Here is a 72,089-nt window from a genome sequence, read left to right as displayed (position 1 = left end):
TCCTTCTAGTAAACCTATATATAGGACCAACTGATAGTTGAGTGACTGGAGCGGCTCAAGTTAATCTGTGGTTTAAGGTAAAAATAAAATAAAAATAACGGTATGGATTGTGTACATTTTATTTTCTCCAAACTTCACTTTATGAGAATATATTGGGTTTGTTGTTGTTGTTGACCGTATTTAATAATTCTTTTTTAATTAATAATATAGTCCATGCATTAAAAAGTTTTTACTATATCAAACTCCTAAAATTTTTGAATAAAAGATTTCGTTTTTTCTATAAATAATATTTAATATATTTCTTAAAATTTGTAACTTATTATTACTAAAAAGAATGAGGTCCCCCAAATTTTGAAGCTTTAGGCGGCCACCTTTTCTCCGAAAGGGTTGAGCCGCCCCTGTTGAGTGGTAAAGGTACGTACGTGATTTTTATCAATTTATTGACTATCTATAGGCATATTGATGATATGATGCTATTTTTAGAAGAGAAGACAAAAGAAAAAAGGCGGGGTGGGGGTGGGGATAAAACTATTGGACTCAAATTAGCGAAATAAAAAAAAATCACTATATTTGAGATTTTAAAATTTGGGGTTGTGTTGGACATAATTTTTGCAATAAATGTTCAGAATTTAAATGTATTTTGTAAAATAAAAAAATGATTTAAACGTGAAATATAAATATATAAGTTAAATAAGGTTATTTTATGAACATAACAAAATTTAAAGATGAAAGCAGGATTTTGGCTGTTTTCTAAATTCATGATCAAATTCTAATGTTCTAATAAAGTGAAAAGAAAAATTCTGAAAAAAGTGAAACTTTTCATGAAAAGATGGGCTTGTGGATATTTACTTTGAATCGGTGACAATAGTCACTTAAACATCTAAATTGAGTCTTGTACCTATTTGATCACCTGAACTCACTTCATGAATGATTCGATCAAAAAATAAGCGCATGAAATTCATGCATAATAACCTGACAAATTAAGTATTGAATAAAAGAACGTCATATGACGTTTCATACACGCATAATAACCTGACAAATTAATTATCGAATAAAAAGAAGATCATGTGACATTTGATTCTAACTAATATAAGATAAGGGTTTTTGAGTAAAAAAGTCGCAGAGTGTTCTCAAATGCGACGCCCGTCTCCCCAGGCCCCTTTCCTCCTACCCTGGTTGGTCTTTTTTCACGGTCGTTATTGTTGCAACTTGCAACCCACCTCCACCCTCGTTATTGGATTGGCAACAATAGTAACATAAAGACCGAAATTGAGTTTTATACCTATTAGATCACCTGAACTCAGCTCATAATGTGCCTACTGAGTGTCTCATGACTAATCAGTAAATAAACATATGAAATTCGTGCACATAATAACATGAAAAACTTATCGAATAGAAGAAGGTCATGTGACTTTTGATTCTAACTAAAATAAGAAGGTCCTTTTCCTTATCTATCAATCCTCCTGCATTACCTTTTTTTCCTGCCCCCTCTCTCTCCTGGTTGATCTTCTTCCATGGTTGTCCCTCGCTGCAACCCTCCACCCCTTAGTTATTCACTTTCCAAAACCCCTCTTCCGATGTTATCCTCATTCTTAGACTTCCATCATTTGTCTTCTTCCCCCCTCCCCGCGACACATATGCAAACTAAATATACGCCTTAGTTGTCACTTGTCGTGCTTGACATTATCCTTCCTCAAATTCTCCCCCTACCTTTTTCTTTCTCAGTTTTCTTCTTCCTACTATTATCCGTGAATTGGTTTTCTTCTTCCTTATGTACACTATAACACTTCTCTTTCTCTTATAGCTTTTTTAGAACTTTGCCCCCTCGTCGTCGTTGCCTTCTCCTTCTCTCTAGTAAATATGCATTTTCATAATCAATAATTTCATAATTGCTTACAAACGAGAAAAAATATTATATTTATGAGTGTAATGATGAATTTTAAAGAGGCCACAAGCAGTGAAAATTTGACATAGTTCCATTGCTAGTCAAATATTTAGTAGAGGTGTGCTAGGAAAAGAGAAAATGAAGACGAATGATGGATAATGGTGGTGGACAAAGAGAGAGTAAATGAAGGGCGAGGATGGATATAGTGGTGCCTGTAACACCCAGTTTAGGATAAATTGTCCAACATCGGCAAAACACGGAAGAGATGCTGGATATGTAAGTAAACAGACCTTTCACTCTAGTGATGCGTTTTAAAGTCGTATGATTCTAGGCTCAGAGTGGACAATATTACTAGTGAGATAGACTATTACAAATGGTATCAGAGTCACTCCTATGTTAACCTTGTTGATATGTAAACAGACCTTTTGTTAGGTATGAAAAGTGTGAATGAAAAATGGAGGAAAAATAGTGGAGGGAAAGAGAGACACTAAAATGAAAAGTGTACTCTTTTAAAGAAAAATTCACTAATTCTCCCACATTGGTGGGAGAAGGAAACTTTGAAGTGTTTATAATAAGAAACACTTACTCCACATGGATAGTGAGACAAGAACAAGGTGGTGCCTTGCGCCGTCGTAGTCGTCTCGGCTTGTTGGATTCGGAAAATGATCGATTGATGAGATAAAATTTAATACGAAAATGCCAAAGGGAAAAGTGCAATAATTTTTTCTGTGTTTTAATCCTCCATTTATATGCATGCATATAGCGGCAGAAACACTGTTTCGAAATACAATGCAGAAGCGAAAGCCACCTTTCAGAGGAGGCATCTGATGGCTATATAAACCTGCTTTTATCCACAGGTTTAGGTACGAAATTTTTTTTTGAATATACAAACTCTTCTTGACTTCAAAACATTTTGTGTGATCAATCAAATCGTTGAGTGAGTTCGAAGAGATTTCAATTGTTTGAGGTACAGCTACAGTTGGTTTGTTTGATCATCTTATCCTGGGAGAAAAATTCCGCAACCTCGGATACTTGTGAGGGAAATTATTTACTTAAGGACACTCCGTGAAGCCGGGGGACTTGACCTTAAAAATTTTGTTTCATCTCATTTCTGAAAATTAACATACTTCTTGGATAGATTATTCATAATCTTGTGTTGAAGGTGTTAAGGAACTTCATAAGTGTTCTTGTCTAAGACTTGAACTTGTGTTGAAATTATTGTTGTATATATATATACAAATTCTTGTGCCTGAAAATGTTGGAAATAACACCTTTTACTCTAGTGATACATTTTAAAATCGTACGAATTTAGGCCCAAAGCGAATAATATCACTAATAGGCTGAACAAAGCCATTTTTGACTTTTCACACACTAGCTATCAGTAATTAAGACTCACCTTGTGTGTTATTTCTCCAAGTTATGCATGCTTCATTGAGACATTAATATTATAAATGCCCAATGTAGGTATCTAAATTATGTGGCTAATATATTGTGATCAATGCTCAATTTAGCTATCTAAATTATGTGGCTATGTTCAATGCTCAATTTAGGTATCATAATTACACTTATTGTCAACTTAAGTGCGGTGCTTACTGCTTAGGTATTCCATCCAAAATGTTTATAAAGTGTGCTGAATAATCATATGTTATTCCTTTTTTGGAATCTTATTAAAAGCCCATCTATGAATTCCATCATTTATGTTAGTGAGATGTTTAAATTTCATTCTATTTTTGTATTTTCATCTAGCTAACACGTGGGATACATGTTTTTTCCCCACAAAGCTTGTTGTATTTGAGTGAAAGACAATTAAAAAGGTAATAATTGGTACTATTTTTTTGAATAGACATAATTTTGCTCACCACATTGATTCTTCAACAACTATGAGATAATTAGTATTTAAACTTCATCTTTATAGGAGTATCACGTAAAGTCACTGTTCTTTTAGATTATAACCAATTAAACTTGAGTTTAGACTGTATCATGAAATTCCATGACATATCACTTATCAACAATCAATCTCAATCGAAGTCCTTTTCCAATTTATGTATAACTCAATTATTAACTTAGGCCTTGTTTGGTTAGAAACAAGTAATTCCGAGATCATTTATCTCATCCTCAAGATAGGATAAAAATAATACTATAATCAATAGCTGATCTTGGGAGGAGTTATCCCATGTATTTTATCACAATCGAATATGGGATAAACTCATAGTACAATTAATCTCGAAATTAGTTATCTCTAGCCCTTGGTGTCTTCGTAGTAGAAGCTTGATTAGGCACGACTCAATCAGCTCCATGCTCAATCTCCCTCAAATCTTTCCTACAGACATCTTAAACAATATATCAGTGTGATTCCACAAATGAGGTCTAAGGATGGTGTGGTATATGCAGACCTTATTCCTAATTTGTACGAGGTAGAGTGTTTGTTTTTCATTGGTCGTCATCGACCAAAAAAATTAATAAAAACTTTACCATCAATACAGTAAACAATACTCCCTCTGTTTCGGAATAAGTAAATTTTTGGGGTATTTATTGGTGTTTCAAAATACGTAAATCATTGAATTTTTTTCCAAATTTGCTCTTATGATTTGACAACCAATTAACTTTTGAAAAGGTATTACAAGGTCATCTTTTTCCTTTTTTTTGGGGTAAAAATGAAAAGTTGTGTTAAATTTATGTCTTTAATATTTTTTTTCTTAATATGTGTGCCAAAATCCAACAATTTATTTATTATGAAACGGAGGGAGTAACATACTTGTTGTGATCTCGCAATAACTTAAACGACAACATATCAATGTGATCCCTTGTATGAGGTTGAGAAATTATTTCCGGCAGACGCTCGACTAAAAAAGAGGTTGAGTGTCATGCACGAGCAGTACTGCGCGTGGGAATGGAGAAAGAGATTTCAAGTCCTGTTAAGAACCAAATTAATGTGGTAAGCAAGTGTGTGTCACTGTGTGTGTCCATAGAAGATAAAGACAAATAATGGGGTTGTGTTGGAACAGCAAAGTCAGACTTTGTGAATGAGAAACTGTGAAATTTTTGGCAAAGACCAAATGCGTCTACGTACCTTAAGGGAAAGTCAGCTCTATGTTGTCACCACTTTCAAATCACTCTTTACACCAGTTTCTTTTGTCCTTAAAACACACAGTCACACACACACCCCTTTTTGTTATTTTCTTGATTGACAACGCCCATAAGCCTAAAAAAAGACTTCTACTTTGTCTAATCTAAAGATTGTTATCGACCTCGTTGTGACGAAAGCTTTAATACTTGCCCGTTTTAAATTATTCGTTTAAAATTTTTTAAATTAATTTTTCATTTTATTTATTTTTTTTATTAATTAAAACAATTTTTTTTCTCCGTAATTGATTACTCATTATTACTAGCATTGAAATATCAAATCTTAAAAAATGTTATAAAGACTTTGGTAATTCTATAATTCTAATTATTCATACAAAAAATGACTTGGTATCAACCATATAATAACTCCATCAATATTAAAACTAACAACATGACATAATTAATAGGGACAAAATAATAAAGTTATATTACCAGTCATTATTTTCTTAATAGTTGTGCCATTTCAATTTTAGAATAAGTAATTTGAGATTTTTTTTACTTTATTTAATTTAAAATAGTTTTGATATCCTATACCTAACAAGAATTTTAATGTATTAGGATGCTTTTTTTACTTTGATTAATTTAAAAATCATTCTACAATCTTGCGGACAACGAAAGATTTAATGTTACGTGTTGCTTTTTATTTTGTCAAATCTAAAAACTATTTATTTGATTTGAGTTCTCAATCTTTATCAGCTTAAATAACATTTGCTTCACACTTCCATTTCAGTATATAACTTACTGTACTTGTACCATCTTTTTTCTTTATTAGATTCTGTCTCTTTCTCTCGCTCTCTCTTTGTGTTTGTTTCTTGAAATTAATTAACATTGAGGCACCTTGTTTACAGTGGAAAGTGGGGTTCTTGCTTCTTTTACAAGTGATGGTGTGTTGAAAAATCTTACCTTTTTTCCTTTTTTCTTGGTTGGTTCTTTGTTTTCTTCATTTATTTATTTATTTGTTTATTTCTGGTTTGGGGTAAAGGGTTCTTGCTTTAATTACAAGTAGTTGGTAGGCTTTTTTTCCCTTTGAGGTTTTTGAGGTGTTTTTTGGGATTTGTGTTTTGAAGTTGCCTTGCTGCTACCGTTTAAGTAATCTTGATTTTTCAGTTTTGGGATCTGATTTGATTTTGGTGTTAGGGGATCTGAGAAAGGTTGTTTCTTGGTGCTAATTTGCTTAAGTTCCAAGGGACTTTCTTGAATATGCGTAAAGGTGGAAACTTTCTTTGTTTGGAGCTGTGAAAATTGTGCTTACATGGTGTTGGAGTCTGGATTTTGAGCGGTTACATATATATTGTTGTATGTTTTCATCAATGGTGATTTGGGATTTTATGCCAATGAGTTTTCTGAGTTGGGTATTCTTGGCTTATCTTTTTTGTACATCTTTGAGTCTTGAAACCCCAGTTCAAGACTGTCATCCATATGATTTGTTGGCATTGAAGGAAATTGCTGGCAATTTAACAGATGGGGTTATTCTATCAGCTTGGTCTCATGAGCCCAATTGCTGTAAATGGGATGGGGTTGTCTGTGGCAATGGCAATGGTTCTGCTGAAAGTAGAGTGATCATGCTAAATTTGTCAAGAAAAGGGTTGAGGGGTGTGGTTTCACAGTCCTTGGAGAAATTGGATCAGTTGAAATTGCTCGATTTATCGCGCAATCACTTGGAGGGTGGATTGTCTTTAGACTTCTCCAAATTGAAGCAATTGGAAGTTCTTGATTTGAGTCATAATAGGTTGCTTGGACCTGTGTTGAGGGTTTTTAATGGGTTGGAAACAATCCACTCTCTCAATATATCTAGCAATTTGTTCACTGGGAATTTCATTGAGTTTGGTGAATTCCCTAACCTTGTTGCATTGAATGTAAGCAACAATTCCTTTAATGGTAGCTTCAAGTTTGAAATTTGCAGCTCTTCCAAGAAGATTAAGGTCCTGGATATATCACTTAATCATCTCACTGGTGATCTTAGTGGCTTGGAAAATTGCAGTTCATCTCTCCAGCAGCTACATGTGGATTCCAATAATCTCGGGGGTCACCTTCCGGATTCGTTGTATTCAATGACATCTTTGGAGCAACTTTCACTCTGTACCAATAATTTCTCAGGCCAGCTAAGCCCACAGCTTAGTAAGCTTTCCAAACTGAAATCCTTAATTTTAGCTGGAAATCGCTTTTATGGTTTGCTTCCTAATGTGTTTGGCAATTTGACACAGTTAGAGCAGCTAGTTGCATATTCAAATAGATTTTCTGGACCATTACCGTCTACGATTTCATATCTTTCTGTGCTTAGGGTACTTGATCTTAGGAACAACTCTTTGTCTGGTCCTGTTGATCTTGATTTTACTAGGTTGACAAGTCTGTGCACTCTTGACCTTGCAACTAACCATTTCATAGGTAGCCTCCCGGTGTCGCTCTCTAGTTGTCAAGAGTTGAAAATCTTGAGTCTTGCCAAAAACGGATTTACCGGGCCAATTCCTGAGAACTATGCAAACCTTTCATCCCTTGTGTTCCTCTCGTTGTCGAATAATACCCTTTCGGATTTGTCTGGAGCTTTATCTGTTCTGCAGCGCTGTAGAAATCTTTCAACTCTTATTCTCACCAGGAACTTCCATGGTGAAGAGATTACAAATAATGTCACCGGGTTTGAGAACCTGATGATATTTGCATTGGGTAACTGCGGTTTGAATGGGCAAATTCCGACATGGTTGTACAATTGCAGGAAATTGCAAGTGCTTGACCTGTCATGGAATCATTTGGATGGCAATATTCCCTGTTGGATTGGTGAAATGGAAAAATTGTTTTACTTGGATTTCTCAAATAATTCACTCACAGGTGAAATCCCGAAAAATTTAACTGATCTAAAGAGCCTCATTTCCCCACACAGCTATGCATCTAGTCTGAATTCTCCCACTGGTATTCCGTTGTTTGTCAAGAGGAATCAAAGTGGTAGTGGTTTGCAGTACAATCAGGCTTCGAGCTTCCCTCCGTCCATATACTTGAGTAATAACAGACTGAATGGGACAATCTGGCCCGAAATTGGTCATCTGAAACAGCTTCATGTATTGGATCTTAGTAAAAACAACATTACTGGGACGATACCTAGCTCGATTTCAAATATGGCGAACCTGGAAATTTTGGACCTTTCCTGTAATGATCTCCATGGATCAATTCCTGACTCATTCAATAAGCTCACATTCCTTTCAAAATTCAGTGTAGCTAATAATCACTTGCAGGGAGCCATTCCAACTGGTGGTCAGTTCTTCAGCTTTCCCAATTCGAGCTTTGAGGGTAATCCTGGACTTTGTGGAAAAATTATTTCTCCTTGTGCTGTCAGCAATTTGGGCCTCCAACCGGCTAGTCCTTCTGCTTCTAATAGTAGAAGGCTTGGCCGAAGTGGAATTATTGGAATTACTATCGGCATAGCAATAGGAATTTCACTTCTTCTTGCGATAGTCGTGCTTAAAGTGCCTAGAAGAGATGCCGGCCATCAAATTGGGGACTTCGAGGAAGATTTCAGCAGACCACCCCGATCGTCTGATACTTTTGTTCCTTCTAAGTTGGTACTTTTCCAGAATTCGGATTGCAAGGAACTGACAGTTGCGGACTTGCTTAAATCTACGAACAACTTCAACCAGTCGAACATTGTTGGATGTGGAGGATTTGGTCTTGTTTACAAGGCGGAACTTCCTAATGGCATGAAGACCGCGATCAAGAGGCTTTCTGGGGATTGTGGGCAGATGGAGCGTGAATTCCAAGCGGAAGTGGAAGCGCTCTCAAGAGCTCAGCACAAAAACCTTGTATCTCTTCAAGGTTACTGTCAGCACGGGAGTGATAGATTGCTGATATATTCTTACATGGAAAATGGAAGCTTGGACTATTGGCTACACGAAAGGGTTGATGGAAACTCATTAACGTGGGACGTGAGGTTAAAGATTGCACAAGGAGCAGCTCGTGGATTAGCCTATTTACATAAGGAACCAAATATAGTTCATCGCGACATTAAAACCAGCAACATCCTTTTGGACGAGAGATTTGAAGCTCATCTAGCTGATTTTGGACTATCAAGGCTACTGCGTCCCTATGATACTCATGTCACAACAGATCTGGTTGGAACCTTGGGATACATTCCTCCCGAATATAGTCAAACATTAACCGCTACTTTTAGGGGCGATGTTTACAGCTTTGGCGTTGTTCTTCTTGAGCTTCTGACAGGCAAACGTCCCGTGGAAGTATGCAGGGGAAAAAGTTGCAGGGACTTGGTGTCATGGGTTTTTCAACTGAAATCTGAGAACATGGTGGAGGAAATATTCGATACGTCCATATGGGATACAAGTTACGAGAAGCAGCTCTTGGAGGTGTTAAGTATAGCTTGTCGATGTATAATGCAAGATCCACGACAGAGGCCCTTGATTGATCAAGTGGTCTCATGGCTCGAGGCAATTGGAACTGGAAAAGATAGATGAAATTCATCTATTTTTTCCTTGTAGATTTAGCTTCTTTTGCTTACAAGGTGAAGAATATCAAATGTAAAGCAACAGAAAATTTTAATTTATAGAGTTGGTTATAATACTTATGAACTTTTTTTAGTTCACTTGTTTCATACAAAAAAAATAGTGACAGTTGTGTTTGTATACATATGCTTAGCTTGTGTAGAAGTCCTTTACCAAGACACAACTATATTATACTCCATTATGGCAAGTTTCTCTTCTGAATAGATGCAGATTCATTTTCATGACTTCTTATTAAGGCTTGTTGATGTTACTATTCCTTGCATGTATGCTGTCACTGTTTTCTTATTAGTTGTCATGTTTTCTTCGCTATAGTTTTTCCTTTTTAGCCTTTCTATACCTCGTGAAGGTGTAGGGGTAAGGTTTGCGTATACTCTACATTTCCTAGATCCCACTTTCCCACTTTGTAAGATTTCACTGGATATGTTGTTGACTTTTCGTTAAAGTCTGATTGTGGTACAATCATTGACTTATATCTTAGAGGTTCTAGGTAAGCTATCTGTTACCGAGTCATCTTGTTGGGAATAACAAGCTGCATTTCTCAATATTCAAAGTTTCATATTCAATTTTCAAAGCGAGTTTTCAAGAAACTGCTCAAGTTTTAGCGCTTCATGGAGATATGAGAGTTTAATAATTACGAGGGAACAATCTTTACGTCCAATTATAATTTGAATAGAAAAAATAACCTTATATCCTTGTTTATAACCTCTAGTTCAGTGGAGACCAGGAGCACAAAGAGCAACGATTGACCCACATTGAACGATGATTAATTAAACACCCTTCAATGATTTGTATTTCACATATGTAAAAATTTTGAACGCCCTTAATAAAATATTAATTAAACACCCTTCAATGATTTGTATTGCACATGTGTATAAATTTGAACTTCCTTAGTAAAATATTAATTAAACACCCTTCAATGATTCGTATTGCACATATGTATAAATTTTAAACGCCCTCAGTAAAATATTAATTAAACACTCTTCAATAATTTGTATTGCACATATGTATAAATTTTGAACGTCCTCAATTAAACATCCTTCAATGACTTGTACTGCATATATATATATATATGTGTGTGTATAAATTTTAAATATCTTCAACGAAATTTCTAATTTCGCCGCGAAAAAACATATACCAAGATCCTATGCATCTTGTTCTTGTTGACTTTGTGCGTACTTAAATGACTTATCGATGTGAAATAGACCAAACAAAAGACTAGACTTTATCTATTTTTTGTTTAAATAATGATGTCTTTTTCCTAGGATCGCACAATGTCAAGACATGCATGAGTGCCAATGCAAAGTGACTTTAGCAAAAAGCTAAGATAATTTTTTTTACCAAGTTGTTCAAGTTGAATAGGAGTAGTTGATAATTGAGCTGTCCCATATGTTTCTCAAAAAGTTTCACTATACTTGTCTCCATCATAATTATTGTTAGGCTAAGTGTGATTATTACTTCTCTAACTTCAGCGTGGAACTATTATTTGGCTTAAATAAATTTTTTTTTTATTTTTAAATACTTATCACATTTTATATTTATGCGTCCTTAAAAATATTAAATTATAAGATAATCTAACTAAATTACGCTGATTTATTATCTATGTCTATTTTATACTTTTTTTCTTTTGCACCATATTAATATAATTTTCATATTTATGATTAAGAATAAAAGTAAAAATAAATAATTAATTATGTCTTAATTTTTTTAAAATGACAAGTATTATGAAGTATTTATTTTTCGTAAGGATAAAAAATATTTAGTAATCGGGTGTAGTTAATTTAAAGTCAAATATTTCTCTTTACACAAATTGACTTTTGGGTGAAATGTCAAAACATTCTGTAGATATTAGATGATAGTTAAATTAGTCCATGAAATGTGACATGCTCAATCCATCTAAATTTAAACGGATTAATACTTCATTTATCTTTAACTTCAGTTCATTTTCTATCTGTTGCAACTTAGCCATCTAAATATATATTGCTAATTAACCTTGAATATTTCAATCAAAATAGTTTTCATAAGGACTTTTTATTTAATATATCATTTATAGTTATAATTAATAAAAAAGTTTCATTAAGTAAATAAATAAATTATAAATGATATAAAAATCACACAGATGGAGTTTGATTCATTATTTTGTTCTACTTATGCTGATTTCACTCACCTTCTCTCATCTATTTTTCTTCAGAAAAACTTAAACACTTAATATTATTTTATTTACATACTACATAGTTCAAAGGTACATTAGGGACATCCACGATCCAGCTGATCTCAAGTCAAGTGATTTTTGGACGAACTAAAGTTAATTTTAATCCATCCAAATTTAACACACTCATCTTATAACCCTACAAAAATTGTTTAATTTCTTTTGAATATGATGTGTTATTGTGTCATACAACTGCTGGCCTTAGCATATTTTCGACACGTATAATGTTGTGACATGGTACACGTAGTGTAACATACATACGTGTCACCATTCTTGTTTTCTCCTTTTGTACTTGTATAATAATTTATAGAATTTTTTTATAGAGAAGAAGATTAGGGAAACTAACAAAAAATTTAAAAAATGTTGGCAAGAAAAGGAGTTGTTGCCTCAATTCTGAATGCCCTTCAACGTACTTCTAACAAAGGGATCTCATGTGTACCCTTCACCTCTACAGCCAACAGTGATTTCAAGGTAAGATTTCTGTTGATGATTGCTTAATCTTGATTCTTAGATACTATCATATATATATATCCGAATACATAATCAGATACTTAAATTTAATGTCATTTTATAAGTAAGTATTATGAGATGCACGTCTAGACACATCTAACATTGTCTCAATTGATAACTAGATACTTCAATCCATTTTCATTGTATTTCGTGAACCTCGGCACTAGCATGACACACATATATTTAAAGGTATTTAGATGATCATTATGTAAATTAATGAAGACTTCCACTCATATAGTGGAGATGAGTTAGAAGTGTTTCTTTATGAGCGTGATGTTCGAGTCAGCTTAGCGCAACTCAACTAATTTTATGTGATACCTGCCACCTTCCACGTATCACCTCCCATCAACAATAGTTATCAACAATAGTTATCAGGTAATTCTGTCTACCATATGTAGAATTCATTGAACCACCAAGTCACACCCTTAGGTGCATGAACCCAGTTCATTGAACCACTAGGTCACACTCTTAGGTGCATGAGTTAGAAGTGTTTAGATATGCATATATATACTCAAAATTGTCGGTTGAGCTAGTTAGTTTGGTGGTCTATTTAGTGGCGGAGCCAGAATTTTCATTGAGGAGGTTCAGAAGTAAATATACTGACTAGTCAAAGGGGCTTCAACATCTATTATATACATGAAAATATTTTTGATTATTTTTACGAAGGGGTTCGGATGAACTCCTGGATCTCAATGTGGCTCCGCCGGGTCTATTTACGTATTATGCCTCATATATATATATATATATATGATGTAAACTAAACCCTCTATTTTTTGTTGATATGAAGTTAAATTCATAGATTCATGGGAGACAAGTTAAGTAGGAGAAAAAGTGAAAGAGGGAGCAGCAAAAGCAGTGGAGACGAGCATAAACATATAGGCGAAACAAAGCATGGACGAGCTAGGCATGGGATGCAGCCAAAGAGAGACAACAAAAAATGTGAAGAAGGATGCTGTGGTGGATGATGCTAATGATGAAAATGGAAACGTGCTGCTGGTTATGATTCAAGGGATCATAATTAATTAGATATATAGTCCTTTTTAGCTACTTGCATTTGCTATTTCTTTTTTTACACCTGAGTAATTCGAGCTCACAACCTTCCAACCTTCAAGGTTGGAAAAGGTGCTTACCCTCATAGCAACTGTGCTCTTGTCTACTTGCATTTACTATGGTTAGTAACTGCATTTGCTAGTTAGTGTTTTAAAGTTTTAATTTCTATTTCTATATTGAGTTTGGAGTATTAAGCTAAACTAATTGCTCGTTTGGTCAAGCTTGTATTTTTATTTTTTTAGGAGAGTTTATTTAAAAAAGTTAAGGCGTTTCTTCAGGTTTTTGGGAGAAAATAACTTCTCCTACCAACATGAATTGTGGTGCAGTGGTAGGACTGCTCCATTCTTAATCAGAACTCTTGAGTTCGAGTCCAAGATATAAAAAAAAATTATGTTGGAAGCGCTACCCACATAATGTGTACTGCAATACGCGATCTGGATTAGTCAAGGCTTCACTGCAGACATCAACTATCAACTATCGGGTGAAAAAACAAAAAAAATAAAATAAAATGTCTTCTCTTTTATTTAATTCCTATTCTAGTAGCGCCATGCCATCGCTAGGTCGTTAGCATTGAAGTGATCCTTATAACGGTATGGTCCATATTTATTCAAAGCACTTTAAGTGAGTGTATAAATTAAGCATGCTTCGTTGGTTCACTTCATTTTTTGTAACAGTATAATAACGTGTTTTTAACAGTTTTTCACTTTCATGCTTCTCATATATTAGCTTAGTTCATTTCAGCACTAACTCATTTCAACATACAAAAATTTTGAATGGATATGTCGCTCGAATTGATCCCTAATAAATCTTATCAAAAAAAATATTAATTTAAAACTTATTAAAAAAATCAATAAATCAACTAAAAATTTATTTTAACTTGAATGAATCAATAACTTATTCACTTATGTCATTCGTTAGTTCAATTCATGTCAAGTCTATTTGTTAGAACTAAGTTGCCCGAATTTTTCAATTTTGTTTTAATAACATTGTGAATATCATTAACCTAACAAAACAAAGATACAAGCTGACAACACTTCATGTCAACACCTTAATGTGCTAACAATCAAGTCTCGAGTAAAACCCAAAATTACATGTAAACTCTTCGCTTTAGATGTCGTACTCATATTAGATTCTCTTAAAAAATAAGTACTCTATTTTTGAATAGCTCAAAAAATATTCTACTTTTGAATAGCTCAACGCAAATTTGTCGATATTATTGAAGAGTCCAAACATACATGGGATGGAACAACATGGTTCACGAAGGATATACTATCTTATGCTGCTCCAACTTTGGAACAGACAACTACAATAGCAAAGCATGTCAAGAAATGGACCTTGGGCCTAATTCAACCTCAAAAGCTAGCTCAAGAGGTGAGGATCTAGCTCAAGAGGTGAGGATTACCCAACTCCATATAAGCAAATCACTAGTCCATTCCCCAACCAATGTGGGACTTTTACCTACTCTAACATCCCCCCTCACGCTCAGGCCCAACTGGTACTGGCGCGTGGACCGGGAGCCCAAAACGAGGATGGACCTGGCTCTGATACCATGTCAAGAAATGGACCTTGAGCCTAACTCAACCTCAAAAGCTAGCTCAAGAGGTGAGGATTACCCAACTCCATATAAGCAAACCATTAGTCCATTCCAAGTTAAATAAAAGAAGAAAAACTGGAACAATACACATGAAATAATTATTCAATCTTCATTGATCATAACAATGAACCTACACAATATTTATACAGAGAAAGGAGTCCTAATTGTCTCCTAATTACTAGCTTAATGATAGGGGAGATCCCTGATTATAGGATTACAGATTTAAGGAAATCAGATACATGATTTAGGGATAATCAGTACCTGATTTTGTCACAGTAAATAAGGTAACGTCTAAATAAGGTAACATCAACACCCTCCCTCAAACTTATGTTGTGTATCACAAAGCATGAGTTTGGACAAAAGATAATTGTGTCGACTTCTTGACATGGCCTTAGTGAACAAATCAGCCAATTGATCTTTAAAGGATATATATCTAAGATCAATGCTCAGATCTTCAACTAGTTCTCTGATGTAGTGACAATCTACTTCTATGTGCTTGGTATTTTCATGAAGCAAGGGGTTGGTTGCTATTTTGATTGCACTGGTGTTGTCTCCACACAATATGGTTATCCTTCTATTTTGATGCCAAGCTTTAATAATAGCCTCCGTAGCCAAATGATTTCAGAGCACGTAGTTGATATACTTCTATACTCTTCTTCTGTGGATGACTTAGATGTTCGAGATTGTTTCTTGCACTTCTAAGAGATCATGCATGATCTAAGCATCATGCACCAACCTGTAGTGGATCGTCTTGAATCAGGGCATCCTGCCCAATCCACATCATTGTATCCCACTTGTCCAGTGATGAAGATGATGAAAATAAAAGACTTCGATTCACTGTACCTTTTATATATCTAATAACCCTGAGCAAAGCTGAGTAGTGAATCTTTTAGGGCTTCGTAACAAATTGGCTTAACACCTGTACTGCATAAGAGATATCAGGATGACTCATAGTAAGATATATAAGTGATCCAACTAGACGTCTATACAGAGTTTGATCTCCAAAAAGCTCTCCTTCCTCTTTTTTGTATTTAGTATTTGCTTCCATTGGAATATGAACTTTTTTATTATCAGTTAGATTAATTACTTAACAAAATCTTCTACATACTTTTGCTGACACAATTTTATGCCTTCTTTTCCATAACTTACCTCCAAACCCAAAAAATATGTTAGTTTTCCAAGGTCCTTCATCTTGAACGAGGAGTGTAATAAGGTTTTCAAATGAGAAATTCCAACCTCATCATTCCCTGTAATAATCATGTCATCTACATAAATAAGGAGAATAGTAATACCTGAGCCAGACTGACATAGAAATAATGAATAATCTGAGCTACTCTGAGAAAAACCAGCACCAAGGATTGTAGTTCGGAATTTTTCAAACCATAAGCGACGAGCCTGCTTTAATCCATAGAGAGATTTCTTAAGACGACACACCTAATTTGGATTAGAATGTTTGTAATCTGGTGATGGATTCATGTAGATCACTTCTTGTAAGTCTCCATGTAGGAAAGCATTCTTGACGTCCAGTTGGTGTAACTTTCAACTTCTTATTGATGCTAAATCAAGCAATATACGTACTGTCATCATCTTGGCTACTGGAGCAAAGGTTTCTTCATAGTCGAGTCCATACTCCTGCTTGTACCCTTGAGCTACCAATCTTGCCTTATATCGATCTAGGGATCCATCAACTTTCATCTTGACTGAGTACACCCACCTACTTTCAATAATTATTGCATTTGTTGGTCTATCCACCATATTCCATGTATCATTCTCCTCAAGGGCAGCTAGTTCTTCATTCATTGCATCTTCCCAACATTTCAGACCACCAGCCTACATGTAAGTATTTGGCACAACTATAGAATTCAAGGTTGTTAGTAAGGCATATGATCGACCATATTCACCTGTAGAATATCCATATCGGCTTGGTACTTTGAGGAGGAGGAGGTTAATTATTACGACTTAAAGAAACATTATGCGAGTCAAGTTGGTCAGGTAAAGAGATAGTATTCATCGAAGTAACATCATAATAAAAAAAAGGATCTAAGTTATAAGTAGTACCTGTTGTGGCAGAGGACAAATTTGGCGATGGACCAACGGGTAGGTTGTTATGGCTAGCAGAATAATGAGTCGTGAATTGTTTCAAAAAGTATATAGTAGACAATCACGAGTCTTTACTAGTATAAGTAAAAGAATTTTCAAAGAAGATAACATGTCGAGATATTCTCAATAAGCGACGTGTTGAATCATAACATAAATACCCCTTTTGGATATCATTGTACCCCAAAAAAGTACATTTAACAGCTTTTGAGGATAATTTATGGTGTTCATGCTTTGAAAGAAGAACAAAACATACACAACCAAATACTTTAAGGTGCGAATAGTCGGGCAATTTTTTAAAAAGGATAAAATAAGGGCAATTTTGTTTTATAACAGACGATGATTGTCTATTTATAAGATAAATAGACGTTTGGATTGCTTCAACCTAAAATGTTTTTGGAACATTTGATGTATCAAGAAGAGCTAAGGCAGTTTCAACAACATGTCTATTCTTACATTCCACCACACCATTTTGTTCCGGTGTATAGGGAAAAGAACTTTGATGAATAATGCCTTTTTCTTGAAAAAATTTGTGAGGTTTGCATTTACATACTCTCCTCCCGAATCTGAACGAAAAATCTTGATTTTTTTCTCAAACTGAGTTTCAATGAGGTTATAGAATTTTTTGACAATGTTTGGTACCTCAGATTTGTGCTTCAAAAAGAAAATCCATGTATAACGAGATGCTTGATCAATGAGCAATATAAAATAGTTGTAACTCGTACGAGATATAATTGGAGAAGGTCCCCAAACATCACTATGAATTAAATCAAACGGAGTAGGATAAGTAGTATTGCTTAATTGAAAAGGAAGTTTATGACTCTTTGATTTTGCATAACTCTCACAAGGTAATTTAGAGAGCAAAATTAGTGAATCTTCACCCAACAAATTACAGGATTTCAACATGAAATATAAATGGGAAGCATGCGGATGGCCTAAACAAAGATGCCATAAAGTTCACATTTTATTTGAAAACTTAATGTCTTTATTTGAAGCTGAAAGAAAGCAATGTGAAATTTTGTGTCCGGAGATTGAAGAAGAAATAGCTTGCCAACCTTACGCCCCCTGAAAATCGTTTTCCCTGTCAATATGTTCTGAACAATACAACCATTAGAGGAAAAAATAATCAAACAATTCTGTTCTACAAGTTGTCCAACGGATAAAAGATTTGCAGTAAGTTTCGGTACACAAAGAACTTCTGAAAATGGTTTAATAGAACCCATACCCGATGCAGATAAAACATGGCCATTTGCAGTAACAATTTTATGTGTGGGACTTGTTTTAGATAAATTAGAAAAAAGGTTTTGATTTTATGTCATGTGGTTAGATGCAGCGGAATCAATATGTCATACCATTGAATTCGAAATCTTATTCTTACCGGGGTATGTAGCAGTCAGAGCTGTAGAGATTGCATTAGGGAGAGCAGCCACCAATGAATTTGTATCATCTTATAAATATCATTGCGATCAAATAATTGTGGTGCCTTTTGTGTTTCTGGAGTGTGTTGTGTGCACGCATCCCTTGTCATCGCCTGAAAGGCTTTATGAGGAGTTGAACGTTTTACTGAACCAGATTTCTTACGACATTCCAGAATAATGTGACCATCCTTCTTACAGTAGTTACAATAATTTCGCTTCTTGCAATGGAAAATGACATGCCCTGTTTCCTTGCAATGATAGCATTGAATTGGTTTGTTAGAATTGCCCAAGAAAGAACTTTTGTATGCAGCCATGGCAGTGTCCACGAAAAGAAAATTTTCTATAGAGGCTTGAGAAACAAATCGAGTTTCTTCTCGAAGTACTTCAGAAACCACCACATCTAAAGCTAGTAGTTTTTCCCTGTTGAGAATGTTGGAACGTAAAGGCTCGAACTCAGACCTGAGCTTCATAAGGAATTGGACAGTCCTTGTCCTCTTTGTTGTAGTCATGAAGTCCTTTAGTCCAGCGGCATTAATTGAGGCAGCAAAAATTTGATCTTGCTCTGCCCATAATCTGAATAATCCAGAATAGAAGCACCAGACACTTTTCTCACCTTGTTCGTTCTGCGAGTAGCCTTTCTAATTCAAATTCTCTAGCCAAATTTTGTTGCTTACCGAGGGTATGTAGATGACTCCACATTTCAGATGCTTTCTCAAAAGATGTCAGGTCCATAGATATATCAACAGAAACGGAATTGACAAGCCATGTTATGATTTTGCCGTTGTTAGCTTCCCAGATTTCTTTTTCTTCGGCTTCTGTAGGTATAGCCTTTGATCCATCTAGAATACCAAGGAGGCCTTTGCCTCTAATTAAAGCCCTGAAATGGAACTTCCAGATCGGAAAGTTATGTCCGTCGAATTTGGTTGACAAGACATCTCGTGGATCCATTCTGTTGGAAGAAAAAAAATTGGAGTCGGAGGGAATCAACAAACAAATCCAAAGATTACAAGAAGAGAAACAGATGTGGATAAAGAATCCGAGTCCAAGATGAATCAAACAGATTTTCTGGAAAAAAAATGAATATTCAGGTCTCGGAGAGAGGAAAAAAACCAAGGGTTGGATACCAAGTTAAATAAAGGAAGAAAAACTGGAACAATACACATGAAATAATTATTCAATCTTCATTGATCATAACAATGAATCTATACAATATTTATACAGAAAAAAGGAGTCCTAATTGCTCTCAATTACTAGCCTAATGATAGGGGAGATCCCTGATTATAGGATTACAAATTTAAGAAAATCAGATACATGATTTAGAGATAATCAGTACCTGTTTTTGTTACACTAAATAAGGTAACGTCTAAATAAGGTAACATCGATGAAGCATGCTTTCGAGGACCCCATGTCTAAATAAGGTAACATCGATGAAGCATGCTTTCGAGGACCCCATTTGGCACTTGAAATCAATTTACTCTGTGTTGTACGTATCTGATCCTAGAGAACAAATTGCCCCCCCCCTAATAACTACTGCTTACTATAGTTCACCTAAAAACAGAACTACTTTAGGATAATAATTTACACCAATCAAGTAAGTACACAATATGTGCTTGTAAATATTAAATATACTTTTATTAATTAATTTGATGTAGATTCCTTCCCGTTTCAATAGCATTTTCGACGCGAGTCTCGGGGTGGACGTAGTGAAAACGTTTCGGGACGCAAATAAAAAACATAAATTCATAGAACGTAAATTTTAAAATTTGAGGCGTAAGTTTCGAACGTATAAATGTAAATTTCAGGCATAAAAATGTAGGTTCGAGCGTTAAATTTAATTTTTATTATTTAAAAGTACTTTTTGTATAATCATATTTTTTATTGTTGTAATGGTATTTATATCTTATATTATTATATGGTAGTAATTTTTCTATAATATATAAATAAGGAGAGCAAGTTTCACAGAAAATGACACAATATATATATATATATATATATATATAATTTTTTTAGATAATTATGCCTGGAAATTGACAAAACAGAGTTTCTTCAAGTTATTAATTTTAAAAAGAAATTGAACAGAGAGTCCATAGCGCTATATGTTCTTGAAGTAGATTTATTCATTTTTTGTCATTGATCTTACACTTTTTATCATTCTTCTTTTTTGAAATATATAAAAAATCAAAAGTATGATATTAGTTGATAGTAAGAACGATTAATAGAGATCGTGATGAATGTTGATTTCGATTTTAGAGATTATCTTGGCTATATCATTTTTTATGTTGTTACCTTTCTCAAATAATGATTGTAATACTTTTTTTAATATTATTTTTGAATTATTTGAAGAATCACTGAAAAAATTATTTTTACTTATATTTTTAGTAATAAAATAATAAAAAATAAAAAAACATAAAGATATATATCCCATAAATTCATGAGACTTACACCCCTCGAAACTTACACTCATTTCATGCTACGAAAAACGTTTCGCGTCACGGCCCCGCCTTTTTAAACATTGATTGTGGTTATAGTCGTGGTCCTCACAAGCTTTTTTCACCTTTTGTCTTAGCATGCCTATCCTAGCTAGGCTACATTCATTATGTACTACTGTATTCTTTAACAAAACTTCCATCTGTCCTCTTGAAGTCTTCACATCCAAGAGAAAACATGGCAACCCAAATCTATGGTAGGCCATTGAAGAACATGGCAGCCCCCATGGACTTTGTTGAAGAAGACAATGAGTTTGAGGAAGAGGATGAGGAGGAAGATGAAACTGTATTAATTGGAAAGAATAGTTACTTGAAGAGAAAAAAGTTGAATCTTGATAAGAAAAAGGGGGAAAAGAGTGATAGCATGCAAGTGAAGCAATATTGTCAAGTGGAGAAATGTGGGGTTGATTTGGATGGTGCTAAAAAGTACTATAAAAGGCACAAAGTTTGTCAACTCCATGCTAAGGCTCCAATTGTTCTGCTTGCTGGTTTAAGACAGAGGTTTTGCCAACAATGCAGCAGGTATACCCTAAACAAAACTATGTCATCTCATTATTTTTGAGCCAAAATTTGGAATGTGTTTTGCTATATATATCATGCCATTTTCATTGCTTAATATCTCAATGTTGTTAGGTACTAGCCATATCCAATAAAAAGAAAAATTGACTAGCCATGGGAGCTTTGTGTAAAATGAAGTGGTAAAAGCAAAATCTGTGTGTAGATAAATAGTTAATCCTCGACAGAAGTGAAGCTTATGGTTCTAAGTTGTCTGCTAGCAGAAGCTTTTACCTTATTCCATAACTTAAATCTTTCTTATTATTTTTATTTTATTTATATTTCTTATTTCATTTCGAAGGAGAGCTTTGAAGTAAATGATAAAATTGTTTTCATGTGATCAGTAGATCACGGGTTCAAGCCTTGAAAATAACCTCTGCCAGAAATGCAGGATAAGGCTACGTATAATACACTCTTATATAGCGCACCGGACTGTCGTTATATTTCTTATTTCATAATTATTTTTAACTTCAAATTTTTAAATAACATAAATTGTGAATTAATATTATATACTATTTATATTAATGGAAAATTCAAATAAAAGTGAATTTTTTTGATGAAATACAGCTAAATAAATATTACATCATAGTAAAATTTATTTATTTCTACATAAATATTCAACTTTCAAAAATGTTGCTCCCATAAATGCTCTATTAATGCACTACGAAGTTCAAATAAATATTTTTGTCTTTAATTTTTTTATGTTTAGCAAAAAATTTATTCAAATCAATAATTTTCATCTACCATCATTTATACCGAATTTAGATTAGTAAAATTTAAAAGTAATATAATAAAAATATTAAATTAAAAAAATGTTTAGGAATATTAAGAACTTAATTAATTATTGAATATAATTTATGATATGTTAAATTACAAATATTTTATGATATAAATGTTAATACTATAATCAAAAAGTAAAATAAAGGGGATGAATAGTAAATCTCTTTCTATTTATAGAGTTTAGAGGAAGATTTGAAAGGTGATTGAAGTTGCACCCTTTGTTTTCCAATACAGATATAAAGTACAAAGGATAAAATAAAGGCCAATTGGAGATGCCCTTAGGAAGAAAAAAATAAAGGCTGATACAACAAATTCTCTATAAAGGTTGTCAAACGTTGATCTTCACTATCTCTTGTAGACTCTCTCTCAAAAATCGAATCTCAAAATGCTGAAAAACTTGTTCAACTTTGCTAAGTCAGTGGCAACAGAAACATACTTTATTTACTAATTTAAATCGATTCACTAAATTAGTGAAAAGTCATAGTATGCAATTTCACTAGTGTGTAATACATTCAACATTTAGAAGTTTCACAATTTTCTCCACTTACTTCCACAGGCGAATGTAGTCTATGTCACTCTTTCTTGGCTAGTATTCTAGGTCATTCAAAAGGACTTCATATAGTTTTGAGTTTAACATTGTGGTTGTTTCCTCTCCTTTCAATCGAGTGACTTCGTACCTATCCTTATAGAGAAAAAAGAGGTTGTTTCCTCTCCTTTCAATCGAGCGACTTAGTACCAATTCTTATCGAGAAAAAAGAGTTTCAGGGCATCTTCTATTCATATCTATTTGATTTTTCCGCAGTAAAATGTTTGTCTGAAGCCACAAAATTTTAAGGGCCCCAAAAATTTAATATATATTTTATAATTTTTATTTCACTGAAAATAATACTAAAATTATAAAATATAAAAATTACAAAATTTAAATTAAAAACAATAGGACTATCTAATTTTTATCAAAAATATTTTAGAACTTTGAATTAAACTATTCAAATCTTCATATTAATAAATAAAATTTTTGCAATAATATTCAAGGTAATGCATTGCATACAAATGATTAACATCTTATTGATTAAAATTATTGCTTACTTTTATAAATAATAATATTGATATGTAAAGTTGTCTAATATCTTTATAAAAATACAATACCAAAAAAAAGTAGTACGCAACAACCAATAAATTATCTTAAGGACTCGTAATAAAATTTAATTTTAAGCCACTAATTTTATTGAAACGATCGTACGTACAATATCGAAAGAAATTGTCATGGCCATATGGAAGCAAATCTCGCTGAAAATGTGGCATAGGAATGAAATGTTTGGTGCACTATGGATACACTTGAGCATGATAGTGATAATGTTTCCCACAGGCAACGAAAGTGTCACGACTCAAGCACAGACCTTGGTCGTAGCATTCATCATAAACATAGTTATAAATAAAGTATAAAAATAGATATATAAAAATAAGAAGTTCAAACTTAAATAAAAATTGTCAAACCAAATATTGAAATACATTTGTCTACATCAGTCTACATAGCCTCCAACTCGCTTTCAAAAAATACAAATAGAGGATGCAACGTGAATTATCTCTAAATTCCTCTCTAAATCCTATAATAGGGAGTTAGTATATATCCCCTTTATTTTATTTTTTGATTATACTATTAATATTTATATTTTATAACATTTATAATTTTAACATATTATAAATTATATTTAATAATTAATTAAGTTCCTAATATTTGAAATTATTTTTAATTTAATAATTTTATTATTTTAAATTTTATTAATTTAATTTTCCTGTAAATAGTGGTAGAGTATCGATTTAAATAATTTTTAGCTAAATGTATTTTGAACTTCGTAATTGTTATAAATGTATTTACATTATAGTGAATGTGTATCAAGATCTATCAAGATCTAGTTGATATCTATCAGGATTTGAAGTACCTGTCTTTTAGTAGGAAACTAGAAGTATTTTCCCCTATAAATAGAGGGATTTTGTTCATTATATTCTCAACAATATTATGATCTCTCATCCTCAAGGATCCTCTTACTTAATCCTCATGAGAAATAAGGAAGTATCCTCTCTTCTCTCTCTATTATTTTTGTATTTACAATATATTTCATAACACGGTATCAACACGAGACTCTGCCTATATTTCATAACACGGTATCAATACGAGACTCCGACAAACAAGGTGAGATTATAAATCTAAAGGCAATTTCAAGGTTAGTAATTTCTTATGTTATCTGTCTTTTGCTACTAATAATATAATTATTGTTGGATTTGAGGAAAAATAATTGGTTTGGAACCACTTATGATTTAAATTTATTCCTCAAGAGCAATATTATCAAAAGGGATAATAATATGTTAGGTTCAAGTCCCATTGATTTATGCCTAAGACGCCTTAATATGGGTAAGACGTTGAGTTTGAATCTCAATGCACCATATTGATGATATTATGATGACTAAGACAAAATAATGTGCTTTTGATGAAAAGTCATGAAACTTGTCCATTGAATATGCTCCATTCCAAGAAGTAAATGTGGTAGCAATATATGATAAGTCTGAAAGATGACAATTTGCTCCATTCTTGAAGTGAATGTGGTAGCAATATAGAGAAATTATCTCTATCATATTTATGCCTCGATTTTCTCCTGAAGTAGTAATATCATGAAAGAGGTTATAAGCTATCAAAATTTGATAGACTTAGGGCACGATTATATTCCATTCCTGGGAATAAGTATTTCGATTATTTCAGTATAAACGTGCACTTAATTGTGATGGTATCATAACTCACCTTCGAAAGAGGCAGAATAACTGAAAAGAGTTATTTTGAAATCTACTACTAAAGTAGTAAATCTGAAATTTATTTATGTAATAGTAAATCTGAAATTTACTAAAGTAAAAGTACATGTCATGGTAAACTTGGAGTTTGCTAGAATAAAAGTTCATAAATTGACATGAATGATTGTGACATTTCGAAGATGTGCATATTGAGTATTAGACATGTATTGAAGAAATAGAGGATTCTTCAAGAATTGTTTGTCGCTTGTTCTCATGATAAGTTGGTTGGATCAACTAATGTTGGAATTGGATGCCTTAAATCTAAAAAGTATATAAGGAGAATATGTGCCCGTTCACCTGTCATGTGATTTATTAAGATGCATCGATATGAGATGATCACATGTACATTTATTGTCAACCTGTAGTTTGACATTCATAAAGTTGCTTGCTCAATAAAATTGAGTTAAGAGCATAGCTTTCAGATTGTATAATCAAGACAATCTTGATGATGATGATTTGGCATTGAATGCCTTTGATAAATAACTGAAACATTGCTAATGAGAACAAAGTTTCATATGTTGGTTTGAAATATTATATACAAAAGTACTTGTATGCATCAAACCAATAAATTATGATTAATTCTCCCTCAAAGTTGGTTCTGAGTCGGGAACCACACGTCGTCCATCTAATAATTTCAATGTACGGTATACGATTAGTGAATATATGATGTTGCACAAAGATGGATTCCTCAAAGAAAATAGAGGATGTATGTTAGTTTTCCTAACATATGTTGGGAATTATCATCAGATCCTTATTCAAAAGATAATTCAAGTCGAATACCGAAAGTATCTCATATTTAAGATGCAAGTGCTCCTATTTTGTGTCCCTAAAGGACAAAGTCTATTCATATATGAAGCATAGTAGACCAATTGGTTGCAAATAAAATAAATTCTTGAAAAAATAAGGAGCAAATAATCATAATAAGAAGGCAATGTGCTCTTGAAGAGCCTATGACATAACACTTTATAAAACCTTATGAGAGGTACCTGAAAATAATGAAGTGATGAGATCTCAAAATATTATGTCACATTGTGAACCGATACGAAATGATATATAATCAATATCTTTGATACAATATTGGCGCAATATTGTAAAAGATTATGAGGATCTAAACTCTACGTTTATTTAAGTATACTGAAATGTTTCTAAACTCTACGTTTATTTAAGTATACTGACGTAGAAACATTTATCAAGTGACTTGAAAAGATGCATCTTGGTACGTGAAAACTTATTTGATTTGCACTCCACACACTCGAAGATGTCACACATGAAAACATTGAGTATTGTCACTTGACAAAATATATCTTGCAAATACTATAAGGCCTGATATAACCTTTTCGATTAATTTGTTAGCAAGGTATAGTTTTGCTCCTACTAGGAGACATTGAAATGGGATCAAACATATGATGTTATATTATTCTAAAGATTGCAGTTTCGATCTTGTTAATTATGTTGATGCTGAGTATTTATTTAACCCGCATAAATCTCGGTCTCAAATATGCAATGTGTTTACATATGGGGATACTGTCATATCTTGGAGATATACAAAACAGTCTATCTAGCCACTTCACCTAACCATGCTGAGATACTAGTTATTCATGGAGCAAGACGAGAATGTGTTTGGTTAAGGTCCATGATACATCTCATTCGAGAAAAATATTGCTTGACATGTGACAATCTACCCACAATTTTATACAGAGATAATGTAACATACATAACACATCTTAATTGAGGATTCATAAAGGAGATAAAATGAAGCACACTTCATTTTTTTCTATACACATGATCTACAAAAGAATGGTAATATTAACATGCAACAGATTCGTTCAATTGACAATGTGGTTGATTTATTCACCAAGTCTCCTCCAATTGCAACTTTCAAGAAGATGATGCACAAGATCGGAATGCAAAGGCTCAAGTATGTTCTCATTAGAGGGAGCAAATACGCGTTGTACTCTTTTTTCCTTATGAGGTTTTGTTCTACTAGATTTTCCTTGTAAGATTTTTAATGAGGCAGCCTATATGTGTATTGTTAGAGATGTGTACTCTTTTTCCTTCACTAGATTTTTTTTCCTACTGGATTTTTTCTAGTAAGGTTTTAACGGGGCATATTATCTATCAATTAGACATTCACGGGGGAGTGTTATAAATTTATTTATATTATAGTGAATGTCTATATAGATAAGATCTATCAAGATCTAATAAGATCAAGGTGATATCTATCAGGATTTGAAGTATCTGTCTTTTAGTCAGAAACTAGGAGTAAATTTTTCCCTATAAATAGAAGGGTTTCCTTCATTGTAAATAATCCTCAAGGATCCAAGAGATATGTTAGTTTTCATGATGCACAAAGGTGAATTCCTCAAAGAAGATGGAGGATGCATGTTAGTTTTACTAACATAAGGGGGAGATTATAAGTGGCTATGAAATATGTAAGGAATTATCACCAGATCCTCATTCAAAAGATAATTCAAGTCAAATGCCGAAAGCATCTCATATTTAAGTTACAAGTGCTCCTATTTTGTCCCTAAAGGACAAAGTCTACGTATGCGTGAAGCGTGCTAGACCAATCGATTCCAAATGAAATAATCCTTGAAAAGAATAAGGAGCAAATGATCATAATAAAAAGGCAGCGTGCTCTTGAAGAGCCTATGACATAACACTTCATGAAACCTTATGAGAGGTTCAGGTACCTGAAAATAATGAAGTGATGAGATCTCAAAAATGTTATGTCGCATTGTGAACCGATATGAAATAATATATCATCAATATCTTTGATACAATATTGGCGCAATATTGTGGAAGATTACGAGGATCGAAATTCTACGTTTATTTAAGCATGCTGACGTAGAAACATTTATCAAGTGACATGAAAGAATGCATCTTGATAAGCATAACACTTATTTTATTTGTAGTCCAGACGCTTGAAGATATCACACATGAAATATGAAATATTTTATTTATGATCCTTATATCGCGTAAATTTATTGAAACTCTTGGAAATTTTTTAAAAGCAATAGATTATTTGCTGAGATGATAAATAAAGCAATTTGGATTGGTAATGAAGTATCATATCTTGGTGCAATTGATGCACTCATGTATCTTGCGAATACTACAAGGGTTGTAGCCTTTTCGATTAATTTGTTAGCAAGATATAATTCTGCTCCTACTAGGAGACATTAAAATGAGATCAAACACATGATCTTATTTTATTCTAAAGATTGTAGTCCCAATCTTATTGGTCATGCTGATGTTGTGTAATTATCTAATCTACATAAAGCTCGATCTCAAATAGGCTATGTGTTCACATATGGGGATACTGTCATATCTTGGAGATATACAAAGCAGTCTATCTAGCCACTTTATTAAATCATGATGATATAATAGCTATTCATAAAGCTAGCCGAGAATGTGTATGCTTGAGGTCCATGATACAACTCATTCGAGAAAAAAATGTGATTTGAAATGTGATAATGTACCCACAGTTTTATGCAGAGATAATGCAACATACATAGCACATCTTGATGGAGGATTCATAAAAGAAGATAGAACGAAGCACACTTCATCAAAGTTTTTCTACATACATGAGATACAAAAGAATGGTGATATTAACGTGCAATAGATTCGTTCAAGTGACAATGTGGCTGATTTATTTACCAAGTTTTCTCCAATTACAACTTTCAAGAAGATGATGCACAAGATCGGGATGCAAAGGTTCAAGGATGTTCTCATTAGGGGGAGTTAATACGCGTTGTACTCTTTTTTCCTTACGAGGTTTTGTCCCACTGAATTTTCCTTGTGATGTTTTTAATGAGGCAGCCTATATGCATATCATTAGAGATATATACTCTTTTTCCTTTAATAGATTTTTTTTCCACTGAATTTTTCTAGTAAAGTTTTAATGAGACACATTATCTATCTAGACATTCAAGGGGAGTGTTATAAATGTATTTATATTATAGTGAATGTCTATCAAGATCTATCAAGATTTAGTTGATATCTATCAGGATTTGAAGTATCTGTCTTTTAGTAAGAAACTAGGAGTATTTTCCCCTATAAATAAAGGGGATTTGTTCATTGTATTCTCAACAATCTTATGATCTCTCATCCTCAAGGATCCTCTTATTTAATCCTCGTGAGAAATAAAGAAGTTTCCTCGCTTCTCTTTCTATTTTTTTTGTATTTACTTTATATTTCATAACAGTAATGCATTAATAGCGCATTTATGAGTTAGTATATATCCCCTTTATTTTATTTTTTGATTATAATATTAATATTTATATTTTATAACATTTATAATTTTAACATATTATAAATTATATTCGATAATTAATTAAGTTCCTAATATTCGTAATTATTTTTAATTTAATATTTTTATTATTTTAAATTTTATTAATTTAATTTTCGTATAAATAGTGGTAGAGTATCGATTTGAATAATTTTTAGCTAAATATATTTTGAACTTCGTAATGCATTAATAGAGCATTTATGGGAGCAGTTTTGTAATCTTGAAAGTTGGATATTTATGTAGAAATAAATAAATTTTACCATGGTTTAATATTTATTTAATTATATTACATTAATAATTTCACTTTTATTTGAATTGTCCCTTTTTTTGTTTCCCATTCGGTGCCTGCATTGGAGCCCCGATTAATTCGGATCACGCGTTGCAGGACTCATTAAGGTACCCGTATTGGAGCCCCAACTAATTTGGATTGCGCGTTGCAGGGCCTATTAAAGTGGCAGCACTCCCAACAGAGTTTTCTCCATACCCAGGATCGAACCCTCGAGTGTTGCAGGCCCATTAAGCTGGTAGCGCTCCCAACAGAGTTTTCTCCATATCCAAGATTGAACCCTCGACCTCTGATTAAGGGTGGAGCAGGCTCATTCACTTTACCATAGCCCATGTTGGTGAATTGTCCCTTAATATGAATAATATATAATATTTGCTTGCAATTTATGTTATTTATCTCTATATTTACCAGGATGTGGTGTGGCAGATGGGCTGCTCCTCCATTAACCAGAGGTCTCGGATTCGAGTTCTGAGTATGAAAAAATCCTTGGTAGGGAGCGCTTCCCCCCGAATGGAGCCCTACGCGACGCGAATTCAAATTAGTCGAACTCCAATGTGAGTATCAGACACCGGATGAAAAACAAAAATAAAAGAATCTCCATATTTAGAAGGTAAAACAGAGCTTAAAATAGTGTAGTTATGGTGCATAAGTCAATTTGGTTTTCAACTCTGCTCATTGGAACTTGGTCTTCTTCTAGTTAAATTTTGACAATAGGGAAACAATATAAGAAAACCTCCACATATCTCTTGTAATAACCGACCCAGAGCCAAGAAACTCTAAATCAACATTGTAGTTATGAGCTTGAACCAAATGTTTAAGGCTTCAGCTTTTTGGAAATCTACCTTGATACTTTTGCTGGAAACCAAATAGGTTAACTTTGTTATATTGTTTTGAATCTTGTTGTTAGAATTCCTGATTCCACTACTGCTAGTAAGGAAGTAGGCCATTTCTATTTCTGCTAGTACTAATTACTACTACTCCTGATATAACTTATCCCAGAATTAGTTACCAAACAAGAGATATAATGGTACTAATTTTTTTATTACGAAACTATTTATCCCAGACTAGCATACCTGTTATTTTATTTGAACTTCGGGTACACAGAATCTGTATATGCAGAACAATAACTTCAACTAGAGTTCAAGTATAAACAAGAACACAATGAAGTATATCAAATACCCTCAACACAAGATGAAAATGACATTTCCAAGAGGTGTATTTTATTCTTTCAGAAATTATGATGAAACAGAAAATAGTCAAGTCGTCCGAATTCACGGAGTTTCCTTAAGGAAATAATTCTCCTCACTGTACCCGAGGTTGTGGAATTTTTTCTCCCAGGATAAAATGGCTAAATAGACCAACTGTAGCGGTACCTCAAATGGTTGAAATATCTTCAAACGCACAGAACGTTTTGATTGATCACACAGAGTAATTTGAAAGACAAAAAGTAATTTTGTATTCTGAAATTTTTGTAGGTAAACCTGTGGATGAAAGAAGGTTTATATAGCCACAAGATGCCTCTTCTGAAAAGTGACAAAGGTTCATCTAAAAGGTGTAACCTTTTTTGAAAATTCATGTCCATTCGTCCAAACAGTGTGACTGTTCTGAACAGGCATGTCATTTCGTGAATAAGTGTGTCAGTTCGTCGAAACAATGCATCAGTTTACTGAAATAGTGCATCAGTTCACCGAAATAGTGCATCAATTCACCGAAACAGTGACACCAGTTCGATGAAGTATTGCATCAGTTCGAACTTTTGTATGCATGTATAAATGGAGTACCAAAACCAAAAAATATTTTACTGTATTTTTTGTATTTTCGGATTAGATTTCTGTCTGGATTTCTTTATTTCCATCAAATAAACTTTGTCCAAAAAGATAGATCTCATCGATCAATCATTTGCCAAATTCGAAGCTGTGCGAGCGAGCGACGAAGGCGCGAGGCATCTCTTATTTCGTGCCTCACTTACCATGTGGAGTAAGTGTTCTTATTATAAACACTCCAAAGTTCCTTTCTCCCACCAATGTGGAAGAATTAGTGAACTTTCCAATTTGAAGTACACTTTCTAAAATGGGTGTCTTCTTTCCTCCACCATTTTCCATTTTCCATTGACACTTCATACACACTTTGAACCCAATAATCCCCCACATGAATGGGGAATGATTATTTTTCATAAAATTTATACGAACAAGTGTGTGATCATCAAGCAAAGACTGATTGCATCTGGATAAGTGGGTTTTCCTTTGAACTTTCTGTAGTGAACATGCACCGGATGCACTCGGTCAATCAGTAGATTTGATATCTTTGAACCGTCGAGCTTTAATAGACAATACCTGTCACATAATCAGCCTTTTAACATTTATGGTTCTCACGGTTTTGTTCTTTTCAGCCATGAACACGTCCCGGTTTCATGAGAGCTTAGAGAATAGGCCTTTACTAACATTCTCCTTGAAGCGGCTTCTACTTCGCCCTCACATAGGTGATTTCTGAAAGTTCAATCCTGTAGATTAAACTATTTGGTCAAATCTGCCAAATTTAGATAATCATTAAAAAACTTTTCACCTTAAGTCTTATCCTAGTTTACTATACGTTGTCTACATCATGAGAATGAGTTAGGTAATTGATAATGTTGAACCTGCCAGACGCAACTTTGTTTGATCTCCTTGTACCTAGTTCTTATCTCCAGTCTGCTAGGTAGAGTTACCGCCATGCTGACTGTTCTAGGCCTTAAACTCATTCCCTTGGATATCCTTTCTAATCCTTCTCTAGATAGGTCTTTTGTAAGTGGATCCGACACATTATCCTTTGACTTTACATAGTCAATAGTGATAATTCCACTAGAGAGAAGTTCTCTAACGGTATTATGTCTTCATCTTATATGATGAGATTTACCATTATACATCATGCTCCCTGCCCTACCTATTGCCGCTTGGCTATCACAGTGTATACATTCTGGCGCCACTGGCTTGGGCCAATACAAAATATCTTCTAAGAAATTCTGGAGCCATTCTGCTTCTTCACCGGCTTTATCTAATGCAATAAATTCAGATTTCATTGTCGAGCGAGCGATACAAGTCTGTTTGGATGATTTCCAAGAAACTGCTCCTCCACCGATAGTAAATACATATCTACTTGTGGATTTTACTTCGTTCAATCAGGTGATCCAATTTGCATCACTATATCCTTCAAGTATCACAGGATATTTATCATAATGCAAAGCATAGTTTTGAGTGTATTTAAGATACCCCAAAACTCTTTTCATTGTTATCCAATGAGTTTTGTTGGGATTACTCGTGTATCGACTCAATTTACTGATAGCGCATGCTATATATGGTCGTGTACAGTTCATTATATACATTAAACATTCCAATACTCTTGCGTACTCCAATTGCGAGTCACTTTCACCTTCATTCTTTCGAAGTGCAAAGCTCACATCCAATGGAGTCTTGGCAATACCGAATTCCATATACTTGAACTTGTCAAGTACCTTTTCGATATAATGAGACTGTAACAATGCCAACCCTTATGCAGTTCGATGGATTCTTATATCTAAGATCACATCTGCAACTCCAAGGTCTTTCATACCAAACTTGCTCTCGAGCATTCGTTTTGTTGCATTTATGCCAGAAATGTCTCTACTGATGATCAACATATCATTCACATATAAACATACAATGACTTGGTGATTTGGAGTGTCTTTAATATAAACATATTTATCACATTCATTTATTTTGAATCCGTTTGCCAACATGGTTTGGTCAAACTTTGCATGTCAATGTTTAGGTGCTTGCTTTAGTCCATACAATGACTTAATAAGTCTACACACCTTATTCTCTTTCCCTGGAACCACAAAACCCTCAGGTTGGTCCATATATATTTCTTCCTCTAATTCTCCATTTAGGAAAGCGATTTTCACATTCATTTGATGAATTTCAAGACCATATACCGCAGCCAAGGCAATTAACATTTGAATCGATGTTATCCTTATTACTGGCGAGTATGTATCGAAGTAATCAAGTCCTTCTTTTTGTTTGAAGCCTTTTACTAAAAGTCTTGCCTTGTATTTGTCAATAGTACCATCTGTTTTCATCTTTATTTTGAAGATCCATTTAGAACCTAACGATTTATTTTTGGGAGGAAGGTTAACCAACTCCTATATATGGTTGCTTAAGATTGAATCTATCTCACTATTGACTGCCTCTTTCCAAAAGGATGAATTCGAAGAGGCCATCGCTTCCTTAAATATTTGAGGCTCATTTTCCAAAAGAAATGTTACAAAATCCGATCCAAACGAAGTAGACGTTCTTTGACGTGTACTACGTCTTGGATTTTCTTCATTATGTTCATTCTCAATTGGTTCATCACGAGGTCGTTTAGATCCTCCACTAGACTGTTCATGTCTAAGTTTATACGGGTAAATGTTTTCAAAGAATTCAGCATTATCTGATTCAATTACCGTATTTTCATTAATATCCGGATGTTCGAATTTATGAACCAAAAATCGACATGCTTTACTACTTTTAGCATATCCTATGAACACGCAGTCCACCGTTTTAGGTCCTATCTTAACCCTTTTAGGTATAGGAACTTAAACCTTCGCTAGACACCCCCATACTTTGAAATATTTCAAGTTGGGTTTCCTTCCTTTCCATTTTTCGTAAGGAATTGATTGTGTCTTACTATGGGGAACTTTGTTGAGTATATGATTGGCTGTAAAGATAGCCTCCCCCCATAAGTTTTGCGGTAAACCAGAACTTATAAGTAAGGCATTCATCATTTCCTTCAAAGTTCGGTTTTTTCTTTCCGCAATTTCATTAGATTAAGGTGAATATGGGGCCGTAGTTTGATGGATTATTCCATTCTCTACACATATTTGCGTAAAGGGAGATTCATATTCTCCGCCCCTATCACTTCTTATTATTTTGATCTTTTTGTCTAATTGATTTTCAACTTCAGTTTTATATTGCCTAAACACATCTATTGCTTCGTCCTTACTATTTATCAAGTAGACATAACAATATCTAGTGCAATCGTCAATAAAAGTTATGAAATACTTTTTCCCACCACGTGATGGTGTTGACTTCATATCACAAATGTCAGTATGTATTAAGTCTAAGGGATTGAAATTCCTTTCAACGGACTTATAAGGATGCTTTGCATACTTCGATTCCACACACGTTTGACACTTTGATTTATTGCACTTAAAGTTTGGCAAAACTTCTATGTTAATCAGTTTTTGTAACGTTTTGTAATTAACATGGCCTAAACGTTCATACCATAAATCATAAGACTCAAGCAAATAAGAAGAATTCAAACTTTTATTTATTTCAACAGTCATTACATTCATCTTATAAAGGACTTCGGTCAGATAGCCTTTTCCTACATACATTTCTTCTTTGCTAATTACAATTTTTCCAAAAACGGTTACACATTTGAATCCGTTCTTGTCTAGAAGTGAAACAGAAATTAAATTCCTACGTAACTCCGGAACATACAAGACATTGTTAAGTGTCAAAACCTTTTCGAAAATCATCTTTAAGCAAATTTTTCCTATTCTTTCTACCTTAACCGTAGCGGAGTTAGCCATGTAGATCATTTCTTCTACTTGAGCAGGAGCGAATGACGAAAACAACTCCTTGTTGGCACATACATGGCGGGTGGCACCAGAATCCATCCACCATTCGCGAGGATTCTCCGTCAAGTTGCATTCTGAGAACATAGCACACAGATCATCGCATTCTTTGTTGGATTCAATCATATTTGCTTGATCCTTCTTCTTGTCTTTCTTTGGGACACGACAATCTGTGGACTTGTGGCCAATCTTGCCACAGTTGAAGCATTTTCCCTTGAACTTTTTATTGGGTTGATTGCTTCTTTGTTCAGCTTTCTTTCTTTTCTTGGAATTGTTTTGGTCATCTTCTACAATATGTGCTCCATTAATTGTAGAATTCCCCCTTGACCTTCTTTCGGTAGCTTTATTATCCTCTTCAATATGTAGTCGGACAATAAGATCTTCAACAGTCATCTCCTTGCGTTTATGCTTTAAGTAGTTTTTGAAGTTTTTCCACAAAAGTGGTAGCTTCTCAACTATCGCTGCTACTTGGAAAGCATCATTCACAATTAAACCTACAAAACAGTTTATGTGAGTATTAAGAACATTTTTAATTTGTTCAACTAAGATATTTTTCAAAGATATACCTTCTGCTAGGAGATCATGTATGATGACTTGCAGCTCCTATACTTGAGAGACAACAGATTTGCTATCTATCATTTTGAAGTCCATGAACCGTGCAACAAGGAATTTCTTAATTCCCACATCCTCCGTCTTATATTTTCGTTTAAGTGCCCCCCACAGTTCCTTTGATGTCTTGGCTCCACTATAAATATTGTTGAGGTCATCTTGGAGACCACTCAGAATATAATTCCTGCAAAGGAAGTCCGAATATTTCCAAGCTTCTACAATAACGAAGCAGTCTTTGTCCGAGGTTCCCTCGGGCACCTCAAGCACGTCTTCGTTAGTGAGCCGTTGCAGACATAAAGTGGTGAGGTAAAAGAACATCTTTTGTTGCCACCGCTTGAAGTCAATGCCCAAAAATTTTTTGAGCTTCTCCGCCGGTGCCATTGTTGGCGGAGCATTTGTGCGACTTGATGTGGCAATATTAGTTGCCCCCACAGACGTTGTCGCATCCATCATTTGGCTTTCGTTAGTCATCTTTCCTGTCAACACAAGACAGAAAAATTTAGTACTTTCAGAATACTACTTATAAAGTTAAATAACTTTTCAACTTTTCTTCTTGTTTCTAATTAATGATGAAGTTTTTATAACTTCAAATTGTCAACCAAGTGAACTTTAACTTGTGATGAAGATTTTATGTCTTCTAATCACTAGTTAAATTCAAGCGGAGTAGAAAGCTTAAAGCTTTAATCTCCAAAATAAGTTATACAGATTCTGTAAAATTAATTATTTCCTTAAGATTGTTATTTTATTTGTACTTCGGGTACACAGAATCTGTATATGCAGAACAATACTTCAAATAGAGTTTAAGTATAAATAAGAACACAATGAAGTATATCAAATACCTTCAACACAAGATCAAAATGACCTTTCCAAGAGGTGTATTTTATTCTTTTAGAAATTAAGATGAAACAGAAAATAGTCAAGTCGTCCGAATTCACGGAGTTTCCTTAAGGAAATAATTCCCCTCACTATACCCGAGGTTGTGGAATTTTTCCTCCCAGGATAAAATGACTAAACAGACCAACTGTAGCGGTACCTTAAACGGTTGGAATATCTTCGAAAGCACAAAACGTTTTGATTGATCACATAGAGTAATTTGGAAGAGAAGAAGTAATTTTGTATTCTAAAATTTTCGTATGTAAACCTGTAGATGAAAGCAAGTTTATATAGCCACAAGATGCCTAAAAAGTGGCAAAGGTTCATCTAAAAGGTGTAACCTTTTCTGAAAATTCATGCCCATTCATCCAAACAGTGTGACTGTTCTGAACAGGCATGCCATTTCGTGAATAAATGTGGCAGTTCGTCGAAACAATGCATCAGTTTACTGAAACAGTGCATCAGTTCACCGAAACAGTGCATCAGTTCACCGAAACAATGGCACCAGTTCGATAAAGTATTGCATTAGTTCGAACGTTTGTATGCATGTATAAATGGAGTACCAAAACTAGAAAATATTTTACTGCGTTTTTTGTATTTTCAGATTAGATTGCTGGCTGGATTCCTTTATTTCCATCAAATAAACTTTGTCCAAAAAGACAAATCTCATTAATCAATCATTTGCCAAATCCAAAGCCAAGCAAGGAAGCAACAACAATGGTGCGAGGCATCTCTTATTTCTTGTCTGACTTATTATGTGGAGTAAGTGTTCTTATTATAAACACTCCAAAGTTCCATACTCCCACCAATGTGGGAGAATTAGTGAACTTTCCAATTTGGAGTACACTTTCTAAATTGGGTGTCTCCTTTCCTCCACTATTTTTCATTTTCCATTCACACTTCATACACACTTTGAACCCAACAATACCAAACAACCCCTTAAATGTTCTCTGCTTGACATTTTAATATGTGACATGCCTCCCATTCAGGTTCCATGAGATCTCAGAATTTGATGGCACTAAAAGGAGTTGTCGACAACGTTTAGCTGGACACAACCAGCGGCGTCGCAAAATACCGGTGGCTGTTAAGCTGGAAGATGACCAATGCAGGCAGATTAATGGGGAAACCAGGCCATATATGGACATGAGTACATGACTTTGTCCAGCAGGAAAAACTCTTTCAGAAACTATGACATCTACACTGATGTCTCCAGATGAATATGCTTACTCTCTTCTGTCAGCCCCGCGCCGCGGGGCGTCTTTGTTGTCCCTTTACGTTGTTAATTTATAGTCTAAGACCTAACTTTAGATGTTTGTTCAGTATATTGCTACAACTGCATGTCACCTGAGCTCCTAGGTTTGAGTTCTCAGTATGGTTAAATTCCAGAAATGTATGGCACAATATTAAGGGATCACCCTGGCTTGTGATGAACTTTCTTGCATGCATTTTTCATACAAAATTCTACCGTCATTTTTTGTACTTCTATCACTTCTTTTCTATAGACTTCTTGGCTTGAGCGAAGATCTAGCAAAAACCTCTCTATTTAAGTTAAGGGTAAGAACTACGTACGTACATTCTCTACTACCCAGACCCCCACTCCGTTCTGAGATAACGATGAGATCTACGTATATTTTACCCTCTCCACACCTCACTTTGTGAAACTATAGTAGGTATATTGTTGTTGTTCGTATTTTGCCATACAAATAGTCTCTGTCGCTCAGACTCTTCAAATCGACTAACACGTGCCAAATGTAATGCATATTTAAAGGATCCAACACGAATGCGACTATTTCGTGAATATCTATGAAAAATTCGAATTAACAAAGTCAAGTAGGGATAGTAGAGCCAGGTTTCACTACTTTATTTACAGAGCTCACATAAAATTATAGCACGGGAGAAGCAAAAGCGATCCTAGCAACAACATTCCCTTTATTTGCAGCTGGCAACCAGTGCCAAAATGTTGGAACATAAATGTTTACACAGAAAACAACCATTTGCAATTACAGAATTTCATGAAAATTAAAGCGAAGAACAATTCAAATATTACAGCCCTAACAAAGTCATTTCAGTTGTACAGGTTTTTTCATTTCCCAAGAGTACGCACAAGGCAAAATTATTGGAACCTTACAACTACGCACGATATATCATCGGTACTTCCCTTTTCAAGGGCCTTCTCATTGAGATGCCTCGCAGCTGACTTCGCGTCCTTGATATCTTTGATGCAGTCTGCCGCTTCCTGATTTGACAGTACCTGACATTTTACTCAGAAGTTAGAAGAAATTACACAAATAAGATTAGCATTCTTGTCTTGCGATTCATTAAGTGTAACTAAATGGATCTTATTTATGAGCAAGTCGAGAACTTTAGTCTAGTCTCGCAATGTCCGAAGAGCGTATTTCTTCTGTCTAGGCGACCTCCTATTCAAATATTGAAGACAAAGGAAGTGTCATATTTCTCTGTAAATGGAAGTATCTAACCTTCCATACGCCATCACTGGCCAATATGAGAAAGTCGGTATCATCATCTATGTGCTCTACCACCACATCTGGCTCTGAACTTAGGTGCCTCTTCAAGCTCTTGTCGCCAAATGCTCTTGCCACCGCTAACTGCCCATCAACCCGAGGAACATCACCTGAAGAGAGGAATTTTGTTCGAATGAAAAACTGAGAATCCAAAACTCAAGCACAATAGAAAAGAAGTCACTTCAGATCATCAAACCAAGACGTGGTCCAGAACCCACTAATTTGCGTACTTAAAAGTTCAACCAGGAAAAAAGGGTCATCAAAATATGAAATAGTCAAATCACACGGTATGCTAAAGGTGAGTTCCCTATCAGATAATTGGGACTACCACTCTCTTCTAAAAAGTGGAGCAAATTGGAGTGCCAAAAGCTGATCAATAAGATCACAGAAAGAATAACCACAGCTTATGCTAAAAAGCTATCCTATGCAGGCAGACTTCAAGTATTGCATGCAGTGTTGTTCTCCATCCATAGTTTCTGGGCTTCTGCTTTCATTTCACCTCGGAGAGTATTAAAGGAAGTAGACAGGAAATGCAGTGTGTACATTTGGGGGGGAGATACAGAGAAAAAGAAGCCTAGTCTAGTCTCTTGGGAGGATGTATGCCAAACAAAGAGAAAAGGTGGATTAAATGTTAAAGACGGCTGGAAATGGAACATTGCTTCAGTGGGGAAGTTGTTGTGGCAGCTAGTGGTGGACAAGAATTCCTTATGGGTAAGGTGGGTGCATGGTGTTTATATGAAGGAGAATGGCAATATTTGAAACCATATACCTCCTCAGGACAGTAGTTGGTACTGGAGAAAGATCAATTCCCTGAAGGAACTTATGTCAAGTTGGTATCAAAACAATGTCTATACGTTAACAGCCTCTGGAAAGTACTCCATTACCCAAAGTTATCTTAAATTGCTTGGTGATCATGCAGAGCTGAATGAAGCAGAGTTAATATGGACAGCATTAGCTCAGCCAAAGCACAGGGTTATTACTTGGAGGAGCAGACTACTAACCAAGGAAAGAATAATGAGATAGAGGATGAGATTGAGGATGGAGGTGGTTGATCCCAATTGCTGCTTATGTGATGTGCAGGAATTAGAAACTAGCCAACATCTTTTTGTGGAATGCAGCTGGATAAAAAGAATTCATGAGGAGCTCATGCTATCGACTAACACTCACCTGAAGATGGGAAATATGAAGCAGATGTTGCAGGACATAAAAAGTAAACACTGGAAGAAACACAAAAAAGAGGCAATAGCAGCAGCTTGTCAAGCAATGATATACCACACCTAGAAAGTTAGGAACGGGAAAAAATTTCAGAATAAAACCTTTAAAGAAGAGGATATACTTAGACAGATAAAGGAAGGACTTGTACATAGGATAGAGATGCTAAATTCTTCAAAACAAGCCTATAGTAGTAGAGTGTTTATTAGGAGATGAAAGAAATATATAGATGAAATCCTTCACCTAAGAAATACATAAATTAAGTCTAGTAAAGGATAAAACTCATTGGAACACTAAGACAGCGTCCCCGTGCCTGTCCCTCCCATCATTGATGGGTAAATGAAGATACCAAATTGATAGTGATTGAATTTCTTGTACTTCCTCCAGACTCTACAATAAAATTACCAACTCAATAATAAAATTACAAATTATAATTTCGCACCTGGAAAATTGGACACAAAACCACCTCGGTCCTCGATGTTCTTCCTCTCTCTGCCAGGCTCATGGTCAATGGACAACTGCTTGGCTACTCCTTTCTTGCAGATGACAGCACGAGAATCTCCGACATTTGCTACAACTAGTTTCTGACCATTAATCAATATGGCCGTAACAGCAGTTGACCCTCCTTTACCCAAATCAGCAGCCTTGTCCAAAATAGTTGTATCTGTTATGCGGTAGGCTTTCCTGATTGCAGACTCCGGTTCAGCCCAGAAGTTAGGCTACATAACGGAACAGAAAATATGATGATAATGGAAGTCGAGCAAAGAACAACGAGACACAAAAACTGAATGCACAGCAACATGCAAACTTCATGTCAAGCATTCAATAGTAGCACGGATGTATTACCTCGTTTAGAATATTATTGAATAGGTGAGATCGGAGGTACTCGGGAATCTCATGGCTTAAATGGCCATCAAATATTGCAAATAGACCAAGTTCATTTTCACCAACTTGTTTAAATTGTGCAAAAACATAGTCTTCCATAGTGTGATGTGATTTTCCTTCAACCATGTGATACCCATGAGTTATATGCTTTGACATCTTGCTCTTACCTCTTCCAGTATCAGATGAACTTAAACCAACCTTCTCCTGCACACGAAAGAACCGTGTCACAACACTTTCAGACCTCGGGCAATTCCTCATAGTACTTGGAAAAACTTCACGTAGAGGCAAAATTTCCACATAAGTTGTGATACAACAACATATCCAGTGTAATCCCACAAAGTGGGGTCTAGGGAGGATAGTGTGTACGGTGACCTTACCTCTAAGGCCTAGCAACTGAATAAGCAAATCACAATCGAACAATCAATTATCTACATAATGCCACTTGGATTAAAAGGAATAAAGCTTAAGATAAATAGCCTAATAAACGAGGACTAAGTTCTTTATCAGTCCTCCTCTTTTACCAACAACAACAATTGCGACGCCTCAATCCCAAACAAGAGGAGATTGGCTACATGAATCCCCCACTTTTTCGTTTTAAGCCCATTTCACATCATCCGTGGCAGAGCTAGAGGTGCGAAAGGGGTTCATCTGAATTCCTTCATTGAAAAATTAAAATTACGTTGTATATATAAAGTTAAATTTCTTATTTATAAATATATATTATGGTGAACCCCTTATTGAAATTCCTACCTCCGCCACTGCATATCATCATCATAGATAAAATCGGGTCTTTTTTCATCATAAATAATTTCCACCTACTTTCTCCGTCTTTTTAAGCGTTAAGTTCTTGTTATAATTCACCATTTCATCATCGGCTGCGTGTCAGCATAAACTTTTTTTTGCTGAACAAATTAATACCATACACAGCTGCTCTATAGTAGGACTTCCATTTAAAATTTTAAGAGGCAAATTGTGACATTTTCAGTAGCCAACTAGTTCATCAACTAAGTTATTTGATTTCTAGGAAGCCCCACACCATTTCAACTCTGTGATCATTTGTGAAATTTACCCTAAGTTGAATCACCAAGCTCAAAATGCATTCTCTAATCTAAGGATTTGATCCCTCCATTTCAATTGGTTTGTAATTACTTTTCTTTATCCATTTGGAAAAAAAGTGCCTCTTTCTTTCATCGATAATTCTGTAATTCTAACTTTCCATGTTACATGTTTAATCCCATGAATTTAAAAGACATTTTACCTATATTTAACTTGAGATAATAAGATTCGAACATCTTCTCTATTTTCTTAAAGAGATGTCAAATGACAAACAAATTGAAATCAAAAAAATAAATTCATGGACAGCACCAATCACATAAGCAAACATATCTTTGTAACAAACACACTAACCAATATCGTCTTAATCTTCTGCTAATTGAACAAGTTGTTTTGGAGGGAAAAGCCATAATAAACGTAAATTATAAAAATAAAACTAATTAAAAAAATAAAAGATATGTAGTAATTTAGATGGATCATGGATCAAAACCAAACACAAAGAGATCTCTAATTTCTAGTTCCAAACCGATGTCATAAATAGCAATTACGTGCAAATAAGTTGAATTATTTACAATTGATTAAGATTATCACGAGTAATTTACATAGATCAGGATAGATTAATTATGTTTAGGACATTGTGATTTGCAATTTTATTTTAATTATGTATACGTACCTTAATTTTGTCGAGGATTTCACTTCCAGTCATGTTGCAAAATTAATTGAGCCTACGTAGAATATTTATTGTTGTAGTAACAATAATGGAATAGATAAAGTGGAATACGTAAGAGGAAAGAAAGATAAACAAATCAAAAAAAAAAAAAAAAATGCAGAAGAAGATTGTAAAAGGGAAAGTGACAAGTGTACAGGAAAGGCATGACAAGGTTGCTATGATCGACACGTAACCTGTTTTCCATACCCCACTGCCTACAGTTTTGCTACCTGATGTCAAAATAGATCAGTTATTGTTCAAAAATAAAAATTAAATTACTATAATTAATTACATTAAATATAATAGTATCTATTTATCGATTTGATTGTTATTGATTTGTGTTAGGTTTCGTTTGGTTAATATTGATTTGGCATTCAATAACTATTTGGATTGAAATTAATTGAGCTGAAATTATACATGTTTCCCGTGGTACTGTGGGCAGTAAAATTTTATAAATTTAGAGTCCGTACAAAATTCGAATTATATTAAATTCAAAATACATTAATCCCAAATAAATATTATGAATTAATATAATTGAATTAATTATTTAAGTCCAAACATTCATGAATTTAAATAAAGTCTAATTTTTTATTGGGCTAGCCCATTGATTTAAGTCACAAATGGTGAGCACATCTTACAAAGCACAAGATATTATCATATTCTAGAGGCCCAAATAAGCGTCACGTGACAAATGACGTGGCATGCCAAGTCAAGCGAAGGATCCAATAGGACCATGTCACATGTCAAAATGATGCAGCAGGCCCATGAAATCAAATCAATAAAAGGCGTCACGTCACTCAAATCTGATTGGTTAAAAAAGTCCATCTTCATCAGGACTCTTCTCTTTTCCACAACTATAAATAGAGGTCTCATAAAGAACTCTAACAAGAAGCAAGAGAAAATTCTTAGATCAAACGTGCAATTTCTCTAAAAAGCTCAAGTATTCAAATCAAGTTCTTCAACATCAAGACCACAATATTCAAGAACAAGCTCACAAGCCCTTGAATTCAATCACAAGTCAAGATCAAGTCCATCAAATCAAGTTCAAATTCAAGATCAAGCTTAAAAGGTGAATTAGAGGTTCAAATTCAAGATCAAGCTTCAAGCCCTTGAATTTATATTTGAAAAGGCGAATCAGAGGATTCATAGAGATTGTAACACTCGCATTAAAATCAATAAATTGATTGTTGCAATATTTTCTTGTCTCGAATTATTTATTTTTCGGTCTCGAAAATTTTATTGTCCAACAGGTACATCATCAAGATTCATGGGCCACCGAACCATATGGTTGTCCCAATACTGTTGCCCCTCAAACTTGGTTTTTCGTTGTCTATCACCACGATTTACAGGCCACCTAACCATATACTCGTTCCAGGGGCGGATTTAGGGAACTGAGTGGGTGTTCTTAGAAACTCAATAGCTTTCGTGCGGATTCAATATTTATATAGAGTAATCTAGTAAATATATAGGAATTATAAGTTAGAAACTCCACAAACTTTAAATCTTGTATCCGTCTCTGATTCGTTCCACCAACTTGGACCCTATACAAGTTGTTAGATTGGACCGGCTGAAAACATGCTTACATGGTGATGTTATCTATTTTGGATCAAGTTTGCAAGAGTTTTCTCAAAAGATCTCAAAAGATTTCACGTCATTATTTTAGTTTACTGACCAATTAACATGAAATTTTTGTTTGCACACCCAACAAAATTAAATAGACTTATGAGATACTTAAATCAACTTAAGAGTATCTAATTATACTATTGGTCGCGTTCCTTTCTATTTTTGGTTTCTATCATTTTACTTTTCTAATTAGCTTCATGTGTACGCAGGAAAAAAGATATTCAACCGTACGTGTTTGGCTAGAATTTTCGAAGCGGACTCTGACATAGTTAGTTTTGAAATTATTTATTTTGATACTATAGTCTTAATATTATTTTATGTTACATTCAACATTTAACACAATACTATCAACATTCGCTATACAATTTTAAAAAACTACTACATGGCAAATATACCTTCGTTTAATAGCTTGTTTTGGTAGTTGTTGAGTATCGTATTGTAGAGTATTAATTTGACCAATATAACATCTAGCTATATATTATAGTATTACTCCCATTCATTTTTATTGACATGCGTCAGTAACTTATGGATCGTACGCTCAACATTACTAGTCAATGAAGGCAGATATGGACATAATGAGACTTGACATTCTCAAGAGATGAAGTTTCAAAGACCTAGGCTAGGATCAATAACTAAAGGTAATGGAAAGATTAACAAAGATGCCACACATCGTATTCAATCACCGTGAATAAAATGGAGACTTCCACTTAGTGTTCTGTGTAATAAAATGTGTCATTAAGACTTAAAAGATAAGTTCAACAAAGTGGTCTTTGGACTGACTATGTTTATGTAGTATAGAGCGTTGGCTAGTCAAGAACTCTCATATTCAAAAGATCATAAGAGTTGTACAAATAAAGATAATGTTGATATGGATGTAGCTAGGAGCATACCTGGAGATATAAGATTGTGAATGAAGATATTCGGATCAAGATAGGAGTGACCGCACAGTCGATAAGATGCGAAAAGTAAGGTCGAGGTTGGGCATGTAAAGAGAAGATATGGGACTGTCCCGACACAAATGTATGAGAGGTTGATCGTAACGGGCCTGGGGATGGACCTTTTTGTGTGGGCTCCAGTCCAGGTCAAAGGTTGAACCAACTGACCCAATTCTTTCAAAAGTAGCCGTACCACGAAGACTGAAGCACTCACAAAGGCCCAGATCAAAATCGTATAAAATATTCAGAGGCCCAAACTAAATTACTGGACAAAGTGCCACAATGGTGGACCCAAAAGAAGTTTGTTAGGCAGAACTGGGCCCTCAATGGGTCATTCAAAAGCAAAAAGTTTAGAAAAGTTATGGATATATACCGTTCAACCAACTAGTTTATCAACATGATCGAAATATACCCACCTTATTCATTAATAGGTATGTATATCATATGTGGTGTATAAGTATATTCCGTATAAAGTACACACAATATATGCATTTTGTACATATTCAAATAAATAATAACTTAGTTGGCCAAGTGTTTAGAACCGTTTATTATCCCTAAAACTTCTCGTTATCCTTTAATTTATGTGAAAATATTGTATTACTATCTAAAATTTTGCACAGACTTTTAAAAATAGAAATAAAATCTAAATGATGACATCCTAAAGCAAACACAAGTGGGAGACATTGAAATTTCAAAGAACTTTTATTGTCTATTGGATTTGGATTTGTTTAATGCTATGATCCAAGTGGAAGTCCTTGTATTTGCTTTTTTGCTTGATTAATCAAAGAGACCAATGTTGAACTCATCATTATATTTGTCTTGGGATTCAAAGACATTCCCAATATGTTATCACTTGAGTTTTTTGGGTCCCTCCTTCTTTGTTCTTTCACTCTCTCTTTGCTTAACATCTTCTGTTACTTTACTTGAAAGTGTTTTCATATATAGAATCTCTTAGTCTTTCAGGTATAAAGCAACAAAAGCAATAATATATAGTTGGTCTATCCACCATAGAGGGTGGGAGAGTTGTTTTTTTTTTTTTTTTTTATAATCGTGATAATTGATCTGCGTGTATTTCGACTAATTTCAAGGATTGTTTGTTTAATTTCTTTATTTTATTAGTTCGGGTAGATATCGGATAGCTCTTAACTAGAATTTTTGTTGAATAAAACGTTAAGTTCATGATTTCAACCTCACTTTATTGATTACTATACCATATCTTTAGGTGCTCAATCAAAAAGTAGTCGTTTGAGGAAGAAAATAGTTACTCATTAAGCCTACATTTTTTGGAGTTTAATGTCTATATGAACAATGTAAAATTGTAATTGTTACAATTTCAATTTACTTAGAAGATAATTCGAGATAACTGCCAGATAATAAGTAGAATTAGCAACTCAAAATGCATAGCAAACAACATGCTATAACATGTTAAATTAAATTCATAGCGTATGAAAGCTTTTACATGTCCATGCATAGGAGTTTGGAATGGGTTTTCAGCTTGTTGTGTCTGATAGGAACAAAATTATATGTAGTATTGTGTTCAATTAAAACAAGATTAAGTTTAAGTGTCTAAATGAAATTTTTAGACAAGTTTAAGCCTTACGATATATGCAGTATATGTGTTTGGCCTAGTTGTTGATATTTGAACAATCATAATTATGATGATCTGTATCATATTAACAATGTCAATAAACCAGTTATTATTTTATAATCTACATTACGTATCAACATAATTTGATACACTAATATTGGAAAGTCTACACGCTCCCAATATGATTACTTATCCATATAACTAAATTAAATCTAATCTAAAGTTGTCAACTTACATTATTTAAGAAAAATATCACATGATTTTTAGTCATTTAGACCACTAAGCTTCATTAACAAGTCCCAAACAATGGGTCCATTTAACCCCTCTTTAGGGGAAAAAAGCCAACTCTTTATACATTATTCATCTCAACACACACTTTAGTGATGGAGTATAAAAACGTTCATAACTCATATAATCAATCAATTACCTCAATCTCACTAACAAATTCCTTCGATATATTTAGCTCATACATACACAAAAATTCAATGGAGAATCGTACTAGAAATAGCAATAATAATTCAGGTGACAAATTTTCCTTCCCGGTCATAATGCCAGTCCAGGAAGGACAAGAAATGGACTTTGAATTCGGATTTTCTGGGAGTGTTTCACCTGGATCTCCGAAATCACCGGCAGATCATTTGTTCTTCAATGGACGTTTACTGCCACATTATTTCCCATCTCAGCAGGTCACCAATATCAATAGTCCAAGTTCATTTTCCCGATCAATGAGCAGAACAAGCAGTGTTAGTAGTAGAGATTCGCTCTGGTGGTCCTCGCGCAGCAACAGCACAAATAGCCGTAGCAGTTGTAGTAGTAGTAGTGCGAGGACTAGCACGAGCGAATCCTCTGAAAGGAAGTTGTTGAGTCAAGGAAAAAATTCAGCATTTGCTATGTATATGAACTCGTCAAAGTACATGAATTCTTCTTCAACTCATTATACTGGTGTTTCGCCAAAGTGGCAATTTATTGTCACACCAGCACCAGTTATGAAGAAAAATGGCCAATTTGTTTCGAAATCACAGAAAAAGAGTCCCATAGGATGTAAAAGTTTGAAATCGAGGAAACAAAGGAAGGAAAATGGTAAAAGGAAAGTGAGATTTTGGTTTTTGCGAAGACTTCTAAAGAAATTTATGTCAGCATGCAGAGAATGTCATGCAATGGAACCAACAAGAAGAGAGAAACATTCTCGTCGTTGAAATCTATGTTGCTAGGATTATTAAAAAATGTTTGACTGATGAAATTGCGCATTTTGGAGTGTTCGAGTAACATACGTTGAAAGATTGACATTACTAATTGATTGTGTTCTAATAATTGTTGGCTAGTTGAGTTATATGTGGCTAGTGTGGTGACGATTGGCTAAATTTTTTTAACTTTGGTAATTATTGATTTATGATTTTGGGAGAGAATGTTTTTCTGAAGTCACATTATGATTGAACTTTAAGCTTTGATTGTGCTAATTAAGGTTTATGCCATACCTTTTATGTCAAATAGATCGATCATGTTTTGTTTACTGATTTCTTTTAGCTTATTTGTTTACAGATACTTAGGGTTCAAGTCTTAAAAATAACTTCTAATAGAAATGCAAGGTAAGACTGCTTATAATATACTCTTGTGACTTGTGGTTGGCTCTTCCCCGGACCTTACACATAGCGAAAGATTTAATGTACCGGACTGCCCTTTTTGTTGGCCGAAGAATCATATATATCAATTAACTAGTAATAAAAGTCTACCTGTAAGACAAAAATATATTTTTTTTTTTATAAACATCTTGTCTTTGACACTACTTGACCGATTAATTCAGATTCTCATAAAATAAAGTTAACTAAAAGGAAAAGTTTTCTCTAGGCAGAAATTCCATCCAACCCACCACTCACTAGTGGTAAAATACACATCTATTCACTAACTCATACTCGATTACCTCAAACAAATGAATGCAAGATATCTATGAACTTTTTTTTACCATTTAAATAGTCTTTCCCCTTCCATCCAATGCTTGGATGGATAGGCTTGGACGGACAGGAAGGGTGGACAGAGCTTTAGGGTTTTCATGTTATCAAAGATTTGAGCAATATTGAAAATAGATGGCTATCAAGTACCTAATCGAATCAATCAGGTCATGTAGAAATAAGGTTCAAATCTAACAGCCAACTGACAACTAGGATGACTGATCAGTATTGGGTTCAATTGGTGTGAATGGAGAATGGAGGGACACAATTTTTGAAGAAAAGACATTGTTTTGGAAGAGGTGTGTCTATTCAGAATGGAGGGACGCACAACCTTTGAAGAAAAGACATATTATTTTGGAAAAAGTGTGACTGTTCAAATAGTTGTGTTTGTTCAGAAAAAAGACACAATGTTTCGAATGAACAGACATAACTCTTCCAAAGGATACGTCTTTTCGGATAAACCATTGTCACCTTTCGGAAGGGGCACTTTATGGCTATATAAACCTGCATTTTTTCCACAGGTTTAGTATGAAAAAATTTCTGCATAAGAAAAATATTCTCTTGCTTCTAAAAACTCTGTGTGATCAATCAAACCGTTGAGTGAGTTCGAATAGATTCCAATTGTTTGAGGTACTGCTACAGTTGGTTTGTTTGGCCATTTTATCCTGGGAGGAAGATTCCATAACTTCGGGTACAGTGAGGAAAATTATTCCTTAAGGACACTCCGTGAAGTCGGGGGACTTGGCCTTAAAATTCTGTTTCATCTCATTTCTGAAAGTTAACATACTTCGTGGATAGATTATTTATAATCTTGTGTTGAAGGTGTTAAGGAACTTCATAAGTGTTCTAGTCTTAGACTTGAACTTATGTTGGATTTATTGTTGCATGTATATACAGATTCTTGTACCCGAGAATGTTATAAGACAACAATCTTAAGGAATAAATTTTTAACAAAAAAAAAAAAATTACTTATTTGGTGAAATTTTCTCTTCACTAAAGTTTTTTTTTCAGAATCTGTATTGCTTGATTTCTGGAGATTAAAACTTTTAACTTTCTACTCCATTTGAACTTAACTAGTAATTTGAAGACATAAAATCTTCATCACAGGTTAAAGATCACTCGATTGATGATTGAAAGTCATAAAAACTTCATCGTTAAACTAGAAACAAGATGTGTTTAAAGTGGCTGCAACTTTATTAGTAATATTTTTATATACTAAAGGTTCTGTCTTGTTGTGACAGGAAAATGATGACTGATAGTCAAATGCATGATGCTAGAACGACTATGGCGGCAACTAGTATTGTCACGACGAGTCGTACTAAATCTCCACAAGCTATGGAACCGGTGGAGAAACCCGAAAAGTTCACGGGTATTGACTTCAAGAGATGGCAGCAGAAAATGTTCTTCTACCTCACAACTCTGTATCTTCAAAGGTTCACGGTTGAGGAAGCACCCGAGGTGCCCGAGGGAACCCCTGAAAAAGAACGCTTCGTGATTGTGGAGGCTTGGAAACACTCAGATTTCCTTTGCAGGAATTATATCTTGAGTGGTCTCCAAGATGACCTTTACAATGTGTATGGCAGAAGCAAGACTGCAAAAGAGTTATGGGGAGCGCTAGAACGGAAGTACAAGACGGGGGATGCCGAAACTAAAAAGTTCTTTGTTGCAAGATTCCTGGAGTACAAAATGATAGACAACAAGTTTGTTGTTTCCCAAGTGCAGGAACTGCAAGTGATCATCCATGATCTCCTAGCGGAAGATATGATTTTGACAAATACCATTGTTGAACAAGTTAAAAATGTTCTTAGTATTCACATGAACCTTATTGTAGGTTTAATTGTGAATGAGGCATTTCAAGTAACAGCAATAATAGAGAAGCTACCACCTATGTGGAAAGACTTCAAAAACTATTTGAAACACAAACGTAAGGAGATGTCAGTCGAAGATCTGATTGTACGATTATGCATAGAAGAAGATAATAAGGCTGCAGAAAGAAGGTCAAGAGGCAACTCTGCAATGAGTGGAGCAGACATTATAGTAGATGACCAAAACAACTCTAAAAAACGAAATAAAGTTGAAAATAAAAGCAATCAACCCAAGAAGAAATTCAAGGGAAAGTGCTTCAACTGTGGCAAGATTGACCACAAGTCTACAGATTGTCGTGCCCCGAAGAAAGGAAAGAAAAAGGACCAAGCAAATCTGGTTGAGTCTAAGAAATAAATGGATGATCTGTATGCTATGCTTTCCGAATGCAACTTGGTGGGAAATCCTCGCGAATGGTGGATGGATTCTGGTGCCACCCGCCATGTTTGTGCTAACAAGGAATTGTTTTCGACATTCGCTCTGGTTCAAGTAGAAAAAAAGATCTACATGGCAAACTCCGCTACTGCAAAAGTGGAAGGAACAGGAAAAGTGTGTTTGAATATGACTTCTAGCAAAGTGCTGATACTTAACAATGTCTTGTATGTTTCAGAGTTACGGAAGAACTTGATTTCAGTTTCACTTCTAGACAAGAACGGATTCAAATGTATATTTGTTTCCGAAAAATTTGTACTTAGTAAAGGAGAAGTGTATGTAGAAAAAGGCTACCTCAATGAGGGCCTATTCAAAATGAATGTAATGAATGTTGAAATCAATAAAAGTTAAAACTCTTCTTACTTGCTTGAGTCTCCCAATTTGTGACATGAACGATTAGTCCATGTTAACTACAAAACGTTATGAAAACTGATTAACTTAGAAGTTTTGCCAAACTTTGAGTGCAATAAATCAAAGTATCAAACTTATGTGGAATCAAAGTATGCTAAGCATCCGTATAAATCCGTTGAAAGGAATTTGAATCCCTTAGACTTAATCCATACGGACATTTATGATATGAGATCAACACCATCACGTGGTGGGAAAAAGTATTGCATAACTTTTATTGACGATTGCACTAAATATTGTTATGTCTATTTTCTAAACAGTAAGGATGAAGCAATAGATGCGTTTAGGCAATATAAAACTGAAGTTGAAAATCAGTTAGAGAAAAAGATAAAATGATAAGAAGTGATAAGGGCAGAGAATATGAATCTTCCTTCGTCGAAATATGTGTAGAGAGTAGAATTGTCCATCAAACTACAACCCTGTATTCACCTCAATCTAATGGAATTGCGGAAAGAAAAAACCGTACTTTGAAAAAAATGATGAATGTCTTACTTATAAGTTCAGGTTTACCGCAAAACTTGTGGGGGGAGGCTATCCTTACAGCCAACCGAATACTCAATAGAGTTTCCCATAGTAAGACACAAGCAATCCCTTATGAAAAATGGAAAGGAAGGAAACCCAATTTAAAATATTTCAAAGTATGGGGGCGTCTAGCAAAGGTCCAAGTTCCTATGCCTAAAAGGGTTAAGATAGGACCTAAGACGGTGGACTGCGTGTTCATAGGATATGCTAAAAGTAGTAAAGCATGTCAGGTTTTGGTTCATAAACTTGAATATCCGGATATTAATGAAAATACGGTAATTGAATCAGATAACGTTAAATTCCTTGAAAATATTTATCCATATAAAACTAGACATGAACAGTCTAGTGGAGGGTCTAAATGACCTCAAAATGAACCAAGTGAGAATGTACATAATGATGAGAATCCAAGACGTAGTACCCATCAAAGAACTCCAACTTCGTTTGGATCGGATTTTGTAACATTTCTCTTAGAAAGTGAGCCTCAAACATTTAAGGAAGCGATGGCGTCTTCAGACTCATTCTTTTGGAAAGATGCAGTCGATAGTGAGATTGATTCAATCTTAACCAACCATACATGGGAGTTGGTTGATCTTCCTTCAAGAAACAAACCTTTAGGATCTAAATGGATATTCAAAATAAAAATAAAAGAGAATGGCACTATTGACAAATACAAGGCAAGACTTGTAGTAAGAAAATTCAAACAAAAAGAAGGTCTTGATTACTTTGATACATACTCGCCAGTAACAAGGATAACGTCGATTCGAAGGTTAATTATCTTGGCGGCGGTATATGGTCTTGAAATCCATCAAATGGATGTGAAAACTGCATTCCTAAATAGAGAATTGGAGGAAGAAATTTACATGGAACAACTTGAGGGTTTTGTGGTTCCAGAAAAAAAAAATAAAGGTGTGTAAACTTGTTAAGCCATTTTATGGACTAAAACAAGCACCTAAGCAATGGCATGCAATGTTTGACCAAACCATGTTGGCAAACGAATTCGAAATTAATAAATGTGATAAATGTGTTTATATTAAAGACACTCCAAATCACCAAGTCATTGTGTGTTTATATGTGGATGATATGTTGATCATCAGTAGAGACATTTCATACATAAATGCAACGAAATGAATGCTCGAGAGCAAGTTTGATATGAAAGACCTTGGAGTTGCGGATGTGATCTTAGGGATGAGAATCCATAGAACTCCACAAGGATTGGCATTGTCACAGTCTCATTATATTGAATAGGTACTTGACAAATTAAAGTATATGAAATTTGGTATTGCCAAGACTCTATTGAACATGAGCTTTGCACTTTGAAAGAATGAAGGTGAAAGTGACTCACAATTGGAGTGAGCAAGAGTATTGGGATGTTTAATGTATATAATAAATTGTACACGATCAGACATAGCATGCACTATAAGTAAGTTGAGTCGGTACATGAGTAATCCTAATAAAACTCATTGGATGACAATAAAAAGAGTTTTGGGGTACCTTAAATACACTCAAGACTACGCTTTGCATTATAATAAATATCCCGAGGTACTTGAAGGATATAATGATGCAAATTGGACCACCGGATCGAATGAAGTAAAATCCACGAGTAGATATGTATTTACTATCGGTGGAGGAACGGTCTCTTGAAAATCATCCAAACAGACTTGTATTGCTCGATCTACAGTGGAATCTGAATTTATCACATTAGATAAAGACGGTGAAGAAGCAGAATGGCTTCGGAATTTCTTGGAAGATATTACTTACTGGCCCAAACCAGTGGCACTAGTATATATACACTGTGATAGCCAAGCGACAATAGGTAGGGCAAGGAGCATAATATACAACGGTAAATCTCGTCACATAAGACAGAGACATAATACAGTATAAGAACTTCTCTCTAGTGGAATTATCACTATTTAATATGTGAAGTCAAAGTATAATGTGTCGGATCCACTTACAAAAGGCCTATCTAGAAAAGGAGTTGAGAGATCATTTAAGGGAATGGGGTTAAGGCCTATGACAAGTCAGCATGGCGATAACTCTACCTAGCAGACTGGAGATCCCAAGAGCTAGGTTCAAGAAGATCAAATAAAGTTGTGTCTGGCAGGTTCAACATTGTCAAATACCCAACTCATTCTCGTGATGTAGACAATGCTTAGTAAACAAGGATAAGACTTATGGTGTGAAGTCTTTTAATGATTATCTATATTTGGCAGATTTGACCAAATAGTTTAATTTATAGGATCGAACATTTAGAAATCACCTATGTGAGGGCAAAGTCGAAGCCGATTCAAGGAGAATGTTAGTAAAGGTCTATTCTCTAAGCTCTCATGAGACCGAAACGTGTTCATGGATGAAATGAACAAAACCGTGAGAACCATAAACGGTAAAAGGTTGGTTGTGTGACATGTGTTGTCTAGGTGTACATTAAATCTCGACGGTTCAATGATATCAAATCTACCGATTGACCGAGTGCATCCAATGCATGTTCACTATGAAAAGTTCAAAGGGAAACCCACTTATCCAGGTGCAATCAGTCTTTGCTTGATGATCACATACTTGTCCGTAAAATCTTACAAAGAATAGTCATTCCTCATTCATGTAGGGGATTGTTGGGTTCAATTGGTGTGAATGGAGAATGGAGGAACACAACCTTTAAAGAAAAGACATTGTTTTGGAAGAGGTGTATCTGTTCAGAATGGAGGGACACAACCTTTGAAGAAAAAACATATTATTTTGAAAAAGGTGTGACTATTCAGATAGTTGTGTTTGTTCAAAAAAAAGACACAATGTTTCGAATGAACAAACATGACTCTTTCAAAGGATAAACCTTTTCGGATGAACCATTGCCACCTTTTGGAAGGGGCACTTTATGGCTATATAAACCTGCATTTTTTCCACAGGTTTAGTATGAAAAAATTTCTACATAAGAAAAATATTCTCTTGCTTCTAAGAACTTTGTGTGACCAATCAAACCGTTGAGTGAGTTCGAAGAGATTCCAATTGTTTGAGGTACTGCTACAGTTGGTTTGTTTGGTCATTTTATCCTGGGAGGACGATTCCATAACCTCAGGTACAGTGAGGGGAATTATTCCTTAAGGACACTCCGTGAAGTCGGAGGACTTGGCCTTAAAATTCTGTTTCATCTCATTTCTGAAAATTAACATACTTCTTGGATAAATTATTTATAATCTTGTGTTGAAAGTGTTAAGGAACTTCACAAATGTTCTAGTCTTAGGCTTGAACTTGTGTTGAAGTTATTGTTGCATGTATATACAGATTCTTGTACCCGAAAACGGTGTAAGACAACAATCAGTTGCATACATTACTTACTGCACTTCCACTTGACAGTATTGTAGTGATAAACAACTTTTCTCACTATGACCTTATCTTGAATTCTCAAAAAAACAAAAACCTAAAAATTTATCTCTTTATCCACAATGATTGAAAGTATATCGCTTTCTCGATTATACTACCCAAGGCTCAGGGGAATTCGAAATAGGAGAGATAATCAAGTCGTCAAACTTTAACTTGTAACATTATCGTTAATGAATTGATTAGATGACATGACCTTAACATTTAGATGACATGAATCGTGGTTCAAGTTTCATACCGTACATAATGCCTCGGGGACATGCATGCTAGGCTCAAGTTTCATACCGTCCATAATGGCTCGGGGACATGCATGCTAGGCTCAAGCCATTATGGTGCCCAAAAAGTGTTGGGTGAGCCCACTACCTATCATAGATTAATAGACACCTCGGCAACCCTTGAGGTATTAAAATGAACCAAACCTAATTGAAGCGTCAAAATGAAAAATAATATTAGTTTTAAGAGGCTATTGATAAATTTCACTACATAATTTGAAGGAAAAATTTGAAAGAATTGAGAGCCTTGGGTATATTTTCAAGATCACATAATTAGTATTTTTCAAGTGAAAATGTCCAATCCCATATATTGTTGATTGGATAAAAATAAGCGTGGAGGAGGAATAGAATACATGAAAGTGATCACTCGGATGAATTATCGTCCATTTATATATCTGCGGCGGGTATCTATCATCTTTTTCGAATTTAAGATCTCAAAAAATTACTTTAGAAATATTTCTAGCTAAATTATTAAATTTTATTTTGTAAAAATCACTCGACTTTTGTATCATCCAAATCACTCGATTAAAAAAAAAAAAAAAAAAAAAAAAAAAAAAAAAATTGACATGAGAAAATTATTTTTTTTAACCTCATATGGTAGACATGAAAAAAGAAGAATAAAGTTATTGCCATTGATTAGAAGATAAAGGGTTCAAGCCTTAAAAGTAATCTCTGACAAACATACAAGATTACATACAATATATTTTTATAACAAAATCTTTTTCAAATTCTACGTATAACGACTTTACTAGATCGAACTGTCCCTTTTTTTAATATACAAACATGAAATCCACATATCTATGCATGTATAAAATGAAAGAAAAGAGTTGCTGCTACTGCCGCCATAAAAAGATGATACGTTTCATTACAATCACCAATAAAGCGGCTAAAAAGATGAGCAAAGCTGCTGCTTTTCACTGAAAAAACAAAATATACTCTTAAGATAATGAATGGAAGTGTGGACTTCAATTATTCTAAGTTAATATTGCTCAAATGATCACGCAATTATAAATTTTTTATTTAAAAAGTTATTCAATTTTAATTTTTACTTTAAAAATTAACTCAATTATAACTGTTTTACTTCAAAAATAAAAAAGATGAAGTTAAGTGAATTTCTGAGGAAAAAAATTTATAATTAATGAACATTTGAGTTTTTAACTCAGATTATTCACGCCTGAAAATGACTTGTCTATAAATGAAAACAAGAAGAGAATAGAGACCAATAAAGTGTTTTGTTGCACATCATTCTGGGCTAATTATTGTCTTCTGATGTTAATTTCTTCAAAATATTACAGTTGAACTTCTCCATCAGCAGTGGCGGAGCCAGAATTTTTGTTAAGGGATTCATTCAATATCTATTATATATTTATAAAAGAAAAAAATTAACTATATATATATATATCATAATTTTCCGACGAAGGGGGTCATCCGCACCCCTACTTGAAGTAGCTCCGTCCTGTCTATCAGTCTCATTCATACAGATATTTTGTTATAGCCAAATGTTGTTAATTAGGAAGAGGCGAAGAGCCTATGATATAAGATAACATGAAAGTTGGTTTCAAAACAATTATTATTACAGTGAAATATTATTATAGAAGAAGATGATTGTTATACATACAAAGGTTTGATAGGATAAAGTCGTCAAAATTCAATTAAAACAAGAAGTAATTATTAAATTACGTGCAAATATTATGTTATTATTATACATCATATCAAACGACTCTTATGAGGTTGTTTGATAGAGTGTATTAAAAAAATATGTATGCATTAATTTTAGGAAAAATTATAGAAACTAGCATCCTTAAGACTATAATTACAATAAATAGCAATATTTTTTCAAATTTACAACTTATAGCAAAAGTAGCAATATTTTACCCACTTCATAGTAATGGAAGAATATGTAATTTTCAGTTGTGCATATGTATTTATGAGTAATACATATATATTTATATATGTATTTATATAGCAACATTTTACTTAAATACAAATACAATTTGTTATTTTTCGTAATTATGAAGCTGTTGCTATAAAAGTTATAATTGAGGCTACAGAGTTGTTATTTCTGAAATTTTTTCATAATTTTATATATTACTAATATCCTATTTGGTGTGCTTTATCAACTTATATTAGTTATATATTTTGCTTGGTACTACGGTGTGTATAATTAATAAGTGAAAATGATATTAGCAATTCAACTGATTTTAATGTCAATACCGCAGTGCACGAGTTGTCCTTTTTTTATATAAAGTATTTATAATCACAAAAATATACAGCATATTTAAAACTATAAACATACAAAAATATAATTGCTCTTATGAATAAAATTAAGAACAAGAAGAATGGAGAGAGAAGAGAGAAGACTTTTTATTTCTACCTTGAGATTTCTAACTTTTTCATAAATAAACATTCATTATATATGGTAAAGTAGACATTCACTATATATGGTAATATATTTATAATAGTACCCCCTTGAATGTTCAATTGATAGATAATGTGATTCATTAAAACCTTACTAGAAAAAATCCAGTGGGAAAAAAAATATAGTGAAGAAAAAAAAATACACATCTCTAACAATACGCATATAGGCTGCCTTATTAAAAATCTTACAAGGAAAATTCAGTAGGACAAAACCTCGTAAGGGAAAAAGAGTACAGCGCGTTATAACTCCCCCTAATAAGAAAATCCTTAAACTTTTGCATCCCGATCTTATGTACCATCTTCTTGAAAGTTGCAGTTGGAGGAGACTTAGTGAATAAATCAGCCACATCGTCACTTGAACGAATCTGTTGCACGTTAATATCACCATTCTTTTGTAACTCATGTATGTAAAAAAGCTTTTGATGAAGTGTGCTTCGTTCTATCTCCTTTTACGAATCTTCTCTGTGTTATGCATATTGCATTATCTCCGTATAAAATTGTGAGTATATTGTAACACTTCACACCACATTTTCTTGAATGAGATGTATCATGGATTTCAACCATACTCATTCTCGACTTGCTTCATGATAGCTATTGTCTCTTCATGGTTCGATGAAGTGGATAAATAGACTGCTTTATATATCTCTAAGATATGACAGTATCCTCACATGTGAACATATATCTTATTTGAGATCGAGTTTTATATGGATCAGATAAGCACCCAACATAAGCATAACCAACAAGATCGGGACTATAATCTTTAGAATAAAATTATAAGCTCATATGTTTGATCACATTTCAATGTCTCCTAATAGGAGCATAACTATGTACACCTTGCTAACAAATTGATCGAAAAAGGCTATGTCATGTCTTGTAGCAAGATACATTAGTGCACCAATTGCACTAAGATATGATACTTCATAACCAAGGAGTTCCACATTCTTTTCTTGAGATCGAAATGAATCCTTATTCAATTATGCATGTTTTTCATTTAAGCAAATATTCTATTGCTTTTGAAAACTCTCCAAGAGTTTCATTAATTTTCAAGCTATAAGCTTATACAATATAAGGATTATAAATAAGTTTCCCAGAAACTTTTATATGCTTCAAACATTTTGAATCCTTAAATAAGTTTTTATGTAAATTTTGTCAAGTGACAATATTCAACATTTCATGAGTCACATCTTCGAGTATCTGGACTGCAAATCAAATAAGTTTTATGCTTACCAAGATGCATCCTTTCATGTCACTTGATAAATGTTTCTACGCCAGCATGCTTAAACAAACATAGAATTTAGATCCTCGTAATCTCTTACAATATTACACAAATATTGTATCAAAGATATCACTAATGATATATCATTTTGTATCGGTTCACAATGTGACATAACATTTTGAGATCTCATCACTTCATTATTTTTAGGTACCTCGATCTCTCATAAGGTTTCATGAAGTGTTATGTCTTGGGCTCTTTAAGAGCACATTGCCTTTTTATTATGATTATTTGCTCCTTATCCTTTTCAAGGATTATTTCATTTGGAACCGATTAGTCTACCACGCTTCATGCATGCATAGATTTTGTCCTTTAAGAATGCAAAATAGGAGCACTTGTAGCTTAAATATGATACTAAATTTGAGTCAACAGATGCTTCCGGCATTTGACTTGAATTATCTTTTGAATGAAGATTTGATGATAATTCCTATTATATTTCATAACTACTTATAATCTCACCCTTATGTTAGGAAAACTAACATTCATCTTCATCTTCTTTGAGAGATCCATCTTTGTGCATCACGATATATTCATTAATCGTATACCGCACATTAACTATTAGATGGACAATGTATGATTCCTGACTCAGAACCAACTTTGAGGGGAATTAATCATAACTTATTTATTGGTTTGATGCATACAACTATTTTGTATATAGTATTTCAAACCAACACATGAACCTTTTGTTCTCATTAGCAGTGGTTCATCTATTTATCGAAGGCATTTAACACCAACTTCACTAGCATTATCAAGATGAATTGTCTTGATTACACAATCTGAAAATTATGTTCTTAACTCGATTTATATTGAGCAAGCAACTTTATGAATGTCAAACTTTAGGTTGACAATAAACTCACATGTGATCATCTTATATCGATACATTTTAATAGATCACATGACAGGTGAACGGGCTCATATTCACCTTTTATACTTTTCAGATTTTAAGGGATCAAATCCTAACATTCGTTGGTCCAACCAACTTATCATGAGAACAAGAAACATTAAAAGTTCATGAAGAATTTTTTAGTTCTTCAATATATGTTTAATACTCACTATGCACATCTCTAGGATGTCACAATCGTTCATATCAATTTATGAACTTTTATACTAATAAACTCCAAGTTGACCATGACATGTACTTTTTTTCTTTAGTAAATTTCAAATTTACTATTACATGAATAAATTTCAGATTTACTACTTTAGAAGTAGATTTAAATAACTCTTTTTAGTTATTCTGCCTCTTTCGGATGTAGTTGTGATACCATCACAATCAAGTACACGTTTATATTAATAAACTTCCCATTCCCAGGAATGGAATATAATTGTACCTTAAGCCTATCAAATTATGATAGCTTTTAGCCTCATTTAAAATCTTGCTACTTCAGGAACAAATTGAGGCATACATATAAAGAACTTTTCTCCAACATACCTTTAATTGTAATCACAATAAGTGTGTGAAAATATCATCACTTATTTTCTTTAAGACATTATGCATTACCACCACATTCACTTCAAGAATGGAGCAAGTTGTCAACTTTCAGATTCATCATGGAATAAAGCATATCAATGGGATATGTTTCATGGCCTTTCATGAAAATACATTATGTTGTCTTGGCCATCATAATATCATCAATATGGTGTTTTGAGATTCAGACTCAATGTCTTATCCATATAATGGTGTCTTGGGCTACAAAACGATGAGACTTTTATTCATCATCATATCTTTTAACCATATTGTTCTTTATGAACAAATTTAAAGCATAAGTAGTTTTAAACCAATTATTTTTTCTCAAATCCAACAATAATTATATCATTAGTATCAAAAGACAAATAATATAAGGAATTACTAACCTTGAAATTACCTTTAGATTTATAATCTCACTTTGTTTGGTAGAGTCTCGTGCTGACAACGTATTATGCAATATAAAATAAGGAACAAGGAGAATGGAGAGAAAACAGAGCAGACTTCTTATTTCTTATGAATTCTTGAGGAGTTAATTACAATGAAGAAAAATCTTTTATTTATAGGAGAAAAATAACCTTGAGTTTTCTAACTTTTTCATAAATAAACATTAATTATATATGATAAAATAGACATTCATTATATATATGATAAAATAGATATTCACTATATATGATAGTATATTTATAACAATTACATAATATATATTATGACATATCTAGGTTCATAAAAACTTTACATGTATTTATTTATTAAGAGAACTTTTATATTTAATCAAATAAAATTCCAAAAAAGAAGGTGAGTTCTTATCTTTGGATTCTAGTAAACTTTTCCTATGTGCCAAGGCAAAAATTAAGGAATAAAGAAGATTCAACATCCATTCACGACCAAAAGTTACACTAATCTTCCCTCCTCCCAAAATATGGCCCATGACAAGACACCAAAAGCCAATCCTTCTTACACAGTCCAAAGAAAAGAGGACATCATTTTTTTACATTTTGTATTTTAATTTTTTGTTCGGTGTTCGATATTTATTTTAAATAGCAATTAATTCAGAATTTTGAAATTTATATTGATAATATATAGGTTCGAACAAATTCGATAGAAGTCATAGCTTTAAGTTCATGCTAGCTCTACATGGCTTTGGGTACGATTAAAGGTGGAGGATCATTACACATTTTTACTTTAGAATATACTTTTATCACTATCTTATAAATTCCTAATGATTTTGTTGAGATATCGTACAAATGGGTCCTCCACTCTAAAACATCGAGGAGGAAAAGGTTAAATCTTTTCTTTTGATGGTAAACCCAAATTAGCGGCCTCAATAGAGATACCGAACACTAAATAGGGAAAAGGGAAGTGAGAGAGAGACCAAACAGTATTGTTATTGTAGATCTCTGATCTTTACCTAGAGTACTATTTTAGATAAAATGTTGCGAATATTTGCTCTCCTTTGTTGTGTAATGTCAACTCACCAAATGTCAATAGAACTTTGATCTATTTGCAATGTCATCTTCACATGACCCTAATTTTCAAAAGTTGATCCAGAAACGTAGTTACATTCATCCTCCGTCTCAGTTTAAGTGTTTTATTTTTCTTTTTGATATGTTTCAAAAATGCATGTTTTTCTATATTTAATTACTTTTTCAATTCCACCCTTCTACGTAACAAGTTTAAGATCACAAGATTCAAAAATCTTCTTTTATTTGTCAAACTCCATGCACAATCAAACTAAGACACTTAAATTGAGACGGAAAGAGTAACTTTTGTGATGCTCAATTTCTTACAAAAACACCATTAAAACCATGACAGGTCCTTAAAAATGCATTACGTACTGTATTTGCACAATCCAATACGGGCGCAACAACAGTTTTAAAGTGCAGACACATTAATTTTCAAATGTACTAGACATCCATATTCTTCCTACAAAAAAAAAAAAGCAGAGAAAAGCATAAATTTTCCTTCATTTCTAGATGAACTGATCAAAAAGACTACAAGAAAAAGTGGAAATGTTTATAAGGTCCAAAGGATGAAGGAAAACCAAACTATTAAAAAGAGCACTAAATTAAGCAAAAGCACAGAACTAAAGCTTTTTCTTAAGTACAACTTTTTTCCACCATAACCCTGGAAAGATCATTCCAAGAATCTCTCCATGACATCAGGGTACATTCCTCCTTCATTCCTATATTCTCCTGGATTATTTTGGTGCTGATCGAGTGAAGTCGATGAATTAGAAGACGAAGCCATCCTAGCAGGAAGCGTATAGCTCCTCTTGAACTTGTCCATCTTCCGAACGCTATCAGGGTGGCTGTCCAGGCTCAAGAAATCATTTGGATTAGCACCTCCGTTGTTGTGCAAGGTCGAAGCATCTGAATTCGGATGTGAAGTCTTCCCATCAAGACTAAGCGCGTGCTGATTATGATCCGGTTTGGTTCCTAAGCTATCAGGATTGAACAGGGTCCTGGAATCGTCGTTTCTACCAGTGAGAGCACTGAAGAAAGACAATCCATTAGGCCACTTGATGTCACTCTCATGGTCAGCAGCAGCTCCCATCATGTCTTCCATTCGTGGTTCGGATGTATGAGGAAGCTGGAGGAACATATGAGATTCATCTTTCGACTGTGGAATACCAAGTCTCGCGGAGTTTTGGAAGTTGGGAGACGATAGCAGTGAAGATGCTGAAGGCATTGGCCTTGGACCCCAGTTGAAAAGGGGAGGAGTGCGAATTGGCATAGTTGGCTGCTTGAGAGGAATCGCAGACGAAGGCGAACTAGTCCTTGTGGAAGAGAATAGCTGTGACAGATAGAAGCCGGATTGATAGCCTAGAGACTCAAACGTGTGCCTCATTCTTAACACGAAATGGAGGTCTTCCGGAATCTGAGAAGGATACAACATTCTTATCGAAATTAGTTTGAAGTGCTTAATTCATATTAAGTGATCAACTATGCTGCTCAGACTATCCAAAAACGTTGCCACACCCATGTCAGATACTCCACAAATGCATTACTTTTGGAATATCCGACACATACCCATTGGCATTTTTGAAAAGTTTGGGCAGCATAAGAGATCAGTATTTGAAAAAGTTCATGAATAATTATTGTTTTGGTTGGCAAATCTTTTCTCTACATTCTTGAGCAATAATAACATGTCCATACAGAAACAAAAACAATTAAATAAACAATATTTATTTTTTAGAAAGAGAAAATTAAGTCTTACAATCTTGCAGGATCCCAGTTGCAGTAGGCCATGTCCAGCTTGAATCACAGCAATAGTCTGCAAGATAAAAGCAGTACAAAGTCACACACACACATAAGGCTAAGCAAATAATGGCATACAAAACAAGCCAAGAACCAGAAGAAATTGATTATTTCTTTTCTCTCTTTGGCCAGCCCGGTACACTAAGTTTCCACTGTACATGGGGTCCACGGAAGGGCCGGAACCACAAGAGTCTATTGGACACAATCTAATCCTGCATTTCTGCAATAGGCTGTTTCCACTGCTCGAACAAATGACAAGTAACTTTACCAGCTACGTCAACGCTCTCCTTCATAAATAAATAACAAACAGAGGCAATTATTGCTCTAAGAGTTTTGAATCTGACCTGAATCCCTGACTCAAACTGGTCAGTCCACTCAGGCGGGAGCTGCAGAAATTAAGGTCAAAAGCAAGAGAAATCATCAGCCATTCAAAACTTTCTCAGACCAATAATTGGCAAATGGAAAATCACTTCCTTAACATAACCAAAACATAAATACAAGTGTAAACTTCTTGTTATATTTATACATACAGCATCAAATGAACTCTGCCAGTAGTTAGATATGTTTGGTTCACATTCAGTAGGCTCCTTGAAAACCCATTTATGACACTTATCTGAGGCAACTTTCCCCATCAATCTGCAAAACCAAAACCCAACCAATCAAAATAGACAAATTGTCACAAAATTTTTGTCCCCTCCACCTTTTGGTTCTCTTATTTATTATACTACTACTCATTAACACTGTGTGGAGATGGAGAGTTAAGAAATCCAATACCAACCAAATCACCTACCCAGTACCCACCCTTCTCCATAATTGTATAGCTGAATGGACATTTTGCTGAAGGCCTTTCTCACTAGATCTTCACCATCCATCTCTTCCAAGCAATCTGTTCCTCTTCCTCTGCAGAATCCATCTTCCCACATCAACATCCTGCATAAATTAACACAACAAAAGAAAGTAAAGTTACAATCTTTCAGCTAAAAAAGAGATCTTTTTCCTTCTTTTTTCCTTTTTAGACCCTACTTAAAAGAAGAGATTGAGGTCCATTTTCTTGAACAGTAACAACAACAATACATATGCCTAGTCTTAAACAAATTGAGGTCGGCTATATTAATCCCAACTTCTTTATTTAAGCTAGTACTATCTTCCATTACAAAGCTAAAAAAATAAAAAAAAAAGAGAGAGAGAGAGATTGAAGTACATTTTCTTGAACTACAGCAACACAACTACGTCTCAGTTCCAAACAAGTTAGGATCAGCTATATGAAACCCCACTTCTTTTCTTTCTTGACACACCTAAAAAGAAGAGATTGAAGTTCATTTTCTTGAACAACAACAACTACGCCTCAGTTTCAAACAAGTTAGGATCAGCTATACGAAACCCCACTTCTTTTCTTTCTTGAGACGCCTAAAAAGAAGAGATTGAAGTCCATTTTCTTGAACAACAACAACTACGCCTCAGTCCAAACAAGTAATGATCAGCTATACGAAACCCCACTTTAGACATAGCTAAAAAAAAGAAATTGAAGTCCATTTTCTTGAACAACAATAACTACGCCTCAGTTCCAAACAAGTTAGGATCAGGTGTACGAAACCCCACTTCTTTTCTTTCTTGACACAGCTAAAAAAGAGATAGAAGTTCATTTTCTTGAACTGTTACAGCAACAACAACTATACCTCAGTTCCAAACAAGTTAGCTAAAATAAGAGACTACTGTAGTCCATTTTCTTGTTCCCATTTAGTATGAAAATGTCCAAGAAAGCAAAAATACTCACAAGCTACCATTATCATCTCCAACTTTACAACCATTACCACCTCTAACTCTCCTGCAAAGTAAACAAACAAACCAGACAAAAAGTAACCAAATGAGGACCCCCAACAGACCAAAGAAAACAAAAAAACAAAGAAGCATGGACATACGGTCTAGGACGAATGGTCCAGAAAACTGAATAAGTCCAGTCTGTATTAAGACAGACGCTTCTAAGTGCTTCATGAAGTGCCATCATCCCAACTGCTTCTTTGCTCCTATCTGTTGCTGCACTTGAGCCCACCATTTTTTTTCTCACTCTCTCTCTTTCTGTCTTTCTATCTTTCTCTTTCTTGTTTCCCACTAGCCAAAAATTATACCCCTTTTCTCTTCTTAATACAACTACTGTAGAAACACTATCAATTTTATTTTTTGTTGTAGTTGTTTTTTTTATCCTGTTGAGCAAACTATGCAAATGGTTATGAACCACAAAGATAGAAAGAGAGAGAGACTTTGTTTCTTTACATTCCCACTAACCCCTTCTTGTGTTCTACTTTTTACCTTCTTCTGTATTAGATTACCAAATCTGACTACTTGGGTGAAACCAAGAAAAGGCAAAGGAAAATAAAAAATAAAAGGCAAATCGATCGTGGTAGAGTGAATGTGATTCAAAAATGGAATTTTAGTAGCTTTTGGTTGAATATTGTCACGACCCGAGCCGGCCTCTTAACCGCGACGGGCATTCCAAAACACGAAGGGCCGAAAGATCCCTGTAACTCTTCAACCCACTACTGATATTGTTCACCATTGGCCTATGCCCGCACGACTTTAAAATGCGTCACTACCAGCATTCCGCTTGTGTTTTGTCAATGTGGAAATCCTTCTCCTGAGTTGGGGAGTCACAAATATTATATGAATTTTTCTTTCCGCAAGAGTTTGATTTGTCACGTTGTAATTCACTACTCTATTTTTTTTTTCTACATAACAAGTTGAATATTGGACACTAAATAAATAAAATACCAAAAAATACTCACCTCGTCACAATTTAATGGTCTTACTTTTCTTTTTTATTTGTCAAAAGAAAATAGTACTATCTGTTTTTATATTTAATAAATTTTTCAACTTCAACATTCTATTCGATAAATTTAATATCATAAAATATAAAAAAAAGAAAGAAAAATTCTCTGAACCTAAGGTATGATCGGCATATATTTCTCTCCTAATTTCATTAAAATACTAAATATGTTATCGTAGTAATGTCTATCTGTTTGACCATGAAAATCATAATTTTTTAAAGTTGAAATTGTATTTGGTCAAGAATATAAATTTGAGTTATTTTTAAAATTTTGTGTAGAAGTAAAAAAAGAAAAAATAAGTTTGAAATTATTATGACTAAACACATACTATTTTTACTTTTTTATTAAAATAAAATAATTTAAAAAAAAAAAAATTTACATGACCAAACACTACTTAAATTATTGGGGAGAAAGTACTCCTAATATTTTTTGGGGTGCGAGAGCGAGCGAGCTTGAGCGTGAGCGTGAGCGTGAGTGTGAGTGTGAGTGTGAGTGTGTGTGAAGGATTGTTTGGGTGTTGTTTGCTTTTGTATTTTACCCACCAAAAAAAAAACTGAGTGTGGGGACATCTTTTATCTTTCCTCCCTAACAAAGCGCTTATACATTACAGAAGGCCAGGCAAAAAGGAGGCTCGTGCCTTCAATTCTCAAATTACTATCTTGCCCTTCTCTATGCTATTTATTTAGAATTTTTAAATTTTTCACCTTGTCCGCTAGGGGTGAGCATAGTATGGTATATATCAAATTATCATACTAAATCAAAATTTTTGATATTGTGATTTTTATATTATGATATTTGGTATGATATGCGGTATACATTTTAAATTTTTTTTGATATATGGTACGATATTAAATATTTTTAAATGGCATACCGATATACCGACATACCAAATACCATACCGAAGTATATAGTTACATATATATATATATACTAGGTACCGAAAGCCCGTGCCAGCACGACCCAATATATGTTATTTTTAACCTGTTAACTATTGTAATTTCTAATACTTTTTTTACATCATAATTTACTATTTTAAGTTGTTTGCTATTGTAATTTATAAAATTCTTCTTGTTCAAACTTTTATGATATTAATAATTAATTTATATTTTAAAAGTAATTTATTTTTTTAATTATTCTGATTTATAATATCTTTTCTATTTCAATTTAAGCGACACTGATATAATTTCAAGAGTTAATCAAATATCACGATTGAAGTAACGAAACCGACATGTCTTGAATTACTCATAATAATTAATTAGAAATGATATAACAAAATTGTTATAAAAAAATACTTGTGAAATTTTTTTAAGTGAATCTCATATAAGATGTCAAATCAATTTAAAATATCAAGAGTTAATTTATCATTTTGTGTTTATTTTATCTTTTTGATTAAATATTAATAATTTTTTAATACTTAGATAACTTATAAGAATTACTTAGAGGTGATATAGTAAAATTACCGTTGAAACAGCTGAAGCAGACATGTCATAAATATCTATTTTACTTTTTTTAGAAAAAATTATTAAATTTCTAATACGTAAATGTCATATAGGGGTGATATAGTAAAATCACAGAGCATGCAGGCAGCTGGAAGCAAGCATAACAACCGTCAGCTGCCACTCACACTTATATATAGTAACACGATTGAAGTAGCGAAACCGATATGTTTTGAATGACTCATAATAACTAACTAGAAGTCATATAGCCAAGTTGCTATAAAAAATACTTGTGAAATTTTTTCACGTAAACCTCATATAAAATGTCAAACTAATTTAAAATATCAGGAGTTAATTTATCATTTTATGTTTATTTTAATTTTTTTTATTAAATATTATCAATTTTTTAATACATGACCTATAATCACTATTTAGGGTCGATATAAAAAATTACTGTTGAAACAGCTGAAGCAGACATGTCATAAATATCTATTTTAATTTTTTAAAAAATTAAATTTTATTAATTTTCTAATAAGTAAATGTCATATAATAATTAATTAGGGGTGGTATAGTAAAATTACGGAGCAAACAGACAGCTGGAAGCAGGCATGTCGACCGTCAGTTGCCTGCTTTCAAGAGTTGCTTACAACTTATTAGTATAAAAATGTTAAGACATTGAAACTTTGGCTACTCTATCTTAATTGTAATGTTTTATTTTTGTACTTGACTAACAAAAAGAGTTACTTGTACTTTTTTAAAATATTTTTACATGTGTAATTATGATACAATTGAGACGTGCATTTGATAAGTCGAAGTAATAACACTCTATTATACGATTATATATTGTCGAAGTCGAACAAACTATGGTTACCGATTACCATACCGCAAAATATTGAAATCGAACATTAAAATACCAAATCATACCGAATTAATATGGTATGGTAATCGTATAATATTTTTAAAAATCGAATACCGAAATTATCGTATTGAAATTTTAAATATCATACTATACCATACCATACCTACTCCTACCGCCCGCATAAGAATTCGACTAAATTCAAATTCTTATCGGAAAGTTCTACATTAGAGTTGAAAAGCTCTCTAACAAAGATAGCTCGTATATAAGAGTTCAAATTTAAAATTTCTGATTAAAAATAAATGAGAAGTTACCATTCCACCGAAATTCTTTATCTTACACCCAAATTTTCTTACTCCTTATCTATATATGGATATGACAAGAAAAAGTAGACATAAGCAATAAGTTTGATTAGCATAATCAAATAGTAAAAGAATATTTATAATAAAATACAAAATCAAAATCTTTCATCTAGTAGTAACATCACATTTAATTTCTTTAAAATGTGAGTGTTAAAATTTCAAACTCACAGTAGAGATTCATCTCACCTCTATATATTGATATTTGACCATACTATATATTTATCCTTCTTTATAATATTTCGTTTAATTTCTTTCATGAAAATATGGAAATTCAATAAACACATACATCTTTATTTTTTGCTTCATTGAGATGAACTTCCGAAGTATACTTGATTAACTAGAGGTCGCGGGTTGGTCTTCGGATGAAATCATCTTTAGTATATGAGACTTTCTGATTAATTTAAATTAATCAAATTTTTAAATAAAAACCAAACACTAAATAGGAAACAAAAGGAACCAACAAAATATTGAAGAAACCAAACACCGAATAGGAAATAAAAGGAACCAACAAAAATATTGAAGTGACTTATATATATATATATATATATATATATATATATATATATATATGTATGTATCTTTGTTCTTTTGCAATGAACTTCAGAAGTATAGTTGATTAATAATAAGTCCCTGATTCAAGCCTAGTAGAGCTTTCATTAATTTTCGAGAGTGCATTACTTTCTCTCATCCAAATTAAACAGATACCTACGCAAATAAAAACAAAAAGAATACAAGCAAAAGGGTCCCTACTTTCCCAACTTACACATTTTGCATCTAAAATCAGACATATATACTTCAAAAGTCCATTTTCAAAAATAATTAGTGAACTCTGTGTAGCAATTACACTGGTTTATATCAATGGTTATATTACTATCAACATGAATTGTGATGCAGTGGTGAGACTAGTTTACCCTTAATCAGAAATTTTGAGTTGCATCCTTGGATATGAAGAAAATTATGCTGGTAGCGCCACCTCCAGAATAAACCCTGTAGTGTTTGATTCAAGTTAATTTAAGCTTAAATATGTATACAGAACATCGGACGAGGAAAAAAAATTATATTACCTAGTGGGAAATTGAAGGTTGAAGGGGCCATTGCCAACCCATTATACAAAGACAAATTTCTATTTGTATAATGTTCAAACTTAAAAGGTCAATAAGCCAGTCAAACAAGAAAATTTGAAGTTCAAATTAAAATACCAACCTTGGAGGGGTGAGCACATGACTATATCTCTAGGAGTAGAAAATTCACTATTTAATACAAGAAAAAAAATTCAAAATTTGTGAAAACCTGGTGCTGTAATTAATTAATTGAAGGTTTTCATGATTTTCATGCAACCTAAGATATATATAAATTATAGGATAATTTGATAATCCAGTCAACTGATACCCTAGCTATGTGATCAAAAGGCATATTCACTGCACCTAAATGATTTTTAAAAATGTCATTTTCAAATTTCACAACAACTCCAATGACTTTAGTAGCAAAAGGATTTCCTTAGAATTTCTATTAGAGATTTGTTTGCATGACAATAATGAGGAAATCAATACTAATGCATTTGAAAAGCAAAGACTGGCTTTGATTACAATAGAGTGCTCTCTATAATGGGCAATTTTAAAGAGTGGATAAGAATAATGTGAAATATCTTGTATTAATAATGTTTTTGTTAGTTATTGTTATGATCGGGCAGAAAATAATCAAATCATAAGCAAAGGAAAAATAAGAACACACGAATTTATGTGGAAACCCTTGCGGAAAAAATCACTGACAGAGACCGAGGAAGTTTCACTATAATGGAGAGAGAGTACAATGTTGGAGACGATAGTCTCAATTTCGTGTATTTCTGAATAATATGAAACATCCACTAAATCGCAATTATATAATACGTGCGTACAAATAGGTCATAAGCCCAAAAATATAAAGGTCCATATGATCGGGCCTATCGGTCCAATCTCTACGCTACCACCACAGACCCTATTGAAAATCACAAATATGGGTCGCACCACGAAACTTTCGAGGTCGGATCAACAAAATTTGAGTCACAACTCTAACAGTTATGTTTGTATTTTTTATGTGGTGTTTGGTTTAGTGTATTAAAAATAATATGAATTGTATAATTTCTTTTA

The 72,089-nt window shown here is 33.8% G+C and overlaps 5 protein-coding genes across 7 annotated transcripts; 3 read left to right on the top strand and 2 right to left on the bottom strand.

Moving 5' to 3' along the window:
- Positions 1–5,680: 5,680 nt before the first annotated feature.
- LOC107878646 (phytosulfokine receptor 2) lies at positions 5,681–9,731 on the top strand. The gene has a single exon (XM_016725713.2). The coding sequence runs from the start codon at positions 6,307–6,309 to the stop codon at positions 9,460–9,462; it is 3,156 nt and encodes a 1,051-aa protein (XP_016581199.2). The 5' UTR covers positions 5,681–6,306; the 3' UTR covers positions 9,463–9,731.
- Positions 9,732–20,937: 11,206 nt separating this feature from the next.
- Positions 20,938–38,525, top strand: LOC107877398 (squamosa promoter-binding-like protein 3). The gene is made up of 2 exons (XM_016724048.2): positions 20,938–21,393; positions 37,725–38,525. Exons 1-2 carry the CDS (start codon positions 21,050–21,052, stop codon positions 37,888–37,890), a joined length of 510 nt encoding a protein of 169 aa, XP_016579534.2. The 5' UTR covers positions 20,938–21,049; the 3' UTR covers positions 37,891–38,525.
- Positions 38,526–38,647: 122 nt separating this feature from the next.
- LOC107878645 (probable protein phosphatase 2C 39) lies at positions 38,648–43,370 on the bottom strand. Its single transcript, XM_016725712.2, has 5 exons — positions 43,081–43,370; positions 41,316–41,558; positions 40,912–41,188; positions 39,213–39,367; positions 38,648–38,986 (listed from the first exon to the last, which is right to left on the bottom strand). The coding sequence occupies exons 1-5, from the start codon at positions 43,111–43,113 to the stop codon at positions 38,849–38,851; spliced, it is 846 nt and encodes a 281-aa protein (XP_016581198.1). The 5' UTR covers positions 43,114–43,370; the 3' UTR covers positions 38,648–38,848.
- Positions 43,371–47,693: 4,323 nt separating this feature from the next.
- LOC107877397 (probable membrane-associated kinase regulator 3) lies at positions 47,694–48,725 on the top strand. The gene has a single exon (XM_016724047.2). It carries the CDS (start codon positions 47,748–47,750, stop codon positions 48,456–48,458), a length of 711 nt encoding a protein of 236 aa, XP_016579533.1. The 5' UTR covers positions 47,694–47,747; the 3' UTR covers positions 48,459–48,725.
- Positions 48,726–63,176: 14,451 nt separating this feature from the next.
- Positions 63,177–67,259, bottom strand: LOC107878644 (protein RICE SALT SENSITIVE 3). Of its 3 annotated transcripts, XM_016725711.2 has the most exons (8): positions 66,407–66,473; positions 66,262–66,312; positions 65,689–65,782; positions 65,289–65,417; positions 65,018–65,123; positions 64,832–64,873; positions 64,447–64,503; positions 63,177–64,107 (listed from the first exon to the last, which is right to left on the bottom strand). In XM_016725711.2, coding segments are annotated over exons 3-8 (1,080 nt in total). In that variant the 5' UTR covers positions 65,691–65,782; positions 66,262–66,312; positions 66,407–66,473; the 3' UTR covers positions 63,177–63,363. The 3 variants fall into 3 exon arrangements, with proteins under 3 accessions (XP_016581197.1, XP_016581196.1, XP_047271545.1); XM_016725710.2 differs by lacking the exon at positions 65,689–65,782 and having other exon boundaries at positions 66,407–67,259; XM_047415589.1 differs by lacking the exons at positions 65,689–65,782; positions 66,407–66,473 and having other exon boundaries at positions 66,164–66,278.
- Positions 67,260–72,089: the final 4,830 nt, after the last annotated feature.

Source organism: Capsicum annuum, chromosome 7 (genome assembly GCF_002878395.1).
Source record: "Capsicum annuum cultivar UCD-10X-F1 chromosome 7, UCD10Xv1.1, whole genome shotgun sequence".
NCBI classification, from domain to species: domain Eukaryota; kingdom Viridiplantae; phylum Streptophyta; class Magnoliopsida; order Solanales; family Solanaceae; genus Capsicum; species Capsicum annuum.
Note: the sequence above shows the minus strand (reverse complement) of the source record. Positions and strands in the feature narration are given on the sequence as shown.

Bases quoted from the DNA above. Each gene is read 5' to 3' on its own strand.
- LOC107878646 (XM_016725713.2), top strand. From the start codon at position 6,307: ATGTTTTCATCAATGGTGATTTGGGATTTTATGCCAATGAGTTTTCTG.
- LOC107877398 (XM_016724048.2), top strand. From the start codon at position 21,050: ATGGCAACCCAAATCTATGGTAGGCCATTGAAGAACATGGCAGCCCCC. The intron at 21,394-37,724 runs GTATACCCTAAA...CCTCCCATTCAG, and splicing joins TTTTGCCAACAATGCAGCAG to GTTCCATGAGATCTCAGAAT.
- LOC107878645 (XM_016725712.2), bottom strand. From the start codon at position 43,113: ATGACTGGAAGTGAAATCCTCGACAAAATTAAG. The intron at 41,559-43,080 runs GTACGTATACAT...TTTCGTGTGCAG, and splicing joins AAATCCTCGACAAAATTAAG to GAGAAGGTTGGTTTAAGTTC. The intron at 41,189-41,315 runs GTAATACATCCG...TCCGTTATGTAG, and splicing joins TCAATAATATTCTAAACGAG to CCTAACTTCTGGGCTGAACC.
- LOC107877397 (XM_016724047.2), top strand. From the start codon at position 47,748: ATGGAGAATCGTACTAGAAATAGCAATAATAATTCAGGTGACAAATTT.
- LOC107878644 (XM_016725710.2), bottom strand. From the start codon at position 66,540: ATGGTGGGCTCAAGTGCAGCAACAGATAGGAGCAAAGAAGCAGTTGGG. The intron at 66,313-66,406 runs GTATGTCCATGC...TTTACTTTGCAG, and splicing joins TGGACCATTCGTCCTAGACC to GAGAGTTAGAGGTGGTAATG. The intron at 65,124-65,288 runs GTGGGTACTGGG...TTGGTTTTGCAG, and splicing joins CTATACAATTATGGAGAAGG to ATTGATGGGGAAAGTTGCCT.